Genomic DNA, 69,971 nt, shown 5'->3' with positions numbered 1-69,971 from the left:
CTATTACCACTACTGTCTGCTTCAAAATACCCAGCAAGCCGCAGAGTCTGCTGCAGAGTCTTTTGGTCTGTGTCTGGGAGAGACTCTACAGCGTTTTTGCTCCAGTATGCTGTGAGGAATTGAAATCCCACTTGTCCTCTTTCTCTTACCAGTACTGCCTGCTTCAAAATTCCCAGCAAGCCGCGGAGCAGCCGCGGAGTCTGCTGCAGAGTCTTTTGGTCTGTGTCTGGGAGAGACTATACAGCATTTTTGCTCCAGTATCCTGTGAGGAATTGAAATCCCTCTTGTCCTCTTTCTATTACCACTACTGCTTGCTTCAAAATACCCAGCAAGCTGCTGAGTGGCCACAGAGTCTGCTGCAGAGTCTTTTGGTCTGTGTCTGGGAGAGACTCTACAGCGTTTGTGCTCCAGTATCCTGTGAGGAATTGAAATCCCTCTTGTCCTCTTTCTATTACCACTACTGCCTGCTTCAAAATATCCAGCAAGCCGCGGAACGGCCGCGGAGTCTGCTGCAGTGTATTTTGGTCTGTGTCTGGGAGAGACTCTACAGTGTTTTTGCTCCAGTATCCTGTGAGGAATTGAAATCCCTCTTGTCATCTTTCTATTACCATTACTGCCTAATTCAAAATACCCAGCAAGCCGCGGAGCGGCCGCAGAGTCTGCTGCAGAGTCTTTTGGTCTGTGTCTGGGAGAGACTCTACAGCGTTTTTGCTCCAGTATCCTGTGAGGAATTGAAATCCCTCTTGTCCTCTTTCTATTACCACTACTGTCTGCTTCAAAATACCCAGCAAGCCGCAGAGTCTGCTGCAGAGTCTTTTGGTCTGTGTCTGGGAGAGACTCTACAGCGTTTTTGCTCCAGTATCCTGTGAGGAATTGAAATCCCTTTTGTCCTCTTTCTATTACCACTACTGTCTGCTTCAAAATACCCAGCAAGCCGCAGAGTCTGCTGCAGAGTCTTTTGGTCTGTGTCTGGGAGAGACTCTGCAGCGTTTTTGCTCCAGTATCCTGTGAGGAATTGAAATCCCTCTTGTCCTCTTTCTATTACCACTACTGTCTGCTTCAAAATACCCAGCAAGCCGCAGAGTCTGCTGCAGAGTCTTTTGGTCTGTGTCTGGGAGAGACTCTACAGCGTTTTTGCTCCAGTATCCTGTGAGGAATTGAAATCCCTTTTGTCCTCTTTCTATTACCACTACTGCCTGCTTCAAAATACCCAGCAAGCCGCGGAGCGGCCGCAGAGTCTGCTGCAGAGTCTTTTGGTCTGTGTCTGGGAGAGACTCTACAGCGTTTTTGCTGCAGTATCCTGTGAGGAATTGAAATCCCTCTTGTCCTCTTTCTATTACCACTACTGTCTGCTTCAAAATACCCAGCAAGCCGCAGAGTCTGCTGCAGAGTCTTTTGGTCTGTGTCTGGGAGAGACTCTACAGCGTTTTTGCTCCAGTATCCTGTGAGGAATTGAAATCCCTCTTGTCCGCTTTCTATTACCACTACTGCCTGCTTCAAAATACCCAGCAAGCCACGGAGCGGCCGCAGAGTCTGCTGCAGAGTCTTTTGGTCTGTGTCTGGGAGAGACTCTACAGCGTTTTTGCTCCAGTATCCTGTGAGGAATTGAAATCCCTCTTGTCCTCTTTCTATTACCACTACTGCCTGCTTCAAAATACCCAGCAAGCCGCGGAGCGGCCGCGGAGTCTGCTGCAGAGTCTTTTGGTCTGTGTCTGGGAGAGACTCTACAGCGTTTTTGCTCCAGTATCCTGTGAGGAATTGAAATCCCTCTTGTCCTCTTTCTATTACCACTACTGCCTGCTTCAAAATACCCAGCAAGCCACGGAGCGGCCGCGGAGTCTGCTGCAGAGTCTTTTGGTCTGTGTCTGGGAGAGACTCTACAGCGTTTTTGCTCCAGTATCCTGTGAGGAATTGAAATCCCTCTTGTCCTCTTTCTATTACCACTACTGCCTGCTTCAAAATACCCAGCAAGCCGCGGAGCGGCCGCGGAGTCTGCTGCAGAGTCTTTTGGTCTGTGTCTGGGAGAGACTCTACAGCGTTTTTGCTCCAGTATCCTGTGAGGAATTGAAATCCCTCTTGTCCTCTTTCTATTACCACTACTGTCTGCTTCAAAATACCCAGCAAGCCGCAGAGTCTGCTGCAGAGTCTTTTGGTCTGTGTCTGGGAGAGACTCTACAGCGTTTTTGCTCCAGTATCCTGTGAGGAATTGAAATCCCTCTTGTCCTCTTTCTATTACCACTACTGCCTGCTTCAAAATACCCAGCAAGCCACGGAGCGGCCGCGGAGTCTGCTGCAGAGTCTTTTGGTCTGTGTCTGGGAGAGACTCTACAGCGTTTTTGCTCCAGTATCCTGTGAGGAATTGAAATCCCTCTTGTCCTCTTTCTATTACCACTACTGCCTGCTTCAAAATACCCAGCAAGCCGCAGAGTCTGCTGCAGAGTCTTTTGGTCTGTGTCTGGGAGAGACTCTACAGCGTTTTTGCTCCAGTATCCTGTGAGGAATTGAAATCCCTTTTGTCCTCTTTCTATTACCACTACTGTCTGCTTCAAAATACCCAGCAAGCCGCAGAGTCTGCTGCAGAGTCTTTTGGTCTGTGTCTGGGAGAGACTCTACAGCGTTTTTGCTCCAGTATCCTGTGAGGAATTGAAATCCCTCTTGTCCTCTTTCTATTACCACTACTGTCTGCTTCAAAATACCCAGCAAGCCGCAGAGTCTGCTGCAGAGTCTTTTGGTCTGTGTCTGGGAGAGACTCTACAGCGTTTTTGCTCCAGTATCCTGTGAGGAATTGAAATCCCTCTTGTCCTCTTTCTATTACCACTACTGCCTGCTTCAAAATACCCAGCAAGCCACGGAGCGGCCGCGGAGTCTGCTGCAGAGTCTTTTGGTCTGTGTCTGGGAGAGACTCTACAGCGTTTTTGCTCCAGTATCCTGTGAGGAATTGAAATCCCTCTTGTCCTCTTTCTATTACCACTACTGCCTGCTTCAAAATACCCAGCAAGCCGCGGAGCGGCCGCGGAGTCTGCTGCAGAGTCTTTTGGTCTGTGTCTGGGAGAGACTCTACAGCGTTTTTGCTCCAGTATCCTGTGAGGAATTGAAATCCCTCTTGTCCTCTTTCTATTACCACTACTGCCTGCTTCAAAATACCCAGCAAGCCACGGAGCGGCCGCGGAGTCTGCTGCAGAGTCTTTTGGTCTGTGTCTGGGATAGACTCTACAGCGTTTTTGCTCCAGTATCCTGTGAGGAATTGAAATCCCTCTTGTCCTCTTTCTATTACCACTACTGCCTGCTTCAAAATACCCAGCAAGCCGCGGAGCGGCCGCGGAGTCTGCTGCAGAGTCTTTTGGTCTGTGTCTGGGAGAGACTCTACAGCGTTTTTGCTCCAGTATCCTGTGCGGAATTGAAATCCCTCTTGTCCTCTTTCTATTACCACTACTGTCTGCTTCAAAATACCCAGCAAGCCGCAGAGTCTGCTGCAGAGTCTTTTGGTCTGTGTCTGGGAGAGACTCTACAGCGTTTTTGCTCCAGTATCCTGTGAGGAATTGAAATCCCTCTTGTCCTCTTTCTATTACCACTACTGCCTGCTTCAAAATACCCAGCAAGCCACGGAGCGGCCGCAGAGTCTGCTGCAGAGTCTTTTGGTCTGTGTCTGGGAGAGACTCTACAGCGTTTTTGCTCCAGTATCCTGTGAGGAATTGAAATCCCTCTTGTCCTCTTTCTATTACCACTACTGCCTGCTTCAAAATACCCAGCAAGCCGGGGAATGGCCGCAGAGTCTGCTGCAGAGTCTTTTGGTCTGTGCCTGGGAGAGACTCTACAGCGTTTGTGCTCCAGTATCCTGTGAGGAATTGAAATCCCTCTTGTCCTCTTTCTATTACCAGTACTGCCTGCTTCAAAATTCCCAGCAAGCCACGGAACGGCCGCGGAGTCTGCTGCAGTGTATTTTGGTCTGTGTCTGGGAGAGACTCTACAGCGTTTTTGCTCCAGTATGCTGTGAGGAATTGAAATCCCTCTTGTCCTCTTTCTCTTACCAGTACTGCCTGCTTCAAAATTCCCAGCAAGCCGCGGAGCAGCCGCGGAGTCTGCTGCAGAGTCTTTTGGTCTGTGTCTGGGAGAGACTATACAGCATTTTTGCTTCAGTATCCTGTGAGGAATTGAAATCCCTCTTGTCCTCTTTCTATTACCACTACTGCCTGCTTCAAAATACCCAGCAAGCCACGGAGCGGCCGCGGAGTCTGCTGCAGAGTCTTTTGGTCTGTGTCTGGGAGAGACTCTACAGAGTTTTTGCTCCAGTATCCTGTGAGGAATTGAAATCCCTCTTGTCCTCTTTCTATTACCACTACTGCCTGCTTCAAAATACCCAGCAAGCCACGGAGCGGCCGCAGAGTCTGCTGCAGAGTCTTTTGGTCTGTGTCTGGGAGAGACTCTACAGCGTTTTTGCTCCAGTATCCTGTGAGGAATTGAAATCCCTCTTGTCCTCTTTCTATTACCACTACTGTCTGCTTCAAAATACCCAGCAAGCCGCAGAGTCTGCTGCAGAGTCTTTTGGTCTGTGTCTGGGAGAGACTCTACAGCGTTTTTGCTCCAGTATCCTGTGAGGAATTGAAATCCCTCTTGTCCTCTTTCTATTACCACTACTGCCTGCTTCAAAATACCCAGCAAGCCGGGGAATGGCCGCAGAGTCTGCTGCAGAGTCTTTTGGTCTGTGCCTGGGAGAGACTCTACAGCGTTTGTGCTCCAGTATCCTGTGAGGAATTGAAATCCCTCTTGTCCTCTTTCTATTACCACTACTGCCTGCTTCAAAATATCCAGCAAGCCACGGAACGGCCGCGGAGTCTGCTGCAGAGTATTTTGGTCTGTGTCTGGGAGAGACTCTACAGCGTTTTTGCTTCAGTATGCTGTGAGGAATTGAAATCCCACTTGTCCTCTTTCTCTTACCAGTACTGCCTGCTTCAAAATTCCCAGCAAGCCGCGGAGCAGCCGCGGAGTCTGCTGCAGAGTCTTTTGGTCTGTGTCTGGGAGAGACTATACAGCATTTTTGCTCCAGTATCCTGTGAGGAATTGAAATCCCTCTTGTCCTCTTTCTATTACCACTACTGCCTGCTTCAAAATACCCAGCAAGCTGCTGAGTGGCCACAGAGTCTGCTGCAGAGTCTTTTGGTCTGTGTCTGGGAGAGACTCTACAGCGTTTGTGCTCCAGTATCCTGTGAGGAATTGAAATCCCTCTTGTCCTCTTTCTATTACCACTACTGCCTGCTTCAAAATATCCAGCAAGCCGCGGAACGGCCGCGGAGTCTGCTGCAGTGTATTTTGGTCTGTGTCTGGGAGAGACTTTACAGTGTTTTTGCTCCAGTATCCTGGTTGGAATTGAAATCCCTCTTGTCATCTTTCTATTACCATTACTGCCTAATTCAAAATACCCAGCAAGCCGCGGAGCGGCCGCGGAGTCTGCTGCAGAGTCTTTTGGTCTGTGTCTGGGAGAGACTCTACAGCGTTTTTGCTCCAGTATCCTGTGAGGAATTGAAATCCCTCTTGTCCTCTTTCTATTACCACTACTGTCTGCTTCAAAATACCCAGCAAGCCGCAGAGTCTGCTGCAGAGTCTTTTGGTCTGTGTCTGGGAGAGACTCTACAGCGTTTTTGCTCCAGTATCCTGTGAGGAATTGAAATCCCTTTTGTCCTCTTTCTATTACCACTACTGTCTGCTTCAAAATACCCAGCAAGCCGCAGAGTCTGCTGCAGAGTCTTTTGGTCTGTGTCTGGGAGAGACTCTACAGCGTTTTTGCTCCAGTATCCTGTGAGGAATTGAAATCCCTCTTGTCCTCTTTCTATTACCACTACTGTCTGCTTCAAAATACCCAGCAAGCCGCAGAGTCTGCTGCAGAGTCTTTTGGTCTGTGTCTGGGAGAGACTCTACAGCGTTTTTGCTCCAGTATCCTGTGAGGAATTGAAATCCCTTTTGTCCTCTTTCTATTACCACTACTGCCTGCTTCAAAATACCCAGCAAGCCGCGGAGCGGCCGCAGAGTCTGCTGCAGAGTCTTTTGGTCTGTGTCTGGGAGAGACTCTACAGCGTTTTTGCTCCAGTATCCTGTGAGGAATTGAAATCCCTCTTGTCCTCTTTCTATTACCACTACTGTCTGCTTCAAAATACCCAGCAAGCCGCAGAGTCTGCTGCAGAGTCTTTTGGTCTGTGTCTGGGAGAGACTCTACAGCGTTTTTTCTCCAGTATCCTGTGAGGAATTGAAATCCCTCTTGTCCTCTTTCTATTACCACTACTGCCTGCTTCAAAATACCCAGCAAGCCACGGAGCGGCCGCGGAGTCTGCTGCAGAGTCTTTTGGTCTGTGTCTGGGAGAGACTCTACAGCGTTTTTGCTCCAGTATCCTGTGAGGAATTGAAATCCCTCTTGTCCTCTTTCTATTACCACTACTGCCTGCTTCAAAATACCCAGCAAGCCGCGGAGCGGCCGCGGAGTCTGCTGCAGAGTCTTTTGGTCTGTGTCTGGGAGAGACTCTACAGCGTTTTTGCTCCAGTATCCTGTGAGGAATTGAAATCCCTCTTGTCCTCTTTCTATTACCACTACTGCCTGCTTCAAAATACCCAGCAAGCCACGGAGCGGCCGCGGAGTCTGCTGCAGAGTCTTTTGGTCTGTGTCTGGGAGAGACTCTACAGCGTTTTTGCTCCAGTATCCTGTGAGGAATTGAAATCCCTCTTGTCCTCTTTCTATTACCACTACTGCCTGCTTCAAAATACCCAGCAAGCCGCGGAGCGGCCGCGGAGTCTGCTGCAGAGTCTTTTGGTCTGTGTCTGGGAGAGACTCTACAGCGTTTTTGCTCCAGTATCCTGTGAGGAATTGAAATCCCTCTTGTCCTCTTTCTATTACCACTACTGTCTGCTTCAAAATACCCAGCAAGCCGCAGAGTCTGCTGCAGAGTCTTTTGGTCTGTGTCTGGGAGAGACTCTACAGCGTTTTTGCTCCAGTATCCTGTGAGGAATTGAAATCCCTCTTGTCCTCTTTCTATTACCACTACTGCCTGCTTCAAAATACCCAGCAAGCCACGGAGCGGCCGCGGAGTCTGCTGCAGAGTCTTTTGGTCTGTGTCTGGGAGAGACTCTACAGCGTTTTTGCTCCAGTATCCTGTGAGGAATTGAAATCCCTCTTGTCCTCTTTCTATTACCACTACTGCCTGCTTCAAAATACCCAGCAAGCCGCAGAGTCTGCTGCAGAGTCTTTTGGTCTGTGTCTGGGAGAGACTCTACAGCGTTTTTGCTCCAGTATCCTGTGAGGAATTGAAATCCCTTTTGTCCTCTTTCTATTACCACTACTGTCTGCTTCAAAATACCCAGCAAGCCGCAGAGTCTGCTGCAGAGTCTTTTGGTCTGTGTCTGGGAGAGACTCTACAGCGTTTTTGCTCCAGTATCCTGTGAGGAATTGAAATCCCTCTTGTCCTCTTTCTATTACCACTACTGTCTGCTTCAAAATACCCAGCAAGCCGCAGAGTCTGCTGCAGAGTCTTTTGGTCTGTGTCTGGGAGAGACTCTACAGCGTTTTTGCTCCAGTATCCTGTGAGGAATTGAAATCCCTTTTGTCCTCTTTCTATTACCACTACTGCCGGCTTCAAAATACCCAGCAAGCCGCGGAGCGGCCGCAGAGTCTGCTGCAGAGTCTTTTGGTCTGTGTCTGGGAGAGACTCTACAGCGTTTTTGCTCCAGTATCCTGTGAGGAATTGAAATCCCTCTTGTCCTCTTTCTATTACCACTACTGTCTGCTTCAAAATACCCAGCAAGCCGCAGAGTCTGCTGCAGAGTCTTTTGGTCTGTGTCTGGGAGAGACTCTACAGCGTTTTTGCTCCAGTATCCTGTGAGGAATTGAAATCCCTCTTGTCCTCTTTCTATTACCACTACTGCCTGCTTCAAAATACCCAGCAAGCCACGGAGCGGCCGCGGAGTCTGCTGCAGAGTCTTTTGGTCTGTGTCTGGGAGAGACTCTACAGCGTTTTTGCTCCAGTATCCTGTGAGGAATTGAAATCCCTCTTGTCCTCTTTCTATTACCACTACTGCCTGCTTCAAAATACCCAGCAAGCCGCGGAGCGGCCGCGGAGTCTGCTGCAGAGTCTTTTGGTCTGTGTCTGGGAGAGACTCTACAGCGTTTTTGCTCCAGTATCCTGTGAGGAATTGAAATCCCTCTTGTCCTCTTTCTATTACCACTACTGCCTGCTTCAAAATACCCAGCAAGCCACGGAGCGGCCGCGGAGTCTGCTGCAGAGTCTTTTGGTCTGTGTCTGGGAGAGACTCTACAGCGTTTTTGCTCCAGTATCCTGTGAGGAATTGAAATCCCTCTTGTCCTCTTTCTATTACCACTACTGCCTGCTTCAAAATACCCAGCAAGCCGCGGAGCGGCCGCGGAGTTTGCTGCAGAGTCTTTTGGTCTGTGTCTGGGAGAGACTCTACAGCGTTTTTGCTCCAGTATCCTGTGAGGAATTGAAATCCCTCTTGTCCTCTTTCTATTACCACTACTGTCTGCTTCAAAATACCCAGCAAGCCGCAGAGTCTGCTGCAGAGTCTTTTGGTCTGTGTCTGGGAGAGACTCTACAGCGTTTTTGCTACAGTATCCTGTGAGGAATTGAAATCCCTCTTGTCCTCTTTCTATTACCACTACTGCCTGCTTCAAAATACCCAGCAAGCCACGGAGCGGCCGCGGAGTCTGCTGCAGAGTCTTTTGGTCTGTGTCTGGGAGAGACTCTACAGCGTTTTTGCTCCAGTATCCTGTGAGGAATTGAAATCCCTCTTGTCCTCTTTCTATTACCACTACTGCCTGCTTCAAAATACCCAGCAAGCCGGGGAATGGCCGCAGAGTCTGCTGCAGAGTCTTTTGGTCTGTGCCTGGGAGAGACTCTACAGCGTTTGTGCTCCAGTATCCTGTGAGGAATTGAAATCCCTCTTGTCCTCTTTCTATTACCACTACTGCCTGCTTCAAAATATCCAGCAAGCCACGGAACGGCCGCGGAGTCTGCTGCAGTGTATTTTGGTCTGTGTCTGGGAGAGACTCTACAGCGTTTTTGCTCCAGTATGCTGTGAGGAATTGAAATCCCTCTTGTCCTCTTTCTCTTACCAGTACTGCCTGCTTCAAAATTCCCAGCAAGCCGCGGAGCAGCCGCGGAGCAGCCGCGGAGTCTGCTGCAGAGTCTTTTGGTCTGTGTCTGGGAGAGACTATACAGCATTTTTGCTCCAGTATCCTGTGAGGAATTGAAATCCCTCTTGTCCTCTTTCTATTACCACTACTGCCTGCTTCAAAATACCCAGCAAGCTGCTGAGTGGCCACAGAGTCTGCTGCAGAGTCTTTTGGTCTGTGTCTGGGAGAGACTCTACAGCGTTTGTGCTCCAGTATCCTGTGAGGAATTGAAATCCCTCTTGTCCTCTTTCTATTACCACTACTGCCTGCTTCAAAATATCCAGCAAGCCGCGGAACGGCCGCGGAGTCTGCTGCAGTGTATTTTGGTCTGTGTCTGGGAGAGACTCTACAGCGTTTTTGCTCCAGTATCCTGTGAGGAATTGAAATCCCTCTTGTCATCTTTCTATTACCATTACTGCCTAATTCAAAACACCCAGCAAGCCACGGAGCGGCTACGTAGTCTGCTGCAGAGTCTTTTGGTCTGTGTCTGGGAGAGACTATACAGCATTTTTGCTCCAGTATCCTGTGAGGAATTGAAATCCCTCTTGTCCTCTTTCTATTACCACTACTGCCTGCTTCAAAATACCCAGCAAGCTGCCGAGTGGCCACAGAGTCTGCTGCAGAGTCTTTTGGTCTGTGTCTGGGAGAGACTCTACAGCGTTTGTGCTCCAGTATCCTGTGAGGAATTGAAATCCCTCTTGTCCTCTTTCTATTACCACTACTGCCTGCTTCAAAATATCCAGCAAGCCGCGGAACGGCCGCGGAGTCTGCTGCAGTGTATTTTGGTCTGTGTCTGGGAGAGACTCTACAGCGTTTTTGCTCCAGTATCCTGTGAGGAATTGAAATCCCTCTTGTCATCTTTCTATTACCATTACTGCCTAATTCAAAATACCCAGCAAGCCACGGAGCGGCTACGTAGTCTGCTGCAGAGTCTTTTGGTCTGTGTCTGGGAGAGACTCTACAGCGTTTTTGCTCCAGTATCCTGTGAGGAATTGAAATCCCTCTTGTCCTCTTTCTATTACCACTACTGCCTGCTTCAAAATACCCAGCAAGCCGCGGAGCGGCCGCGGAGTCTGCTGCAGAGTCTTTTGGTCTGTGTCTGGGAGAGACTCTACAGCGTTTTTGCTCCAGTATCCTGTGAGGAATTGAAATCCCTCTTGTCCTCTTTCTATTACCACTACTGCCTGCTTCAAAATACCCAGCAAGCCGCGGAGCGGCCGCGGAGTCTGCTGCAGAGTCTTTTGGTCTGTGTCTGGGAGAGACTCTACAGCGTTTTTGCTCCAGTATCCTGTGAGGAATTGAAATCCCTCTTGTCCTCTTTCTATTACCACTACTGTCTGCTTCAAAATACCCAGCAAGCCGCAGAGTCTGCTGCAGAGTCTTTTGGTCTGTGTCTGGGAGAGACTCTACAGCGTTTTTGCTCCAGTATCCTGTGAGGAATTGAAATCCCTTTTGTCCTCTTTCTATTACCACTACTGTCTGCTTCAAAATACCCAGCAAGCCGCAGAGTCTGCTGCAGAGTCTTTTGGTCTGTGTCTGGGAGAGACTCTACAGCGTTTTTGCTCCAGTATCCTGTGAGGAATTGAAATCCCTCTTGTCCTCTTTCTATTACCACTACTGTCTGCTTCAAAATACCCAGCAAGCCGCAGAGTCTGCTGCAGAGTCTTTTGGTCTGTGTCTGGGAGAGACTCTACAGCGTTTTTGCTCCAGTATCCTGTGAGGAATTGAAATCCCTTTTGTCCTCTTTCTATTACCACTACTGCCGGCTTCAAAATACCCAGCAAGCCGCGGAGCGGCCGCAGAGTCTGCTGCAGAGTCTTTTGGTCTGTGTCTGGGAGAGACTCTACAGCGTTTTTGCTCCAGTATCCTGTGAGGAATTGAAATCCCTCTTGTCCTCTTTCTATTACCACTACTGTCTGCTTCAAAATACCCAGCAAGCCGCAGAGTCTGCTGCAGAGTCTTTTGGTCTGTGTCTGGGAGAGACTCTACAGCGTTTTTGCTCCAGTATCCTGTGAGGAATTGAAATCCCTCTTGTCCTCTTTCTATTACCACTACTGCCTGCTTCAAAATACCTAGCAAGCCACGGAGCGGCCGCGGAGTCTGCTGCAGAGTCTTTTGGTCTGTGTCTGGGAGAGACTCTACAGCGTTTTTGCTCCAGTATCCTGTGAGGAATTGAAATCCCTCTTGTCCTCTTTCTATTACCACTACTGCCTGCTTCAAAATACCCAGCAAGCCGCGGAGCGGCCGCGGAGTCTGCTGCAGAGTCTTTTGGTCTGTGTCTGGGAGAGACTCTACAGCGTTTTTGCTCCAGTATCCTGTGAGGAATTGAAATCCCTCTTGTCCTCTTTCTATTACCACTACTGCCTGCTTCAAAATACCCAGCAAGCCACGGAGCGGCCGCGGAGTCTGCTGCAGAGTCTTTTGGTCTGTGTCTGGGAGAGACTCTACAGCGTTTTTGCTCCAGTATCCTGTGAGGAATTGAAATCCCTCTTGTCCTCTTTCTATTACCACTACTGCCTGCTTCAAAATACCCAGCAAGCCGCGGAGCGGCCGCGGAGTCTGCTGCAGAGTCTTTTGGTCTGTGTCTGGGAGAGACTCTACAGCGTTTTTGCTCCAGTATCCTGTGAGGAATTGAAATCCCTCTTGTCCTCTTTCTATTACCACTACTGTCTGCTTCAAAATACCCAGCAAGCCGCAGAGTCTGCTGCAGAGTCTTTTGGTCTGTGTCTGGGAGAGACTCTACAGCGTTTTTGCTCCAGTATCCTGTGAGGAATTGAAATCCCTCTTGTCCTCTTTCTATTACCACTACTGCCTGCTTCAAAATACCCAGCAAGCCACGGAGCGGCCGCGGAGTCTGCTGCAGAGTCTTTTGGTCTGTGTCTGGGAGAGACTCTACAGCGTTTTTGCTCCAGTATCCTGTGAGGAATTGAAATCCCTCTTGTCCTCTTTCTATTACCACTACTGCCTGCTTCAAAATACCCAGCAAGCCGGGGAATGGCCGCAGAGTCTGCTGCAGAGTCTTTTGGTCTGTGCCTGGGAGAGACTCTACAGCGTTTGTGCTCCAGTATCCTGTGAGGAATTGAAATCCCTCTTGTCCTCTTTCTATTACCACTACTGCCTGCTTCAAAATATCCAGCAAGCCTCGGAGCAGCCGCGGAGTCTGCTGCAGAGTCTTTTGGTCTGTGTCTGGGAGAGACTATACAGCATTTTTGCTCCAGTATCCTGTGAGGAATTGAAATCCCTCTTGTCCTCTTTCTATTACCACTACTGCCTGCTTCAAAATACCCAGCAAGCTGCTGAGTGGCCACAGAGTCTGCTGCAGAGTCTTTTGGTCTGTGTCTGGGAGAGACTCTACAGCGTTTGTGCTCCAGTATCCTGTGAGGAATTGAAATCCCTCTTGTCCTCTTTCTATTACCACTACTGCCTGCTTCAAAATATCCAGCAAGCCGCGGAACGGCCGCGGAGTCTGCTGCAGTGTATTTTGGTCTGTGTCTGGGAGAGACTCTACAGCGTTTTTGCTCCAGTATCCTGTGAGGAATTGAAATCCCTCTTGTCATCTTTCTATTACCATTACTGCCTAATTCAAAACACCCAGCAAGCCACGGAGCGGCTACGTAGTCTGCTGCAGAGTCTTTTGGTCTGTGTCTGGGAGAGACTATACAGCATTTTTGCTCCAGTATCCTGTGAGGAATTGAAATCCCTCTTGTCCTCTTTCTATTACCACTACTGCCTGCTTCAAAATACCCAGCAAGCTGCTGAGTGGCCACAGAGTCTGCTGCAGAGTCTTTTGGTCTGTGTCTGGGAGAGACTCTACAGCGTTTGTGCTCCAGTATCCTGTGAGGAATTGAAATCCCTCTTGTCCTCTTTCTATTACCACTACTGCCTGCTTCAAAATATCCAGCAAGCCGCGGAACGGCCGCGGAGTCTGCTGCAGTGTATTTTGGTCTGTGTCTGGGAGAGACTCTACAGCGTTTTTGCTCCAGTATCCTGTGAGGAATTGAAATCCCTCTTGTCATCTTTCTATTACCATTACTGCCTAATTCAAAATACCCAGCAAGCCACGGAGCGGCTACGTAGTCTGCTGCAGAGTCTTTTGGTCTGTGTCTGGGAGAGACTCTACAGCGTTTTTGCTCCAGTATCCTGTGAGGAATTGAAATCCCTCTTGTCCTCTTTCTATTACCACTACTGCCTGCTTCAAAATACCCAGCAAGCCGCGGAGCGGCCGCGGAGTCTGCTGCAGAGTCTTTTGGTCTGTGTCTGGGAGAGACTCTACAGCGTTTTTGCTCCAGTATCCTGTGAGGAATTGAAATCCCTCTTGTCCTCTTTCTATTACCACTACTGCCTGCTTCAAAATACCCAGCAAGTCGCGGAGCGGCCGCGGAGTCTGCTGCAGAGTCTTTTGGTCTGTGTCTGGGAGAGACTCTACAGCGTTTTTGCTCCAGTATCCTGTGAGGAATTGAAATCCCTCTTGTCCTCTTTCTATTACCACTACTGTCTGCTTCAAAATACCCAGCAAGCCGCAGAGTCTGCTGCAGAGTCTTTTGGTCTGTGTCTGGGAGAGACTCTACAGCGTTTTTGCTCCAGTATCCTGTGAGGAATTGAAATCCCTCTTGTCCTCTTTCTATTACCACTACTGCCTGCTTCAAAATACCCAGCAAGCCACGGAGCGGCCGCGGAGTCTGCTGCAGAGTCTTTTGGTCTGTGTCTGGGAGAGACTCTACAGCGTTTTTGCTCCAGTATCCTGTGAGGAATTGAAATCCCTCTTGTCCTCTTTCTATTACCACTACTGCCTGCTTCAAAATACCCAGCAAGCCGCGGAGCGGCCGCGGAGTCTGCTGCAGAGTCTTTTGGTCTGTGTCTGGGAGAGACTCTACAGCGTTTTTGCTCCAGTATCCTGTGAGGAATTGAAATCCCTCTTGTCCTCTTTCTATTACCACTACTGTCTGCTTCAAAATACCCAGCAAGCCGCAGAGTCTGCTGCAGAGTCTTTTGGTCTGTGTCTGGGAGAGACTCTACAGCGTTTTTGCTTCAGTATCCTGTGAGGAATTGAAATCCCTCTTGTCCTCTTTCTATTACCACTACTGCCTGCTTCAAAATACCCAGCAAGCCACGGAGCGGCCGCGGAGTCTGCTGCAGAGTCTTTTGGTCTGTGTCTGGGAGAGACTCTACAGAGTTTTTGCTCCAGTATCCTGTGAGGAATTGAAATCCCTCTTGTCCTCTTTCTATTACCACTACTGCCTGCTTCAAAATACCCAGCAAGCCACGGAGCGGCCGCAGAGTCTGCTGCAGAGTCTTTTGGTCTGTGTCTGGGAGAGACTCTACAGCGTTTTTGCTCCAGTATCCTGTGAGGAATTGAAATCCCTCTTGTCCTCTTTCTATTACCACTACTGTCTGCTTCAAAATACCCAGCAAGCCGCAGAGTCTGCTGCAGAGTCTTTTGGTCTGTGTCTGGGAGAGACTCTACAGCGTTTTTGCTCCAGTATCCTGTGAGGAATTGAAATCCCTCTTGTCCTCTTTCTATTACCACTACTGCCTGCTTCAAAATACCCAGCAAGCCGGGGAATGGCCGCAGAGTCTGCTGCAGAGTCTTTTGGTCTGTGCCTGGGAGAGACTCTACAGCGTTTGTGCTCCAGTATCCTGTGAGGAATTGAAATCCCTCTTGTCCTCTTTCTATTACCACTACTGCCTGCTTCAAAATATCCAGCAAGCCACGGAACGGCCGCGGAGTTTGCTGCAGAGTATTTTGGTCTGTGTCTGGGAGAGACTCTACAGCGTTTTTGCTCCAGTATGCTGTGAGGAATTGAAATCCCTCTTGTCCTCTTTCTCTTACCAGTACTGCCTGCTTCAAAATTCCCAGCAAGCCGCGGAGCAGCCGCGGAGTCTGCTGCAGAGTCTTTTGGTCTGTGTCTGGGAGAGACTATACAGCATTTTTGCTCCAGTATCCTGTGAGGAATTGAAATCCCTCTTGTCCTCTTTCTATTACCACTACTGCCTGCTTCAAAATACCCAGCAAGCTGCTGAGTGGCCACAGAGTCTGCTGCAGAGTCTTTTGGTCTGTGTCTGGGAGAGACTCTACAGCGTTTGTGCTCCAGTATCCTGTGAGGAATTGAAATCCCTCTTGTCCTCTTTCTATTACCACTACTGCCTGCTTCAAAATATCCAGCAAGCCGCGGAACGGCCGCGGAGTCTGCTGCAGTGTATTTTGGTCTGTGTCTGGGAGAGACTCTACAGCGTTTTTGCTCCAGTATCCTGTGAGGAATTGAAATCCCTCTTGTCATCTTTCTATTACCATTACTGCCTAATTCAAAATACCCAGCAAGCCGCGGAGCGGCCGCGGAGTCTGCTGCAGAGTCTTTTGGTCTGTGTCTGGGAGAGACTCTACAGCGTTTTTGCTCCAGTATCCTGTGAGGAATTGAAATCCCTCTTGTCCTCTTTCTATTACCACTACTGCCTGCTTCAAAATACCCAGCAAGCCGCGGAACGGCCGCAGAGTCTGCTGCAGAGTCTTTTGGTCTGTGTCTGGGAGAGACTCTACAGCGTTTTTGCTCCAGTATCCTGTGAGGAATTGAAATCCCTCTTGTCCTCTTTCTATTACCACTACTGTCTGCTTCAAAATACCCAGCAAGCCGCAGAGTCTGCTGCAGAGTCTTTTGGTCTGTGTCTGGGAGAGACTCTACAGCGTTTTTGCTCCAGTATCCTGTGAGGAATTGAAATCCCTCTTGTCCTCTTTCTATTACCACTACTGCCTGCTTCAAAATACCCAGCAAGCCACGGAGCGGCCGCGGAGTCTGCTGCAGAGTCTTTTGGTCTGTGTCTGGGAGAGACTCTACAGCGTTTTTGCTCCAGTATCCTGTGAGGAATTGAAATCCCTCTTGTCCTCTTTCTATTACCACTACTGCCTGCTTCAAAATACCCAGCAAGCCGCGGAGCGGCCGCGGAGTCTGCTGCAGAGTCTTTTGGTCTGTGTCTGGGAGAGACTCTACAGCGTTTTTGCTCCAGTATCCTGTGAGGAATTGAAATCCCTCTTGTCCTCTTTCTATTACCACTACTGTCTGCTTCAAAATACCCAGCAAGCCGCAGAGTCTGCTGCAGAGTCTTTTGGTCTGTGTCTGGGAGAGACTCTACAGCGTTTTTGCTCCAGTATCCTGTGAGGAATTGAAATCCCTCTTGTCCTCTTTCTATTACCACTACTGCCTGCTTCAAAATACCCAGCAAGCCACGGAGCGGACGCGGAGTCTGCTGCAGAGTCTTTTGGTCTGTGTCTGGGAGAGACTCTACAGCGTTTTTGCTCCAGTATCCTGTGAGGAATTGAAATCCCTCTTGTCCTCTTTCTATTACCACTACTGTCTGCTTCAAAATACCCAGCAAGCCGCAGAGTCTGCTGAAGAGTCTTTTGGTCTGTGTCTGGGAGAGACTCTACAGCGTTTTTGCTCCAGTATCCTGTGAGGAATTGAAATCCCTCTTGTCCTCTTTCTATTACCACTACTGCCTGCTTCAAAATACCCAGCAAGCCACGGAGCGGCCGCGGAGTCTGCTGCAGAGTCTTTTGGTCTGTGTCTGGGAGAGACTCTACAGAGTTTTTGCTCCAGTATCCTGTGAGGAATTGAAATCCCTCTTGTCCTCTTTCTATTACCACTACTGCCTGCTTCAAAATACCCAGCAAGCCACGGAGCGGCCGCAGAGTCTGCTGCAGAGTCTTTTGGTCTGTGTCTGGGAGAGACTCTACAGCGTTTTTGCTCCAGTATCCTGTGAGGAATTGAAATCCCTCTTGTCCTCTTTCTATTACCACTACTGTCTGCTTCAAAATACCCAGCAAGCCGCAGAGTCTGCTGCAGAGTCTTTTGGTCTGTGTCTGGGAGAGACTCTACAGCGTTTTTGCTCCAGTATCCTGTGAGGAATTGAAATCCCTCTTGTCCTCTTTCTATTACCACTACTGCCTGCTTCAAAATACCCAGCAAGCCACGGAGCGGCCGCGGAGTCTGCTGCAGAGTCTTTTGGTCTGTGTCTGGGAGAGGACTCTACAGAGTTTTTGCTCCAGTATCCTGTGAGGAATTGAACTCCCTCTTGTCCTCTTTCTATTACCACTACTGCCTGCTTCAGAATACCCAGCAAGCCGCAGAGCGGCCGCGGAGTCTGCTGCAGAGTCTTTTGGTCTGTTTCTGGCAGAGACTCTACAGCGTTTCTGCTCCAGAATCCTGTGAGGAATTGAAATCCCTCTTGTCCTCTTTCTCTTACAACTACTGCCTACTTCAAAATTCCCAGCAAGCCGCGGAGCGGCCGCGGAGTCTGCTGTAGAGTCTTTTGGTCTGTGTCTGGGAGAGACTCTACAATGTTTTTGCTCCAGTATCCTGTGAGGAATTGAAATCCCTCTTGTCCTCTTTCTATTACCACTAATGCCTGCTTCAAAATACCCAGCAAGCCGCGGAGCGGCCGCGGAGTCTGCTGCAGAGTCTTTTGGTCTGTGTCTGGGAGAGACTCTACAGCGTTTTTGCTCCAGTATCCTGTGAGGAATTGAAATCCCTCTTGTCCTCTTTCTATTACCACTACTGCCTGCTTCAAAATACCCAGCAAGCCGCAGAGTCTCCTGCAGAGTCTTTTGGTCTGTGTCTGGCAGAGACTCTACAGCGTTTTTGCTCCAGTATCCTGTGAGGAATTGAAATCCCTCTTGTCCTCTTTCTATTACCACTACTGCCTGCTTCAAAATATCCAGCAAGCCGCTGAGCGGCCGCGGAGTCTGCTGCAGAGTCTTTTGGTCTGTGTCTGGGAGAGACTCTACAGCGTTTTTGCTCCAGTATCCTGTGAGGAATTGAAATCCCTCTTGTCCTCTTTCTATTACCACTACTGCCTGCTTCAAAATACCCAGCAAGCCGCGGAGCGGCCGCAGAGTCTGCTGCAGAGTCTTTTGGTCTGTGTCTGGGAGAGACTCTACAGCGTTTTTGCTCCAGTATCCTGTGAGGAATTGAAATCCCTCTTGTCCTCTTTCTATTACCACTACTGCCTGCTTCAAAATACCCAGCAAGCGGCGGAGCGGCCGCGGAGTCTGCTGCAGAGTCTTTTGGTCTGTGTCTGGGAGAGACTCTACAGCATTTTTGCTCCAGTATCCTGTGAGGAATTGAAATCCCTCTTGTCCTTTTTCTATTACCACTACTGCCTGCTTCAAAATACCCAGCAAGCCGCGGAGCGGCCGCGCAGTCTGCTGCAGAGTCTTTTCGTCTGTGTCTGGGAGAGACTCTACAGCGTTTTTGGTCCAGTATCCTGTGAGGCATTGAAATCCCTCTTGTCCTCTTTCTATTACCACTACTGCCTGCTTCAAAATACCCAGCAAGCCGCGGAGCGGCAGCGGAGTCTGCTGCTGAGTCTTTTGGTCTGTGTCTGGGAGAGACTCTACAGCGTTTTTGCTCCAGTATCCTGTGAGGAATTGAAATCCACCTTGTCCTCTTTCTATTACCACTACTGCCTGCTTCAAAATAACCAGCAAGCCGTGGAGCGGTCGCGGAGTCTGCTGCAGAGTCTTTTGGTCTGTGTCTGGGAGAGACTCTACAGCGTTTTTGCTCCAGTATCCAGTGAGGAATTGAAATCCCTCTTGTCCTCTTTCTATTACCACTACTGCCTGCTTCAAAATACCCAGCAAGCCGCAGAGTGCCGCGGAGTCTGCTGCAGCGTCTTTTGGTCTGTGTCTGTGAGAGACTCTACAGCGTTTTTGCTCCAGTATCCAGTGAGGAATTGAAATCCCTCTTGTCCTCTTTCTATTACCACTAGTGCCTGCTTCAAAATACCCAGCAAGCCGCGGAGCGGCCGCGGATTCTGCTGCAGATTCTTTTGGTCTGTGTCTGGGAGAGACTCTACATCGTTTGTGCTCCAGTATCCTGTGAGGAATTGAAATCCCTCTTGTCCTCTTTCTATTACCACTACTGCCTGCTTCAAAATACCCAGCAAGCCGGGGAATGGCCGCAGAGTCTGCTGCAGAGTTTTTTGGTCTGTGCCTGGGAGAGACTCTACAGCGTTTGTGCTCCAGTATCCTGTGAGGAATTAAAATCCCTCTTGTCCTCTTTCTATTACCACTACTGCCTGCTTCAAAATATCCAGCAAGCCGCGGAACGGCCGCGGAGTCTGCTGCAGAGTATTTTGGTCTGTGTCTGGGAGAGACTCTACAGCGTTTTTGCTACAGTATGCTGTGAGGAATTGAAGTCCCTCTTGTCCTCTTTCTCTTATCAGTACTGCCTGCTTCAAAATTCCCAGCAAGCCGCGGAGCAGCCGCGGAGTCTGCTGCAGAGTCTTTTGGTCTGTGTCTGGGAGAGACTATACAGCATTTTTGCTCCAGTATCCTGTGAGGAATTGAAATCCCTCTTGTCCTCTTTCTATTACCACTACTGCCTGCTTCAAAATACCCAGCAAGCTGCTGAGTGGCCACAGAGTCTGCTGCAGAGTCTTTTGGTCTGTGTCTGGGAGAGACTCTACAGCGTTTGTGCTCCAGTATCCTGTGAGGAATTGAAATCCCTCTTGTCCTCTTTCTATTACCACTACTGCCTGCTTCTAAATATCCAGCAAGCCACGGAACGGCCGCGGAGTCTGCTGCAGAGTATTTTGGTCTGTGTCTGGGAGAGACTCTACAGCGTTTTTGCTCCAGTATCCTGTGAGGAATTGAAATCCCTCTTGTCATCTTTCTATTACCATTACTGCCTAATTCAAAATACCCAGCAAGCCACGGAGCGGCCACATAGTCTGCTGCAGAGTCTTTTAGTCTGTGTCTGGGAGAGACTCTACAGCGTTTTTGCTCCAATATCCTGTGAGGATTTGAAATCCCTCTTGTCCTCTTTCTATTACCACTACTGCCTGCTTCAAAATACCCAGCAAGCCGCGGAGCGGCCGCGGAGTCTGCTGCAGAGTCTTTTAGTCTGTGGGAGAGACTCTACAGCGTTTTTGCTCCAGTATCCTGTGAGGAATTGAAATCCCTCTTGTCCTCTTTCTATTACCACTACTGCCTGCTTCAAAATACCCAGCAAGCCGTGGAGCGGCCGCGGAGTCTGCTGCAGAGTCTTTTGGTCTGTGTCTGGGAGAGACTCTACAGCGTTTTTGCTCCAGTATCCTGTGAGGAATTGAAATCCCTCTTGTCCTCTTTCTATTACCACTACTGCCTGCTTCAAAATACACAGCAAGCCGCAGAGTGCCACGGAATCTGCTGCAGCGTCTTTTGGTCTGTGTCTGGGAGAGACTCTACAGCGTTTTTGCACCAGTATCCAGTGAGGAATTGAAATCCCTCTTGTCCTCTTTCTATTACCACTAGTGCCTGCTTCAAAATACCCAGCAAGCCGCGGAGCGGCCACGGATTCTGCTGCAGATTCTTTTGGTCTGTGTCTGGGAGAGACTCTACAGCGTTTTTGCTCCAGTATCCTGTGAGGAATTGAAATCCCTCTTGTCCTCTTTCTATTACCACTACTGCCTGCTTCAAAATACCCAGCAAGCCGCAGAGTCTCCTGCAGAGTCTTTTGGTCTGTGTCTGGCAGAGACGCTACAGCGTTTTTGCTCCAGTATCCTGTGAGGAATTGAAATCCCTCTTGTCCTCTTTCTATTACCACTACTGTCTGCTTCAAAATATCCAGCAAGCCGCGGAGCGGCCGCGGAGTCTGCTGCAGAGTCTTTTGGTCTGTGTCTGGGAGAGACTCTACAGCGTTTTTGCTCCAGTATCCTGTGAGGAATTGAAATCCCTCTTGTCCTCTTTCTATTACCACTACTGCCTGCTTCAAAATACCCAGCAAGCCGCGGAGCGGCCGCGGAGTCTGCTGCAGAGTCTTTTGGTCTGTGTCTGGGAGAGACTCTACAGCGTTTTTGCTCCAGTATCCTGTGAGGAATTGAAATCCCTCTTGTCCTTTTTCTATTACCACTACTGCCTGCTTCAAAATACCCAGCAAGCCGCGGAGCGGCCGCGCAGTCTGCTGCAGAGTCTTTTCGTCTGTGTCTGGGAGAGACTCTACAGCGTTTTTGGTCCAGTATCCTGTGAGGCATTGAAATCCCTCTTGTCCTCTTTCTATTACCACTACTGCCTGCTTCAAAATACCCAGCAAGCCGCGGAGCGGCCGCGGAGTCTGCTGCTGAGTCTTTTGGTCTGTGTCTGGGAGAGACTCTACAGCGTTTTTGCTCCAGTATCCTGTGAGGAATTGAAATCCACCTTGTCCTCTTTCTATTACCACTACTGCCTGCTTCAAAATAACCAGCAAGCCGTGGAGCGGTCGCGGAGTCTGCTGCAGAGTCTTTTGGTCTGTGTCTGGGAGAGACTCTACAGCGTTTTTGCTCCAGTATCCTGTGAGGAATTGAAATCCCTCTTGTCCTCTTTCTATTACCACTACTGCCTGCTTCAAAATACCCAGCAAGCCGCAGAGTGCCGCGGAGTCTGCTGCAGCGTCTTTTGGTCTGTGTCTGTGAGAGACTCTACAGCGTTTTTGCTCCAGTATCCAGTGAGGAATTGAAATCCCTCTTGTCCTCTTTCTATTACCACTAGTGCCTGCTTCAAAATACCCAGCAAGCCGCGGAGCGGCCGCGGATTCTGCTGCAGATTCTTTTGGTCTGTGTCTGGGAGAGACTCTACATCGTTTGTGCTCCAGTATCCTGTGAGGAATTGAAATCCCTCTTGTCCTCTTTCTATTACCACTACTGCCTGCTTCAAAATACCCAGCAAGCCGGGGAATGGCCGCAGAGTCTGCTGCAGAGTTTTTTGGTCTGTGCCTGGGAGAGACTCTACAGCGTTTGTGCTCCAGTATCCTGTGAGGAATTAAAATCCCTCTTGTCCTCTTTCTATTACCACTACTGCCTGCTTCAAAATATCCAGTAAGCCGCGGAACGGCCGCGGAGTCTGCTGCAGAGTATTTTGGTCTGTGTCTGGGAGAGACTCTACAGCGTTTTTGCTACAGTATGCTGTGAGGAATTGAAGTTCCTCTTGTCCTCTTTCTCTTATCAGTACTGCCTGCTTCAAAATTCCCAGCAAGCCGCGGAGCAGCCGCAGAGTCTGCTGCAGAGTCTTTTGGTCTGTGTCTGGGAGAGACTATACAGCATTTTTGCTCCAGTATCCTGTGAGGAATTGAAATCCCTCTTGTCCTCTTTCTATTACCACTACTGCCTGCTTCAAAATACCCAGCAAGCTGCTGAGTGGCCACAGAGTCTGCTGCAGAGTCTTTTGGTCTGTGTCTGGGAGAGACTCTACAGCGTTTGTGCTCCAGTATCCTGTGAGGAATTGAAATCCCTCTTGTCCTCTTTCTATTACCACTACTGCCTGCTTCAAAATATCCAGCAAGCCACGGAACGGCCGCAGAGTCTGCTGCAGAGTATTTTGGTCTGTGTCTGGGAGAGACTCTACAGCGTTTTTGCTCCAGTATCCTGTGAGGAATTGAAATCCCTCTTGTCATCTTTCTATTACCATTACTGCCTAATTCAAAATACCCAGCAAGCCACGGAGCGGCCACATAGTCTGCTGCAGAGTCTTTTAGTCTGTGTCTGGGAGAGACTCTACAGCGTTTTTGCTCCAATATCCTGTGAGGATTTGAAATCCCTCTTGTCCTCTTTCTATTACCACTACTGCCTGCTTCAAAATACCCAGCAAGCCGCGGAGCGGCCGCGGAGTCTGCTGCAGAGTCTTTTAGTCTGTGGGAGAGACTCTACAGCGTTTTTGCTCCAGTATCCTGTGAGGAATTGAAATCCCTCTTGTCCTCTTTCTATTACCACTACTGCCTGCTTCAAAATACCCAGCAAGCCGTGGAGCGGCCGCGGAGTCTGCTGCAGAGTCTTTTGGTCTGTGTCTGGGAGAGACTCTACAGCGTTTTTGCTCCAGTATCCTGTGAGGAATTGAAATCCCTCTTGTCCTCTTTCTATTACCACTACTGCCTGCTTCAAAATACACAGCAAGCCGCAGAGTGCCGCGGAATCTGCTGCAGCGTCTTTTGGTCTGTGTCTGGGAGAGACTCTACAGGGTTTTTGCTCCAGTATCCAGTGAGGAATTGAAATCCCTCTTGTCCTCTTTCTATTACCACTAGTGCCTGCTTCAAAATACCCAGCAAGCCGCGGAGCGGCCGCGGATTCTGCTGCAGATTCTTTTGGTCTGTGTCTGGGAGAGACTCTACAGCGTTTTTGCTCCAGTATCCTGTGAGGAATTGAAATCCCTCTTGTCCTCTTTCTATTACCACTACTGTCTGCTTCAAAATACCCAGCAAGCCGCAGAGTCTGCTGCAGAGTCTTTTGGTCTGTGTCTGGGAGAGACTCTACAGCGTTTTTGCTCCAGTATCCTGTGAGGAATTGAAATCCCTCTTGTCCTCTTTCTATTACCACTACTGCCTGCTTCAAAATACCCAGCAAGCCACGGAGCGGCCGCGGAGTCTGCTGCAGAGTCTTTTGGTCTGTGTCTGGGAGAGACTCTACAGCGTTTTTGCTCCAGTATCCTGTGAGGAATTGAAATCCCTCTTGTCCTCTTTCTATTACCACTACTGCCTGCTTCAAAATACCCAGCAAGCCGCGGAGCGGCCGCGGAGTCTGCTGCAGAGTCTTTTGGTCTGTGTCTGGGAGAGACTCTACAGCGTTTTTGCTCCAGTATCCTGTGAGGAATTGAAATCCCTCTTGTCCTCTTTCTATTACCACTACTGTCTGCTTCAAAATACCCAGCAAGCCGCAGAGTCTGCTGCAGAGTCTTTTGGTCTGTGTCTGGGAGAGACTCTACAGCGTTTTTGCTCCAGTATCCCGTGAGGAATTGAAATCCCTCTTGTCCTCTTTCTATTACCACTACTGCCTGCTTCAAAATACCCAGCAAGCCACGGAGCGGCCGCGGAGTCTGCTGCAGAGTCTTTTGGTCTGTGTCTGGGAGAGACTCTACAGCGTTTTTGCTCCAGTATCCTGTGAGGAATTGAAATCCCTCTTGTCCTCTTTCTATTACCACTACTGCCTGCTTCAAAATACCCAGCAAGCCGGGGAATGGCCGCAGAGTCTGCTGCAGAGTCTTTTGGTCTGTGCCTGGGAGAGACTCTACAGCGTTTGTGCTCCAGTATCCTGTGAGGAATTGAAATCCCTCTTGTCCTCTTTCTATTACCACTACTGCCTGCTTCAAAATACCCAGCAAGCCGCGGAGCGGCCGCGGAGTCTGCTGCAGAGTCTTTTGGTCTGTGTCTGGGAGAGACTCTACAGCGTTTTTGCTCCAGTATCCTGTGAGGAATTGAAATCCCTCTTGTCCTCTTTCTATTACCACTACTGCCTGCTTCAAAATACCCAGCAAGCCGCGGAGCGGCCGCGGAGTCTGCTGCAGAGTCTTTTGGTCTGTGTCTGGGAGAGACTCTACAGCGTTTTTGCTCCAGTATCCTGTGAGGAATTGAAATCCCTCTTGTCCTCTTTCTATTACCACTACTGTCTGCTTCAAAATACCCAGCAAGCCGCAGAGTCTGCTGCAGAGTCTTTTGGTCTGTGTCTGGGAGAGACTCTACAGCGTTTTTGCTCCAGTATCCCGTGAGGAATTGAAATCCCTCTTGTCCTCTTTCTATTACCACTACTGCCTGCTTCAAAATACCCAGCAAGCCACGGAGCGGCCGCGGAGTCTGCTGCAGAGTCTTTTGGTCTGTGTCTGGGAGAGACTCTACAGCGTTTTTGCTCCAGTATCCTGTGAGGAATTGAAATCCCTCTTGTCCTCTTTCTATTACCACTACTGCCTGCTTCAAAATATCCAGCAAGCCACGGAACGGCCGCGGAGTCTGCTGCAGTGTATTTTGGTCTGTGTCTGGGAGAGACTCTACAGCGTTTTTGCTCCAGTATGCTGTGAGGAATTGAAATCCCTCTTGTCCTCTTTCTCTTACCAGTACTGCCTGCTTCAAAATTCCCAGCAAGCCGCGGAGCAGCCGCGGAGTCTGCTGCAGAGTCTTTTGGTCTGTGTCTGGGAGAGACTATACAGCATTTTTGCTCCAGTATCCTGTGAGGAATTGAAATCCCTCTTGTCCTCTTTCTATTACCACTACTGCCTGCTTCAAAATACCCAGCAAGCTGCTGAGTGGCCACAGAGTCTGCTGCAGAGTCTTTTGGTCTGTGTCTGGGAGAGACTCTACAGCGTTTGTGCTCCAGTATCCTGTGAGGAATTGAAATCCCTCTTGTCCTCTTTCTATTACCACTACTGCCTGCTTCAAAATATCCAGCAAGCCGCGGAACGGCCGCGGAGTCTGCTGCAGTGTATTTTGGTCTGTGTCTGGGAGAGACTCTACAGCGTTTTTGCTCCAGTATCCTGTGAGGAATTGAAATCCCTCTTGTCATCTTTCTATTACCATTACTGCCTAATTCAAAACACCCAGCAAGCCACGGAGCGGCTACGTAGTCTGCTGCAGAGTCTTTTGGTCTGTGTCTGGGAGAGACTATACAGCATTTTTGCTCCAGTATCCTGTGAGGAATTGAAATCCCTCTTGTCCTCTTTCTATTACCACTACTGCCTGCTTCAAAATACCCAGCAAGCTGCTGAGTGGCCACAGAGTCTGCTGCAGAGTCTTTTGGTCTGTGTCTGGGAGAGACTCTACAGCGTTTGTGCTCCAGTATCCTGTGAGGAATTGAAATCCCTCTTGTCCTCTTTCTATTACCACTACTGCCTGCTTCAAAATATCCAGCAAGCCGCGGAACGGCCGCGGAGTCTGCTGCAGTGTATTTTGGTCTGTGTCTGGGAGAGACTCTACAGCGTTTTTGCTCCAGTATCCTGTGAGGAATTGAAATCCCTCTTGTCCTCTTTCTATTACCACTACTGCCTGCTTCAAAATACCCAGCAAGCCACGGAGCGGCCGCGGAGTCTGCTGCAGAGTCTTTTGGTCTGTGTCTGGGAGAGACTCTACAGCGTTTTTGCTCCAGTATCCTGTGAGGAATTGAAATCCCTCTTGTCCTCTTTCTATTACCACTACTGCCTGCTTCAAAATACCCAGCAAGCCGCGGAGCGGCCGCGGAGTCTGCTGCAGAGTCTTTTGGTCTGTGTCTGGGAGAGACTCTACAGCGTTTTTGCTCCAGTATCCTGTGAGGAATTGAAATCCCTCTTGTCCTCTTTCTATTACCACTACTGCCTGCTTCAAAATACCCAGCAAGCCACGGAGCGGCCGCGGAGTCTGCTGCAGAGTCTTTTGGTCTGTGTCTGGGAGAGACTCTACAGCGTTTTTGCTCCAGTATCCTGTGAGGAATTGAAATCCCTCTTGTCCTCTTTCTATTACCACTACTGCCTGCTTCAAAATACCCAGCAAGCCGCGGAGCGGCCGCGGAGTCTGCTGCAGAGTCTTTTGGTCTGTGTCTGGGAGAGACTCTACAGCGTTTTTGCTCCAGTATCCTGTGAGGAATTGAAATCCCTCTTGTCCTCTTTCTATTACCACTACTGTCTGCTTCAAAATACCCAGCAAGCCGCAGAGTCTGCTGCAGAGTCTTTTGGTCTGTGTCTGGGAGAGACTCTACAGCGTTTTTGCTCCAGTATCCTGTGAGGAATTGAAATCCCTCTTGTCCTCTTTCTATTACCACTACTGCCTGCTTCAAAATACCCAGCAAGCCATGGAGCGGCCGCGGAGTCTGCTGCAGAGTCTTTTGGTCTGTGTCTGGGAGAGACTCTACAGCGTTTTTGCTCCAGTATCCTGTGAGGAATTGAAATCCCTCTTGTCCTCTTTCTATTACCACTACTGCCTGCTTCAAAATACCCAGCAAGCCGCAGAGTCTGCTGCAGAGTCTTTTGGTCTGTGTCTGGGAGAGACTCTACAGCGTTTTTGCTCCAGTATCCTGTGAGGAATTGAAATCCCTTTTGTCCTCTTTCTATTACCACTACTGTCTGCTTCAAAATACCCAGCAAGCCGCAGAGTCTGCTGCAGAGTCTTTTGGTCTGTGTCTGGGAGAGACTCTACAGCGTTTTTGCTCCAGTATCCTGTGAGGAATTGAAATCCCTCTTGTCCTCTTTCTATTACCACTACTGTCTGCTTCAAAATACCCAGCAAGCCGCAGAGTCTGCTGCAGAGTCTTTTGGTCTGTGTCTGGGAGAGACTCTACAGCGTTTTTGCTCCAGTATCCTGTGAGGAATTGAAATCCCTCTTGTCCTCTTTCTATTACCACTACTGCCTGCTTCAAAATACCCAGCAAGCCACGGAGCGGCCGCGGAGTCTGCTGCAGAGTCTTTTGGTCTGTGTCTGGGAGAGACTCTACAGCGTTTTTGCTCCAGTATCCTGTGAGGAATTGAAATCCCTCTTGTCCTTTTTCTATTACCACTACTGCCTGCTTCAAAATACCCAGCAAGCCGCGGAGCGGCCGCGGAGTCTGCTGCAGAGTCTTTTGGTCTGTGTCTGGGAGAGACTCTACAGCGTTTTTGCTCCAGTATCCTGTGCGGAATTGAAATCCCTCTTGTCCTCTTTCTATTACCACTACTGTCTGCTTCAAAATACCCAGCAAGCCGCAGAGTCTGCTGCAGAGTCTTTTGGTCTGTGTCTGGGAGAGACTCTACAGCGTTTTTGCTCCAGTATCCTGTGAGGAATTGAAATCCCTCTTGTCCTCTTTCTATTACCACTACTGCCTGCTTCAAAATACCCAGCAAGCCACGGAGCGGCCGCGGAGTCTGCTGCAGAGTCTTTTGGTCTGTGTCTGGGAGAGACTCTACAGCGTTTTTGCTCCAGTATCCTGTGAGGAATTGAAATCCCTCTTGTCCTCTTTCTATTACCACTACTGCCTGCTTCAAAATACCCAGCAAGCCGGGGAATGGCCGCAGAGTCTGCTGCAGAGTCTTTTGGTCTGTGCCTGGGAGAGACTCTACAGCGTTTGTGCTCCAGTATCCTGTGAGGAATTGAAATCCCTCTTGTCCTCTTTCTATTACCAGTACTGCCTGCTTCAAAATTCCCAGCAAGCCACGGAACGGCCGCGGAGTCTGCTGCAGTGTATTTTGGTCTGTGTCTGGGAGAGACTCTACAGCGTTTTTGCTCCAGTATGCTGTGAGGAATTGAAATCCCTCTTGTCCTCTTTCTCTTACCAGTACTGCCTGCTTCAAAATTCCCAGCAAGCCGCGGAGCAGCCGCGGAGTCTGCTGCAGAGTCTTTTGGTCTGTGTCTGGGAGAGACTATACAGCATTTTTGCTTCAGTATCCTGTGAGGAATTGAAATCCCTCTTGTCCTCTTTCTATTACCACTACTGCCTGCTTCAAAATACCCAGCAAGCCACGGAGCGGCCGCGGAGTCTGCTGCAGAGTCTTTTGGTCTGTGTCTGGGAGAGACTCTACAGAGTTTTTGCTCCAGTATCCTGTGAGGAATTGAAATCCCTCTTGTCCTCTTTCTATTACCACTACTGCCTGCTTCAAAATACCCAGCAAGCCACGGAGCGGCCGCAGAGTCTGCTGCAGAGTCTTTTGGTCTGTGTCTGGGAGAGACTCTACAGCGTTTTTGCTCCAGTATCCTGTGAGGAATTGAAATCCCTCTTGTCCTCTTTCTATTACCACTACTGTCTGCTTCAAAATACCCAGCAAGCCGCAGAGTCTGCTGCAGAGTCTTTTGGTCTGTGTCTGGGAGAGACTCTACAGCGTTTTTGCTCCAGTATCCTGTGAGGAATTGAAATCCCTCTTGTCCTCTTTCTATTACCACTACTGCCTGCTTCAAAATACCCAGCAAGCCGGGGAATGGCCGCAGAGTCTGCTGCAGAGTCTTTTGGTCTGTGCCTGGGAGAGACTCTACAGCGTTTGTGCTCCAGTATCCTGTGAGGAATTGAAATCCCTCTTGTCCTCTTTCTATTACCACTACTGCCTGCTTCAAAATATCCAGCAAGCCACGGAACGGCCGCGGAGTCTGCTGCAGAGTATTTTGGTCTGTGTCTGGGAGAGACTCTACAGCATTTTTGCTCCAGTATGCTGTGAGGAATTGAAATCCCACTTGTCCTCTTTCTCTTACCAGTACTGCCTGCTTCAAAATTCCCAGCAAGCCGCGGAGCAGCCGCGGAGTCTGCTGCAGAGTCTTTTGGTCTGTGTCTGGGAGAGACTATACAGCATTTTTGCTCCAGTATCCTGTGAGGAATTGAAATCCCTCTTGTCCTCTTTCTATTACCACTACTGCCTGCTTCAAAATACCCAGCAAGCTGCTGAGTGGCCACAGAGTCTGCTGCAGAGTCTTTTGGTCTGTGTCTGGGAGAGACTCTACAGCGTTTGTGCTCCAGTATCCTGTGAGGAATTGAAATCCCTCTTGTCCTCTTTCTATTACCACTACTGCCTGCTTCAAAATATCCAGCAAGCCGCGGAACGGCCGCGGAGTCTGCTGCAGTGTATTTTGGTCTGTGTCTGGGAGAGACTCTACAGTGTTTTTGCTCCAGTATCCTGTGAGGAATTGAAATCCCTCTTGTCATCTTTCTATTACCATTACTGCCTAATTCAAAATACCCAGCAAGCCGCGGAGCGGCCGCGGAGTCTGCTGCAGAGTCTTTTGGTCTGTGTCTGGGAGAGACTCTACAGCGTTTTTGCTCCAGTATCCTGTGAGGAATTGAAATCCCTCTTGTCCTCTTTCTATTACCACTACTGTCTGCTTCAAAATACCCAGCAAGCCGCAGAGTCTGCTGCAGAGTCTTTTGGTCTGTGTCTGGGAGAGACTCTACAGCGTTTTTGCTCCAGTATCCTGTGAGGAATTGAAATCCCTTTTGTCCTCTTTCTATTACCACTACTGTCTGCTTCAAAATACCCAGCAAGCTGCAGAGTCTGCTGCAGAGTCTTTTGGTCTGTGTCTGGGAGAGACTCTACAGCGTTTTTGCTCCAGTATCCTGTGAGGAATTGAAATCCCTCTTGTCCTCTTTCTATTACCACTACTGTCTGCTTCAAAATACCCAGCAAGCCGCAGAGTCTGCTGCAGAGTCTTTTGGTCTGTGTCTGGGAGAGACTCTACAGCGTTTTTGCTCCAGTATCCTGTGAGGAATTGAAATCCCTTTTGTCCTCTTTCTATTACCACTACTGCCTGCTTCAAAATACCCAGCAAGCCGCGGAGCGGCCGCAGAGTCTGCTGCAGAGTCTTTTGGTCTGTGTCTGGGAGAGACTCTACAGTGTTTTTGCTCCAGTATCCTGTGAGGAATTGAAATCCCTCTTGTCCTCTTTCTATTACCACTACTGTCTGCTTCAAAATACCCAGCAAGCCGCAGAGTCTGCTGCAGAGTCTTTTGGTCTGTGTCTGGGAGAGACTCTACAGCGTTTTTGCTCCAGTATCCTGTGAGGAATTGAAATCCCTCTTGTCCTCTTTCTATTACCACTACTGCCTGCTTCAAAATACCCAGCAAGCCACGGAGCGGCCGCGGAGTCTGCTGCAGAGTCTTTTGGTCTGTGTCTGGGAGAGACTCTACAGCGTTTTTGCTCCAGTATCCTGTGAGGAATTGAAATCCCTCTTGTCCTCTTTCTATTACCACTACTGCCTGCTTCAAAATACCCAGCAAGCCGCGGAGCGGCCGCGGAGTCTGCTGCAGAGTCTTTTGGTCTGTGTCTGGGAGAGACTCTACAGCGTTTTTGCTCCAGTATCCTGTGAGGAATTGAAATCCCTTTTGTCCTCTTTCTATTACCACTACTGTCTGCTTCAAAATACCCAGCAAGCTGCAGAGTCTGCTGCAGAGTCTTTTGGTCTGTGTCTGGGAGAGACTCTACAGCGTTTTTGCTCCAGTATCCTGTGAGGAATTGAAATCCCTCTTGTCCTCTTTCTATTACCACTACTGCCTGCTTCAAAATACCCAGCAAGCCACGGAGCGGCCGCGGAGTCTGCTGCAGAGTCTTTTGGTCTGTGTCTGGGAGAGACTCTACAGCGTTTTTGCTCCAGTATCCTGTGAGGAATTGAAATCCCTCTTGTCCTCTTTCTATTACCACTACTGCCTGCTTCAAAATACCCAGCAAGCCGCGGAGCGGCCGCGGAGTCTGCTGCAGAGTCTTTTGGTCTGTGTCTGGGAGAGACTCTACAGCGTTTTTGCTCCAGTATCCTGTGCGGAATTGAAATCCCTCTTGTCCTCTTTCTATTACCACTACTGTCTGCTTCAAAATACCCAGCAAGCCGCAGAGTCTGCTGCAGAGTCTTTTGGTCTGTGTCTGGGAGAGACTCTACAGCGTTTTTGCTCCAGTATCCTGTGAGGAATTGAAATCCCTCTTGTCCTCTTTCTATTACCACTACTGCCTGCTTCAAAATACCCAGCAAGCCACGGAGCGGCCGCGGAGTCTGCTGCAGAGTCTTTTGGTCTGTGTCTGGGAGAGACTCTACAGCGTTTTTGCTCCAGTATCCTGTGAGGAATTGAAATCCCTCTTGTCCTCTTTCTATTACCACTACTGCCTGCTTCAAAATACCCAGCAAGCCGGGGAATGGCCGCAGAGTCTGCTGCAGAGTCTTTTGGTCTGTGCCTGGGAGAGACTCTACAGCGTTTGTGCTCCAGTATCCTGTGAGGAATTGAAATCCCTCTTGTCCTCTTTCTATTACCAGTACTGCCTGCTTCAAAATTCCCAGCAAGCCACGGAACGGCCGCGGAGTCTGCTGCAGTGTATTTTGGTCTGTGTCTGGGAGAGACTCTACAGCGTTTTTGCTCCAGTATGCTGTGAGGAATTGAAATCCCTCTTGTCCTCTTTCTCTTACCAGTACTGCCTGCTTCAAAATTCCCAGCAAGCCGCGGAGCAGCCGCGGAGTCTGCTGCAGAGTCTTTTGGTCTGTGTCTGGGAGAGACTATACAGCATTTTTGCTTCAGTATCCTGTGAGGAATTGAAATCCCTCTTGTCCTCTTTCTATTACCACTACTGCCTGCTTCAAAATACCCAGCAAGCCACGGAGCGGCCGCGGAGTCTGCTGCAGAGTCTTTTGGTCTGTGTCTGGGAGAGACTCTACAGAGTTTTTGCTCCAGTATCCTGTGAGGAATTGAAATCCCTCTTGTCCTCTTTCTATTACCACTACTGCCTGCTTCAAAATACCCAGCAAGCCACGGAGCGGCCGCAGAGTCTGCTGCAGAGTCTTTTGGTCTGTGTCTGGGAGAGACTCTACAGCGTTTTTGCTCCAGTATCCTGTGAGGAATTGAAATCCCTCTTGTCCTCTTTCTATTACCACTACTGTCTGCTTCAAAATACCCAGCAAGCCGCAGAGTCTGCTGCAGAGTCTTTTGGTCTGTGTCTGGGAGAGACTCTACAGCGTTTTTGCTCCAGTATCCTGTGAGGAATTGAAATCCCTCTTGTCCTCTTTCTATTACCACTACTGCCTGCTTCAAAATACCCAGCAAGCCGGGGAATGGCCGCAGAGTCTGCTGCAGAGTCTTTTGGTCTGTGCCTGGGAGAGACTCTACAGCGTTTGTGCTCCAGTATCCTGTGAGGAATTGAAATCCCTCTTGTCCTCTTTCTATTACCACTACTGCCTGCTTCAAAATATCCAGCAAGCCACGGAACGGCCGCGGAGTCTGCTGCAGAGTATTTTGGTCTGTGTCTGGGAGAGACTCTACAGCATTTTTGCTCCAGTATGCTGTGAGGAATTGAAATCCCACTTGTCCTCTTTCTCTTACCAGTACTGCCTGCTTCAAAATTCCCAGCAAGCCGCGGAGCAGCCGCGGAGTCTGCTGCAGAGTCTTTTGGTCTGTGTCTGGGAGAGACTATACAGCATTTTTGCTCCAGTATCCTGTGAGGAATTGAAATCCCTCTTGTCCTCTTTCTATTACCACTACTGCCTGCTTCAAAATACCCAGCAAGCTGCTGAGTGGCCACAGAGTCTGCTGCAGAGTCTTTTGGTCTGTGTCTGGGAGAGACTCTACAGCGTTTGTGCTCCAGTATCCTGTGAGGAATTGAAATCCCTCTTGTCCTCTTTCTATTACCACTACTGCCTGCTTCAAAATATCCAGCAAGCCGCGGAACGGCCGCGGAGTCTGCTGCAGTGTATTTTGGTCTGTGTCTGGGAGAGACTCTACAGTGTTTTTGCTCCAGTATCCTGTGAGGAATTGAAATCCCTCTTGTCATCTTTCTATTACCATTACTGCCTAATTCAAAATACCCAGCAAGCCGCGGAGCGGCCGCGGAGTCTGCTGCAGAGTCTTTTGGTCTGTGTCTGGGAGAGACTCTACAGCGTTTTTGCTCCAGTATCCTGTGAGGAATTGAAATCCCTCTTGTCCTCTTTCTATTACCACTACTGTCTGCTTCAAAATACCCAGCAAGCCGCAGAGTCTGCTGCAGAGTCTTTTGGTCTGTGTCTGGGAGAGACTCTACAGCGTTTTTGCTCCAGTATCCTGTGAGGAATTGAAATCCCTTTTGTCCTCTTTCTATTACCACTACTGTCTGCTTCAAAATACCCAGCAAGCTGCAGAGTCTGCTGCAGAGTCTTTTGGTCTGTGTCTGGGAGAGACTCTACAGCGTTTTTGCTCCAGTATCCTGTGAGGAATTGAAATCCCTCTTGTCCTCTTTCTATTACCACTACTGTCTGCTTCAAAATACCCAGCAAGCCGCAGAGTCTGCTGCAGAGTCTTTTGGTCTGTGTCTGGGAGAGACTCTACAGCGTTTTTGCTCCAGTATCCTGTGAGGAATTGAAATCCCTTTTGTCCTCTTTCTATTACCACTACTGCCTGCTTCAAAATACCCAGCAAGCCGCGGAGCGGCCGCAGAGTCTGCTGCAGAGTCTTTTGGTCTGTGTCTGGGAGAGACTCTACAGTGTTTTTGCTCCAGTATCCTGTGAGGAATTGAAATCCCTCTTGTCCTCTTTCTATTACCACTACTGTCTGCTTCAAAATACCCAGCAAGCCGCAGAGTCTGCTGCAGAGTCTTTTGGTCTGTGTCTGGGAGAGACTCTACAGCGTTTTTGCTCCAGTATCCTGTGAGGAATTGAAATCCCTCTTGTCCTCTTTCTATTACCACTACTGCCTGCTTCAAAATACCCAGCAAGCCACGGAGCGGCCGCGGAGTCTGCTGCAGAGTCTTTTGGTCTGTGTCTGGGAGAGACTCTACAGCGTTTTTGCTCCAGTATCCTGTGAGGAATTGAAATCCCTCTTGTCCTCTTTCTATTACCACTACTGCCTGCTTCAAAATACCCAGCAAGCCGCGGAGCGGCCGCGGAGTCTGCTGCAGAGTCTTTTGGTCTGTGTCTGGGAGAGACTCTACAGCGTTTTTGCTCCAGTATCCTGTGAGGAATTGAAATCCCTTTTGTCCTCTTTCTATTACCACTACTGTCTGCTTCAAAATACCCAGCAAGCTGCAGAGTCTGCTGCAGAGTCTTTTGGTCTGTGTCTGGGAGAGACTCTACAGCGTTTTTGCTCCAGTATCCTGTGAGGAATTGAAATCCCTCTTGTCCTCTTTCTATTACCACTACTGTCTGCTTCAAAATACCCAGCAAGCCGCAGAGTCTGCTGCAGAGTCTTTTGGTCTGTGTCTGGGAGAGACTCTACAGCGTTTTTGCTCCAGTATCCTGTGAGGAATTGAAATCCCTTTTGTCCTCTTTCTATTACCACTACTGCCTGCTTCAAAATACCCAGCAAGCCGCGGAGCGGCCGCAGAGTCTGCTGCAGAGTCTTTTGGTCTGTGTCTGGGAGAGACTCTACAGCGTTTTTGCTCCAGTATCCTGTGAGGAATTGAAATCCCTCTTGTCATCTTTCTATTACCATTACTGCCTAATTCAAAATACCCAGCAAGCCGCGGAGCGGCCGCGGAGTCTGCTGCAGAGTCTTTTGGTCTGTGTCTGGGAGAGACTCTACAGCGTTTTTGCTCCAGTATCCTGTGAGGAATTGAAATCCCTCTTGTCCTCTTTCTATTACCACTACTGTCTGCTTCAAAATACCCAGCAAGCCGCAGAGTCTGCTGCAGAGTCTTTTGGTCTGTGTCTGGGAGAGACTCTACAGCGTTTTTGCTCCAGTATCCTGTGAGGAATTGAAATCCCTTTTGTCCTCTTTCTATTACCACTACTGTCTGCTTCAAAATACCCAGCAAGCTGCAGAGTCTGCTGCAGAGTCTTTTGGTCTGTGTCTGGGAGAGACTCTACAGCGTTTTTGCTCCAGTATCCTGTGAGGAATTGAAATCCCTCTTGTCCTCTTTCTATTACCACTACTGTCTGCTTCAAAATACCCAGCAAGCCGCAGAGTCTGCTGCAGAGTCTTTTGGTCTGTGTCTGGGAGAGACTCTACAGCGTTTTTGCTCCAGTATCCTGTGAGGAATTGAAATCCCTTTTGTCCTCTTTCTATTACCACTACTGCCTGCTTCAAAATACCCAGCAAGCCGCGGAGCGGCCGCAGAGTCTGCTGCAGAGTCTTTTGGTCTGTGTCTGGGAGAGACTCTACAGCGTTTTTGCTCCAGTATCCTGTGAGGAATTGAAATCCCTCTTGTCCTCTTTCTATTACCACTACTGTCTGCTTCAAAATACCCAGCAAGCCGCAGAGTCTGCTGCAGAGTCTTTTGGTCTGTGTCTGGGAGAGACTCTACAGCGTTTTTGCTCCAGTATCCTGTGAGGAATTGAAATCCCTCTTGTCCTCTTTCTATTACCACTACTGCCTGCTTCAAAATACCCAGCAAGCCACGGAGCGGCCGCGGAGTCTGCTGCAGAGTCTTTTGGTCTGTGTCTGGGAGAGACTCTACAGCGTTTTTGCTCCAGTATCCTGTGAGGAATTGAAATCCCTCTTGTCCTCTTTCTATTACCACTACTGCCTGCTTCAAAATACCCAGCAAGCCGCGGAGCGGCCGCGGAGTCTGCTGCAGAGTCTTTTGGTCTGTGTCTGGGAGAGACTCTACAGCGTTTTTGCTCCAGTATCCTGTGAGGAATTGAAATCCCTCTTGTCCTCTTTCTATTACCACTACTGCCTGCTTCAAAATACCCAGCAAGCCACGGAGCGGCCGCGGAGTCTGCTGCAGAGTCTTTTGGTCTGTGTCTGGGAGAGACTCTACAGCGTTTTTGCTCCAGTATCCTGTGAGGAATTGAAATCCCTCTTGTCCTCTTTCTATTACCACTACTGCCTGCTTCAAAATACCCAGCAAGCCGCGGAGCGGCCGCGGAGTCTGCTGCAGAGTCTTTTGGTCTGTGTCTGGGAGAGACTCTACAGCGTTTTTGCTCCAGTATCCTGTGAGGAATTGAAATCCCTCTTGTCCTCTTTCTATTACCACTACTGTCTGCTTCAAAATACCCAGCAAGCCGCAGAGTCTGCTGCAGAGTCTTTTGGTCTGTGTCTGGGAGAGACTCTACAGCGTTTTTGCTCCAGTATCCTGTGAGGAATTGAAATCCCTCTTGTCCTCTTTCTATTACCACTACTGCCTGCTTCAAAATACCCAGCAAGCCACGGAGCGGCCGCGGAGTCTGCTGCAGAGTCTTTTGGTCTGTGTCTGGGAGAGACTCTACAGCGTTTTTGCTCCAGTATCCTGTGAGGAATTGAAATCCCTCTTGTCCTCTTTCTATTACCACTACTGCCTGCTTCAAAATACCCAGCAAGCCGCAGAGTCAGCTGCAGAGTCTTTTGGTCTGTGTCTGGGAGAGACTCTACAGCGTTTTTGCTCCAGTATCCTGTGAGGAATTGAAATCCCTTTTGTCCTCTTTCTATTACCACTACTGTCTGCTTCAAAATACCCAGCAAGCCGCAGAGTCTGCTGCAGAGTCTTTTGGTCTGTGTCTGGGAGAGACTCTACAGCGTTTTTGCTCCAGTATCCTGTGAGGAATTGAAATCCCTCTTGTCCTCTTTCTATTACCACTACTGTCTGCTTCAAAATACCCAGCAAGCCGCAGAGTCTGCTGCAGAGTCTTTTGGTCTGTGTCTGGGAGAGACTCTACAGCGTTTTTGCTCCAGTATCCTGTGAGGAATTGAAATCCCTTTTGTCCTCTTTCTATTACCACTACTGCCGGCTTCAAAATACCCAGCAAGCCGCGGAGCGGCCGCAGAGTCTGCTGCAGAGTCTTTTGGTCTGTGTCTGGGAGAGACTCTACAGCGTTTTTGCTCCAGTATCCTGTGAGGAATTGAAATCCCTCTTGTCCTCTTTCTATTACCACTACTGTCTGCTTCAAAATACCCAGCAAGCCGCAGAGTCTGCTGCAGAGTCTTTTGGTCTGTGTCTGGGAGAGACTCTACAGCGTTTTTGCTCCAGTATCCTGTGAGGAATTGAAATCCCTCTTGTCCTCTTTCTATTACCACTACTGCCTGCTTCAAAATACCCAGCAAGCCACGGAGCGGCCGCGGAGTCTGCTGCAGAGTCTTTTGGTCTGTGTCTGGGAGAGACTCTACAGCGTTTTTGCTCCAGTATCCTGTGAGGAATTGAAATCCCTCTTGTCCTCTTTCTATTACCACTACTGCCTGCTTCAAAATACCCAGCAAGCCGCGGAGCGGCCGCGGAGTCTGCTGCAGAGTCTTTTGGTCTGTGTCTGGGAGAGACTCTACAGCGTTTTTGCTCCAGTATCCTGTGAGGAATTGAAATCCCTCTTGTCCTCTTTCTATTACCACTACTGCCTGCTTCAAAATACCCAGCAAGCCACGGAGCGGCCGCGGAGTCTGCTGCAGAGTCTTTTGGTCTGTGTCTGGGAGAGACTCTACAGCGTTTTTGCTCCAGTATCCTGTGAGGAATTGAAATCCCTCTTGTCCTCTTTCTATTACCACTACTGCCTGCTTCAAAATACCCAGCAAGCCGCGGAGCGGCCGCGGAGTTTGCAGCAGAGTCTTTTGGTCTGTGTCTGGGAGAGACTCTACAGCGTTTTTGCTCCAGTATCCTGTGAGGAATTGAAATCCCTCTTGTCCTCTTTCTATTACCACTACTGTCTGCTTCAAAATACCCAGCAAGCCGCAGAGTCTGCTGCAGAGTCTTTTGGTCTGTGTCTGGGAGAGACTCTACAGCGTTTTTGCTCCAGTATCCTGTGAGGAATTGAAATCCCTCTTGTCCTCTTTCTATTACCACTACTGCCTGCTTCAAAATACCCAGCAAGCCACGGAGCGGCCGCGGAGTCTGCTGCAGAGTCTTTTGGTCTGTGTCTGGGAGAGACTCTACAGCGTTTTTGCTCCAGTATCCTGTGAGGAATTGAAATCCCTCTTGTCCTCTTTCTATTACCACTACTGCCTGCTTCAAAATACCCAGCAAGCCGGGGAATGGCCGCAGAGTCTGCTGCAGAGTCTTTTGGTCTGTGCCTGGGAGAGACTCTACAGCGTTTGTGCTCCAGTATCCTGTGAGGAATTGAAATCCCTCTTGTCCTCTTTCTATTACCACTACTGCCTGCTTCAAAATATCCAGCAAGCCACGGAACGGCCGCGGAGTCTGCTGCAGTGTATTTTGGTCTGTGTCTGGGAGAGACTCTACAGCGTTTTTGCTCCAGTATGCTGTGAGGAATTGAAATCCCTCTTGTCCTCTTTCTCTTACCAGTACTGCCTGCTTCAAAATTCCCAGCAAGCCGCGGAGCAGCCGCGGAGTCTGCTGCAGAGTCTTTTGGTCTGTGTCTGGGAGAGACTATACAGCATTTTTGCTCCAGTATCCTGTGAGGAATTGAAATCCCTCTTGTCCTCTTTCTATTACCACTACTGCCTGCTTCAAAATACCCAGCAAGCTGCTGAGTGGCCACAGAGTCTGCTGCAGAGTCTTTTGGTCTGTGTCTGGGAGAGACTCTACAGCGTTTGTGCTCCAGTATCCTGTGAGGAATTGAAATCCCTCTTGTCCTCTTTCTATTACCACTACTGCCTGCTTCAAAATATCCAGCAAGCCGCGGAACGGCCGCGGAGTCTGCTGCAGTGTATTTTGGTCTGTGTCTGGGAGAGACTCTACAGCGTTTTTGCTCCAGTATCCTGTGAGGAATTGAAATCCCTCTTGTCATCTTTCTATTACCATTACTGCCTAATTCAAAACACCCAGCAAGCCACGGAGCGGCTACGTAGTCTGCTGCAGAGTCTTTTGGTCTGTGTCTGGGAGAGACTATACAGCATTTTTGCTCCAGTATCCTGTGAGGAATTGAAATCCCTCTTGTCCTCTTTCTATTACCACTACTGCCTGCTTCAAAATACCCAGCAAGCTGCTGAGTGGCCACAGAGTCTGCTGCAGAGTCTTTTGGTCTGTGTCTGGGAGAGACTCTACAGCGTTTGTGCTCCAGTATCCTGTGAGGAATTGAAATCCCTCTTGTCCTCTTTCTATTACCACTACTGCCTGCTTCAAAATATCCAGCAAACCGCGGAACGGCCGCGGAGTCTGCTGCAGTGTATTTTGGTCTGTGTCTGGGAGAGACTCTACAGCGTTTTTGCTCCAGTATCCTGTGAGGAATTGAAATCCCTCTTGTCATCTTTCTATTACCATTACTGCCTAATTCAAAATACCCAGCAAGCCACGGAGCGGCTACGTAGTCTTCTGCAGAGTCTTTTGGTCTGTGTCTGGGAGAGACTCTACAGCGTTTTTGCTCCAGTATCCTGTGAGGAATTGAAATCCCTCTTGTCCTCTTTCTATTACCACTACTGCCTGCTTCAAAATACCCAGCAAGCCGCGGAGCGGCCGCGGAGTCTGCTGCAGAGTCTTTTGGTCTGTGTCTGGGAGAGACTCTACAGCGTTTTTGCTCCAGTATCCTGTGAGGAATTGAAATCCCTCTTGTCCTCTTTCTATTACCACTACTGCCTGCTTCAAAATACCCAGCAAGCCGCGGAGCGGCCGCGGAGTCTGCTGCAGAGTCTTTTGGTCTGTGTCTGGGAGAGACTCTACAGCGTTTTTGCTCCAGTATCCTGTGAGGAATTGAAATCCCTCTTGTCCTCTTTCTATTACCACTACTGTCTGCTTCAAAATACCCAGCAAGCCGCAGAGTCTGCTGCAGAGTCTTTTGGTCTGTGTCTGGGAGAGACTCTACAGCGTTTTTGCTCCAGTATCCTGTGAGGAATTGAAATCCCTTTTGTCCTCTTTCTATTACCACTACTGTCTGCTTCAAAATACCCAGCAAGCCGCAGAGTCTGCTGCAGAGTCTTTTGGTCTGTGTCTGGGAGAGACTCTACAGCGTTTTTGCTCCAGTATCCTGTGAGGAATTGAAATCCCTCTTGTCCTCTTTCTATTACCACTACTGTCTGCTTCAAAATACCCAGCAAGCCGCAGAGTCTGCTGCAGAGTCTTTTGGTCTGTGTCTGGGAGAGACTCTACAGCGTTTTTGCTCCAGTATCCTGTGAGGAATTGAAATCCCTTTTGTCCTCTTTCTATTACCACTACTGCCGGCTTCAAAATACCCAGCAAGCCGCGGAGCGGCCGCAGAGTCTGCTGCAGAGTCTTTTGGTCTGTGTCTGGGAGAGACTCTACAGCGTTTTTGCTCCAGTATCCTGTGAGGAATTGAAATCCCTCTTGTCCTCTTTCTATTACCACTACTGTCTGCTTCAAAATACCCAGCAAGCCGCAGAGTCTGCTGCAGAGTCTTTTGGTCTGTGTCTGGGAGAGACTCTACAGCGTTTTTGCTCCAGTATCCTGTGAGGAATTGAAATCCCTCTTGTCCTCTTTCTATTACCACTACTGCCTGCTTCAAAATACCTAGCAAGCCACGGAGCGGCCGCGGAGTCTGCTGCAGAGTCTTTTGGTCTGTGTCTGGGAGAGACTCTACAGCGTTTTTGCTCCAGTATCCTGTGAGGAATTGAAATCCCTCTTGTCCTCTTTCTATTACCACTACTGCCTGCTTCAAAATACCCAGCAAGCCGCGGAGCGGCCGCGGAGTCTGCTGCAGAGTCTTTTGGTCTGTGTCTGGGAGAGACTCTACAGCGTTTTTGCTCCAGTATCCTGTGAGGAATTGAAATCCCTCTTGTCCTCTTTCTATTACCACTACTGCCTGCTTCAAAATACCCAGCAAGCCGCGGAGCGGCCGCGGAGTCTGCTGCAGAGTCTTTTGGTCTGTGTCTGGGAGAGACTCTACAGCGTTTTTGCTCCAGTATCCTGTGAGGAATTGAAATCCCTCTTGTCCTCTTTCTATTACCACTACTGTCTGCTTCAAAATACCAAGCAAGCCGCAGAGTCTGCTGCAGAGTCTTTTGGTCTGTGTCTGGGAGAGACTCTACAGCGTTTTTGCTCCAGTATCCTGTGAGGAATTGAAATCCCTCTTGTCCTCTTTCTATTACCACTACTGCCTGCTTCAAAATACCCAGCAAGCCACGGAGCGGCCGCGGAGTCTGCTGCAGAGTCTTTTGGTCTGTGTCTGGGAGAGACTCTACAGCGTTTTTGCTCCAGTATCCTGTGAGGAATTGAAATCCCTCTTGTCCTCTTTCTATTACCACTACTGCCTGCTTCAAAATACCCAGCAAGCCGGGGAATGGCCGCAGAGTCTGCTGCAGAGTCTTTTGGTCTGTGCCTGGGAGAGACTCTACAGCGTTTGTGCTCCAGTATCCTGTGAGGAATTGAAATCCCTCTTGTCCTCTTTCTATTACCACTACTGCCTGCTTCAAAATATCCAGCAAGCCACGGAACGGCCGCGGAGTCTGCTGCAGTGTATTTTGGTCTGTGTCTGGGAGAGACTCTACAGCGTTTTTGCTCCAGTATGCTGTGAGGAATTGAAATCCCTCTTGTCCTCTTTCTCTTACCAGTACTGCCTGCTTCAAAATTCCCAGCAAGCCTCGGAGCAGCCGCGGAGTCTGCTGCAGAGTCTTTTGGTCTGTGTCTGGGAGAGACTATACAGCATTTTTGCTCCAGTATCCTGTGAGGAATTGAAATCCCTCTTGTCCTCTTTCTATTACCACTACTGCCTGCTTCAAAATACCCAGCAAGCTGCTGAGTGGCCACAGAGTCTGCTGCAGAGTCTTTTGGTCTGTGTCTGGGAGAGACTCTACAGCGTTTGTGCTCCAGTATCCTGTGAGGAATTGAAATCCCTCTTGTCCTCTTTCTATTACCACTACTGCCTGCTTCAAAATATCCAGCAAGCCGCGGAACGGCCGCGGAGTCTGCTGCAGTGTATATTGGTCTGTGTCTGGGAGAGACTCTACAGCGTTTTTGCTCCAGTATCCTGTGAGGAATTGAAATCCCTCTTGTCATCTTTCTATTACCATTACTGCCTAATTCAAAACACCCAGCAAGCCACGGAGCGGCTACGTAGTCTGCTGCAGAGTCTTTTGGTCTGTGTCTGGGAGAGACTATACAGCATTTTTGCTCCAGTATCCTGTGAGGAATTGAAATCCCTCTTGTCCTCTTTCTATTACCACTACTGCCTGCTTCAAAATACCCAGCAAGCTGCTGAGTGGCCACAGAGTCTGCTGCAGAGTCTTTTGGTCTGTGTCTGCGAGAGACTCTACAGCGTTTGTGCTCCAGTATCCTGTGAGGAATTGAAATCCCTCTTGTCCTCTTTCTATTACCACTACTGCCTGCTTCAAAATATCCAGCAAGCCGCGGAACGGCCGCGGAGTCTGCTGCAGTGTATTTTGGTCTGTGTCTGGGAGAGACTCTACAGCGTTTTTGCTCCAGTATCCTGTGAGGAATTGAAATCCCTCTTGTCATCTTTCTATTACCATTACTGCCTAATTCAAAATACCCAGCAAGCCACGGAGCGGCTACGTAGTCTGCTGCAGAGTCTTTTGGTCTGTGTCTGGGAGAGACTCTACAGCGTTTTTGCTCCAGTATCCTGTGAGGAATTGAAATCCCTCTTGTCCTCTTTCTATTACCACTACTGCCTGCTTCAAAATACCCAGCAAGCCGCGGAGCGGCCGCGGAGTCTGCTGCAGAGTCTTTTGGTCTGTGTCTGGGAGAGACTCTACAGCGTTTTTGCTCCAGTATCCTGTGAGGAATTGAAATCCCTCTTGTCCTCTTTCTATTACCACTACTGCCTGCTTCAAAATACCCAGCAAGCCGCGGAGCGGCCGCGGAGTCTGCTGCAGAGTCTTTTGGTCTGTGTCTGGGAGAGACTCTACAGCGTTTTTGCTCCAGTATCCTGTGAGGAATTGAAATCCCTCTTGTCCTCTTTCTATTACCACTACTGTCTGCTTCAAAATACCCAGCAAGCCGCAGAGTCTGCTGCAGAGTCTTTTGGTCTGTGTCTGGGAGAGACTCTACAGCGTTTTTGCTCCAGTATCCTGTGAGGAATTGAAATCCCTCTTGTCCTCTTTCTATTACCACTACTGCCTGCTTCAAAATACCCAGCAAGCCACGGAGCGGCCGCGGAGTATGCTGCAGAGTCTTTTGGTCTGTGTCTGGGAGAGACTCTACAGCGTTTTTGCTCCAGTATCCTGTGAGGAATTGAAATCCCTCTTGTCCTCTTTCTATTACCACTACTGCCTGCTTCAAAATACCCAGCAAGCCGCGGAGCGGCCGCGGAGTCTGCTGCAGAGTCTTTTGGTCTGTGTCTGGGAGAGACTCTACAGCGTTTTTGCTCCAGTATCCTGTGAGGAATTGAAATCCCTCTTGTCCTCTTTCTATTACCACTACTGTCTGCTTCAAAATACCCAGCAAGCCGCAGAGTCTGCTGCAGAGTCTTTTGGTCTGTGTCTGGGAGAGACTCTACAGCGTTTTTGCTTCAGTATCCTGTGAGGAATTGAAATCCCTCTTGTCCTCTTTCTATTACCACTACTGCCTGCTTCAAAATACCCAGCAAGCCACGGAGCGGCCGCGGAGTCTGCTGCAGAGTCTTTTGGTCTGTGTCTGGGAGAGACTCTACAGAGTTTTTGCTCCAGTATCCTGTGAGGAATTGAAATCCCTCTTGTCCTCTTTCTATTACCACTACTGCCTGCTTCAAAATACCCAGCAAGCCACGGAGCGGCCGCAGAGTCTGCTGCAGAGTCTTTTGGTCTGTGTCTGGGAGAGACTCTACAGCGTTTTTGCTCCAGTATCCTGTGAGGAATTGAAATCCCTCTTGTCCTCTTTCTATTACCACTACTGTCTGCTTCAAAATACCCAGCAAGCCGCAGAGTCTGCTGCAGAGTCTTTTGGTCTGTGTCTGGGAGAGACTCTACAGCGTTTTTGCTCCAGTATCCTGTGAGGAATTGAAATCCCTCTTGTCCTCTTTCTATTACCACTACTGCCTGCTTCAAAATACCCAGCAAGCCGGGGAATGGCCGCAGAGTCTGCTGCAGAGTCTTTTGGTCTGTGCCTGGGAGAGACTCTACAGCGTTTGTGCTCCAGTATCCTGTGAGGAATTGAAATCCCTCTTGTCCTCTTTCTATTACCACTACTGCCTGCTTCAAAATATCCAGCAAGCCACGGAACGGCCGCGGAGTCTGCTGCAGAGTATTTTGGTCTGTGTCTGGGAGAGACTCTACAGCGTTTTTGCTCCAGTATGCTGTGAGGAATTGAAATCCCTCTTGTCCTCTTTCTCTTACCAGTACTGCCTGCTTCAAAATTCCCAGCAAGCCGCGGAGCAGCCGCGGAGTCTGCTGCAGAGTCTTTTGGTCTGTGTCTGGGAGAGACTATACAGCATTTTTGCTCCAGTATCCTGTGAGGAATTGAAATCCCTCTTGTCCTCTTTCTATTACCACTACTGCCTGCTTCAAAATACCCAGCAAGCCGCAGAGTCTCCTGCAGAGTCTTTTGGTCTGTGTCTGGCAGAGACTCTACAGCGTTTTTGCTCCAGTATCCTGTGAGGAATTGAAATCCCTCTTGTCCTCTTTCTATTACCACTACTGCCTGCTTCAAAATATCCAGCAAGCCGCTGAGCGGCCGCGGAGTCTGCTGCAGAGTCTTTTGGTCTGTGTCTGGGAGAGACTCTACAGCGTTTTTGCTCCAGTATCCTGTGAGGAATTGAAATCCCTCTTGTCCTCTTTCTATTACCACTACTGCCTGCTTCAAAATACCCAGCAAGCCGCGGAGCGGCCGCGGAGTCTGCTGCAGAGTCTTTTGGTCTGTGTCTGGGAGAGACTCTACAGCGTTTTTGCTCCAGTATCCTGTGAGGAATTGAAATCCCTCTTGTCCTCTTTCTATTACCACTACTGCCTGCTTCAAAATACCCAGCAAGCCACGGAGCGGACGCGGAGTCTGCTGCAGAGTCTTTTGGTCTGTGTCTGGGAGAGACTCTACAGCGTTTTTGCTCCAGTATCCTGTGAGGAATTGAAATCCCTCTTGTCCTCTTTCTATTACCACTACTGTCTGCTTCAAAATACCCAGCAAGCCGCAGAGTCTGCTGAAGAGTCTTTTGGTCTGTGTCTGGGAGAGACTCTACAGCGTTTTTGCTCCAGTATCCTGTGAGGAATTGAAATCCCTCTTGTCCTCTTTCTATTACCACTACTGCCTGCTTCAAAATACCCAGCAAGCCACGGAGCGGCCGCGGAGTCTGCTGCAGAGTCTTTTGGTCTGTGTCTGGGAGAGACTCTACAGAGTTTTTGCTCCAGTATCCTGTGAGGAATTGAAATCCCTCTTGTCCTCTTTCTATTACCACTACTGCCTGCTTCAAAATACCCAGCAAGCCACGGAGCGGCCGCAGAGTCTGCTGCAGAGTCTTTTGGTCTGTGTCTGGGAGAGACTCTACAGCGTTTTTGCTCCAGTATCCTGTGAGGAATTGAAATCCCTCTTGTCCTCTTTCTATTACCACTACTGTCTGCTTCAAAATACCCAGCAAGCCGCAGAGTCTGCTGCAGAGTCTTTTGGTCTGTGTCTGGGAGAGACTCTACAGCGTTTTTGCTCCAGTATCCTGTGAGGAATTGAAATCCCTCTTGTCCTCTTTCTATTACCACTACTGCCTGCTTCAAAATACCCAGCAAGCCACGGAGCGGACGCGGAGTCTGCTGCAGAGTCTTTTGGTCTGTGTCTGGGAGAGACTCTACAGCGTTTTTGCTCCAGTATCCTGTGAGGAATTGAAATCCCTCTTGTCCTCTTTCTATTACCACTACTGTCTGCTTCAAAATACCCAGCAAGCCGCAGAGTCTGCTGAAGAGTCTTTTGGTCTGTGTCTGGGAGAGACTCTACAGCGTTTTTGCTCCAGTATCCTGTGAGGAATTGAAATCCCTCTTGTCCTCTTTCTATTACCACTACTGCCTGCTTCAAAATACCCAGCAAGCCACGGAGCGGCCGCGGAGTCTGCTGCAGAGTCTTTTGGTCTGTGTCTGGGAGAGACTCTACAGAGTTTTTGCTCCAGTATCCTGTGAGGAATTGAAATCCCTCTTGTCCTCTTTCTATTACCACTACTGCCTGCTTCAAAATACCCAGCAAGCCACGGAGCGGCCGCAGAGTCTGCTGCAGAGTCTTTTGGTCTGTGTTTGGGAGAGACTCTACAGCGTTTTTGCTCCAGTATCCTGTGAGGAATTGAAATCCCTCTTGTCCTCTTTCTATTACCACTACTGTCTGCTTCAAAATACCCAGCAAGCCGCAGAGTCTGCTGCAGAGTCTTTTGGTCTGTGTCTGGGAGAGACTCTACAGCGTTTTTGCTCCAGTATCCTGTGAGGAATTGAAATCCCTCTTGTCCTCTTTCTATTACCACTACTGCCTGCTTCAAAATACCCAGCAAGCCACGGAGCGGCCGCGGAGTCTGCTGCAGAGTCTTTTGGTCTGTGTCTGGGAGAGGACTCTACAGAGTTTTTGCTCCAGTATCCTGTGAGGAATTGAACTCCCTCTTGTCCTCTTTCTATTACCACTACTGCCTGCTTCAGAATACCCAGCAAGCCGCAGAGCGGCCACGGAGTCTGCTGCAGAGTCTTTTGGTCTGTTTCTGGCAGAGACTCTACAGCGTTTCTGCTCCAGAATCCTGTGAGGAATTGAAATCCCTCTTGTCCTCTTTCTCTTACCACTACTGCCTACTTCAAAATTCCCAGCAAGCCGCGGAGCGGCCGCGGAGTCTGCTGTAGAGTCTTTTGGTCTGTGTCTGGGAGAGACTCTACAATGTTTTTGCTCCAGTATCCTGTGAGGAATTGAAATCCCTCTTGTCCTCTTTCTATTACCACTAATGCCTGCTTCAAAATACCCAGCAAGCCGCGGAGCGGCCGCGGAGTCTGCTGCAGAGTCTTTTGGTCTGTGTCTGGGAGAGACTCTACAGCGTTTTTTCCAGTATCCTGTGAGGAATTGAAATCCCTCTTGTCCTCTTTCTATTACCACTACTGCCTGCTTCAAAATACCCAGCAAGCCGCAGAGTCTCCTGCAGAGTCTTTTGGTCTGTGTCTGGCAGAGACTCTACAGCGTTTTTGCTCCAGTATCCTGTGAGGAATTGAAATCCCTCTTGTCCTCTTTCTATTACCACTACTGCCTGCTTCAAAATATCCAGCAAGCCGCTGAGCGGCCGCAGAGTCTGCTGCAGAGTCTTTTGGTCTGTGTCTGGGAGAGACTCTACAGCGTTTTTGCTCCAGTATCCTGTGAGGAATTGAAATCCCTCTTGTCCTCTTTCTATTACCACTACTGCCTGCTTCAAAATACCCAGCAAGCCGCGGAGCGGCCGCGGAGTCTGCTGCAGAGTCTTTTGGTCTGTGTCTGGGAGAGACTCTACAGCGTTTTTGCTCCAGTATCCTGTGAGGAATTGAAATCCCTCTTGTCCTCTTTCTATTACCACTACTGCCTGCTTCAAAATACCCAGCAAGCGGCGGAGCGGCCGCGGAGTCTGCTGCAGAGTCTTTTGGTCTGTGTCTGGGAGAGACTCTACAGCATTTTTGCTCCAGTATCCTGTGAGGAATTGAAATCCCTCTTGTCCTTTTTCTATTACCACTACTGCCTGCTTCAAAATACCCAGCAAGCCGCGGAGCGGCAGCGCAGTCTGCTGCAGAGTCTTTTCGTCTGTGTCTGGGAGAGACTCTACAGCGTTTTTGGTCCAGTATCCTGTGAGGCATTGAAATCCCTCTTGTCCTCTTTCTATTACCACTACTGCCTGCTTCAAAATACCCAGCAGGCCGCGGAGCGGCAGCGGAGTCTGCTGCTGAGTCTTTTGGTCTGTGTCTGGGAGAGACTCTACAGCGTTTTTGCTCCAGTATCCTGTGAGGAATTGAAATCCACCTTGTCCTCTTTCTATTACCACTACTGCCTGCTTCAAAATAACCAGCAAGCCGTGGAGCGGTCGCGGAGTCTGCTGCAGAGTCTTTTGGTCTGTGTCTGGGAGAGACTCTACAGCGTTTTTGCTCCAGTATCCAGTGAGGAATTGAAATCCCTCTTGTCCTCTTTCTATTACCACTACTGCCTGCTTCAAAATACCCAGCAAGCCGCAGAGTGCCGCGGAGTCTGCTGCAGCGTCTTTTGGTCTGTGTCTGTGAGAGACTCTACAGCGTTTTTGCTCCAGTATCCAGTGAGGAATTGAAATCCCTCTTGTCCTCTTTCTATTACCACTAGTGCCTGCTTCAAAATACCCAGCAAGCCGCGGAGCGGCCGCGGATTCTGCTGCAGATTCTTTTGGTCTGTGTCTGGGAGAGACTCTACATCGTTTGTGCTCCAGTATCCTGTGAGGAATTGAAATCCCTCTTGTCCTCTTTCTATTACCACTACTGCCTGCTTCAAAATACCCAGCAAGCCGGGGAATGGCCGCAGAGTCTGCTGCAGAGTTTTTTGGTCTGTGCCTGGGAGAGACTCTACAGCGTTTGTGCTCCAGTATCCTGTGAGGAATTAAAATCCCTCTTGTCCTCTTTCTATTACCACTACTGCCTGCTTCAAAATATCCAGCAAGCCGCGGAACGGCCGCGGAGTCTGCTGCAGAGTATTTTGGTCTGTGTCTGGGAGAGACTCTACAGCGTTTTTGCTACAGTATGCTGTGAGGAATTGAAGTCCCTCTTGTCCTCTTTCTCTTATCAGTACTGCCTGCTTCAAAATTCCCAGCAAGCCGCGGAGCAGCCGCGGAGTCTGCTGCAGAGTCTTTTGGTCTGTGTCTGGGAGAGACTATACAGCATTTTTGCTCCAGTATCCTGTGAGGAATTGAAATCCCTCTTGTCCTCTTTCTATTACCACTACTGCCTGCTTCAAAATACCCAGCAAGCTGCTGAGTGGCCACAGAGTCTGCTGCAGAGTCTTTTGGTCTGTGTCTGGGAGAGACTCTACAGCGTTTGTGCTCCAGTATCCTGTGAGGAATTGAAATCCCTCTTGTCCTCTTTCTATTACCACTACTGCCTGCTTCTAAATATCCAGCAAGCCACGGAACGGCCGCGGAGTCTGCTGCAGAGTATTTTGGTCTGTGTCTGGGAGAGACTCTACAGCGTTTTTGCTCCAGTATCCTGTGAGGAATTGAAATCCCTCTTGTCATCTTTCTATTACCATTACTGCCTAATTCAAAATACCCAGCAAGCCACGGAGCGGCCACATAGTCTGCTGCAGAGTCTTTTAGTCTGTGTCTGGGAGAGACTCTACAGCGTTTTTGCTCCAATATCCTGTGAGGATTTGAAATCCCTCTTGTCCTCTTTCTATTACCACTACTGCCTGCTTCAAAATACCCAGCAAGCCGCGGAGCGGCCGCGGAGTCTGCTGCAGAGTCTTTTAGTCTGTGGGAGAGACTCTACAGCGTTTTTGCTCCAGTATCCTGTGAGGAATTGAAATCCCTCTTGTCCTCTTTCTATTACCACTACTGCCTGCTTCAAAATACCCAGCAAGCCGTGGAGCGGCCGCGGAGTCTGCTGCAGAGTCTTTTGGTCTGTGTCTGGGAGAGACTCTACAGCGTTTTTGCTCCAGTATCCTGTGAGGAATTGAAATCCCTCTTGTCCTCTTTCTATTACCACTACTGCCTGCTTCAAAATACCCAACAAGCCGCGGAGCGGCCGCGGAGTCTGCTGCAGAGTCTTTTGGTCTGTGTCTGGGAGAGACTCTACAGCGTTTTTGCTCCAGTATCCTGTGAGGAATTGAAATCCCTCTTGTCCTCTTTCTATTACCACTACTGCCTGCTTCAAAATACCCAGCAAGCCACGGAGCGGCCGCGGAGTCTGCTGCAGAGTCTTTTGGTCTGTGTCTGGGAGAGACTCTACAGCGTTTTTGCTCCAGTATCCTGTGAGGAATTGAAATCCCTCTTGTCCTCTTTCTATTACCACTACTGCCTGCTTCAAAATACCCAGCAAGCCGCGGAGCGGCCGCGGAGTCTGCTGCAGAGTCTTTTGGTCTGTGTCTGGGAGAGACTCTACAGCGTTTTTGCTCCAGTATCCTGTGAGGAATTGAAATCCCTCTTGTCCTCTTTCTATTACCACTACTGTCTGCTTCAAAATACCCAGCAAGCCGCAGAGTCTGCTGCAGAGTCTTTTGGTCTGTGTCTGGGAGAGACTCTACAGCGTTTTTGCTCCAGTATCCTGTGAGGAATTGAAATCCCTCTTGTCCTCTTTCTATTACCACTACTGCCTGCTTCAAAATATCCAGCAAGCCACGGAACGGCCGCGGAGTCTGCTGCAGTGTATTTTGGTCTGTGTCTGGGAGAGACTCTACAGCGTTTTTGCTCCAGTATGCTGTGAGGAATTGAAATCCCTCTTGTCCTCTTTCTCTTACCAGTACTGCCTGCTTCAAAATTCCCAGCAAGCCTCGGAGCAGCCGCGGAGTCTGCTGCAGAGTCTTTTGGTCTGTGTCTGGGAGAGACTATACAGCATTTTTGCTCCAGTATCCTGTGAGGAATTGAAATCCCTCTTGTCCTCTTTCTATTACCACTACTGCCTGCTTCAAAATACCCAGCAAGCTGCTGAGTGGCCACAGAGTCTGCTGCAGAGTCTTTTGGTCTGTGTCTGGGAGAGACTCTACAGCGTTTGTGCTCCAGTATCCTGTGAGGAATTGAAATCCCTCTTGTCCTCTTTCTATTACCACTACTGCCTGCTTCAAAATATCCAGCAAGCCGCGGAACGGCCGCGGAGTCTGCTGCAGTGTATATTGGTCTGTGTCTGGGAGAGACTCTACAGCGTTTTTGCTCCAGTATCCTGTGAGGAATTGAAATCCCTCTTGTCATCTTTCTATTACCATTACTGCCTAATTCAAAACACCCAGCAAGCCACGGAGCGGCTACGTAGTCTGCTGCAGAGTCTTTTGGTCTGTGTCTGGGAGAGACTATACAGCATTTTTGCTCCAGTATCCTGTGAGGAATTGAAATCCCTCTTGTCCTCTTTCTATTACCACTACTGCCTGCTTCAAAATACCCAGCAAGCTGCTGAGTGGCCACAGAGTCTGCTGCAGAGTCTTTTGGTCTGTGTCTGGGAGAGACTCTACAGCGTTTGTGCTCCAGTATCCTGTGAGGAATTGAAATCCCTCTTGTCCTCTTTCTATTACCACTACTGCCTGCTTCAAAATATCCAGCAAGCCGCGGAACGGCCGCGGAGTCTGCTGCAGTGTATTTTGGTCTGTGTCTGGGAGAGACTCTACAGCGTTTTTGCTCCAGTATCCTGTGAGGAATTGAAATCCCTCTTGTCATCTTTCTATTACCATTACTGCCTAATTCAAAATACCCAGCAAGCCACGGAGCGGCTACGTAGTCTGCTGCAGAGTCTTTTGGTCTGTGTCTGGGAGAGACTCTACAGCGTTTTTGCTCCAGTATCCTGTGAGGAATTGAAATCCCTCTTGTCCTCTTTCTATTACCACTACTGCCTGCTTCAAAATACCCAGCAAGCCGCGGAGCGGCCGCGGAGTCTGCTGCAGAGTCTTTTGGTCTGTGTCTGGGAGAGACTCTACAGCGTTTTTGCTCCAGTATCCTGTGAGGAATTGAAATCCCTCTTGTCCTCTTTCTATTACCACTACTGCCTGCTTCAAAATACCCAGCAAGCCGCGGAGCGGCCGCGGAGTCTGCTGCAGAGTCTTTTGGTCTGTGTCTGGGAGAGACTCTACAGCGTTTTTGCTCCAGTATCCTGTGAGGAATTGAAATCCCTCTTGTCCTCTTTCTATTACCACTACTGTCTGCTTCAAAATACCCAGCAAGCCGCAGAGTCTGCTGCAGAGTCTTTTGGTCTGTGTCTGGGAGAGACTCTACAGCGTTTTTGCTCCAGTATCCTGTGAGGAATTGAAATCCCTCTTGTCCTCTTTCTATTACCACTACTGCCTGCTTCAAAATACCCAGCAAGCCACGGAGCGGCCGCGGAGTCTGCTGCAGAGTCTTTTGGTCTGTGTCTGGGAGAGACTCTACAGCGTTTTTGCTCCAGTATCCTGTGAGGAATTGAAATCCCTCTTGTCCTCTTTCTATTACCACTACTGCCTGCTTCAAAATACCCAGCAAGCCGCGGAGCGGCCGCGGAGTCTGCTGCAGAGTCTTTTGGTCTGTGTCTGGGAGAGACTCTACAGCGTTTTTGCTCCAGTATCCTGTGAGGAATTGAAATCCCTCTTGTCCTCTTTCTATTACCACTACTGTCTGCTTCAAAATACCCAGCAAGCCGCAGAGTCTGCTGCAGAGTCTTTTGGTCTGTGTCTGGGAGAGACTCTACAGCGTTTTTGCTTCAGTATCCTGTGAGGAATTGAAATCCCTCTTGTCCTCTTTCTATTACCACTACTGCCTGCTTCAAAATACCCAGCAAGCCACGGAGCGGCCGCGGAGTCTGCTGCAGAGTCTTTTGGTCTGTGTCTGGGAGAGACTCTACAGAGTTTTTGCTCCAGTATCCTGTGAGGAATTGAAATCCCTCTTGTCCTCTTTCTATTACCACTACTGCCTGCTTCAAAATACCCAGCAAGCCACGGAGCGGCCGCAGAGTCTGCTGCAGAGTCTTTTGGTCTGTGTCTGGGAGAGACTCTACAGCGTTTTTGCTCCAGTATCCTGTGAGGAATTGAAATCCCTCTTGTCCTCTTTCTATTACCACTACTGTCTGCTTCAAAATACCCAGCAAGCCGCAGAGTCTGCTGCAGAGTCTTTTGGTCTGTGTCTGGGAGAGACTCTACAGCGTTTTTGCTCCAGTATCCTGTGAGGAATTGAAATCCCTCTTGTCCTCTTTCTATTACCACTACTGCCTGCTTCAAAATACCCAGCAAGCCGGGGAATGGCCGCAGAGTCTGCTGCAGAGTCTTTTGGTCTGTGCCTGGGAGAGACTCTACAGCGTTTGTGCTCCAGTATCCTGTGAGGAATTGAAATCCCTCTTGTCCTCTTTCTATTACCACTACTGCCTGCTTCAAAATATCCAGCAAGCCACGGAACGGCCGCGGAGTCTGCTGCAGAGTATTTTGGTCTGTGTCTGGGAGAGACTCTACAGCGTTTTTGCTCCAGTATGCTGTGAGGAATTGAAATCCCTCTTGTCCTCTTTCTCTTACCAGTACTGCCTGCTTCAAAATTCCCAGCAAGCCGCGGAGCAGCCGCGGAGTCTGCTGCAGAGTCTTTTGGTCTGTGTCTGGGAGAGACTATACAGCATTTTTGCTCCAGTATCCTGTGAGGAATTGAAATCCCTCTTGTCCTCTTTCTATTACCACTACTGCCTGCTTCAAAATACCCAGCAAGCCGCAGAGTCTCCTGCAGAGTCTTTTGGTCTGTGTCTGGCAGAGACTCTACAGCGTTTTTGCTCCAGTATCCTGTGAGGAATTGAAATCCCTCTTGTCCTCTTTCTATTACCACTACTGCCTGCTTCAAAATATCCAGCAAGCCGCTGAGCGGCTGCGGAGTCTGCTGCAGAGTCTTTTGGTCTGTGTCTGGGAGAGACTCTACAGCGTTTTTGCTCCAGTATCCTGTGAGGAATTGAAATCCCTCTTGTCCTCTTTCTATTACCACTACTGCCTGCTTCAAAATACCCAGCAAGCCGCGGAGCGGCCGCGGAGTCTGCTGCAGAGTCTTTTGGTCTGTGTCTGGGAGAGACTCTACAGCGTCTTTGCTCCAGTATCCTGTGAGGAATTGAAATCCCTCTTGTCCTCTTTCTATTACCACTACTGCCTGCTTCAAAATACCCAGCAAGCCACGGAGCGGACGCGGAGTCTGCTGCAGAGTCTTTTGGTCTGTGTCTGGGAGAGACTCTACAGCGTTTTTGCTCCAGTATCCTGTGAGGAATTGAAATCCCTCTTGTCCTCTTTCTATTACCACTACTGTCTGCTTCAAAATACCCAGCAAGCCGCAGAGTCTGCTGAAGAGTCTTTTGGTCTGTGTCTGGGAGAGACTCTACAGCGTTTTTGCTCCAGTATCCTGTGAGGAATTGAAATCCCTCTTGTCCTCTTTCTATTACCACTACTGCCTGCTTCAAAATACCCAGCAAGCCACGGAGCGGCCGCGGAGTCTGCTGCAGAGTCTTTTGGTCTGTGTCTGGGAGAGACTCTACAGAGTTTTTGCTCCAGTATCCTGTGAGGAATTGAAATCCCTCTTGTCCTCTTTCTATTACCACTACTGCCTGCTTCAAAATACCCAGCAAGCCACGGAGCGGCCGCAGAGTCTGCTGCAGAGTCTTTTGGTCTGTGTCTGGGAGAGACTCTACAGCGTTTTTGCTCCAGTATCCTGTGAGGAATTGAAATCCCTCTTGTCCTCTTTCTATTACCACTACTGTCTGCTTCAAAATACCCAGCAAGCCGCAGAGTCTGCTGCAGAGTCTTTTGGTCTGTGTCTGGGAGAGACTCTACAGCGTTTTTGCTCCAGTATCCTGTGAGGAATTGAAATCCCTCTTGTCCTCTTTCTATTACCACTACTGCCTGCTTCAAAATACCCAGCAAGCCACGGAGCGGACGCGGAGTCTGCTGCAGAGTCTTTTGGTCTGTGTCTGGGAGAGACTCTACAGCGTTTTTGCTCCAGTATCCTGTGAGGAATTGAAATCCCTCTTGTCCTCTTTCTGTTACCACTACTGTCTGCTTCAAAATACCCAGCAAGCCGCAGAGTCTGCTGAAGAGTCTTTTGGTCTGTGTCTGGGAGAGACTCTACAGCGTTTTTGCTCCAGTATCCTGTGAGGAATTGAAATCCCTCTTGTCCTCTTTCTATTACCACTACTGCCTGCTTCAAAATACCCAGCAAGCCACGGAGCGGCCGCGGAGTCTGCTGCAGAGTCTTTTGGTCTGTGTCTGGGAGAGACTCTACAGAGTTTTTGCTCCAGTATCCTGTGAGGAATTGAAATCCCTCTTGTCCTCTTTCTATTACCACTACTGCCTGCTTCAAAATACCCAGCAAGCCACGGAGCGGCCGCAGAGTCTGCTGCAGAGTCTTTTGGTCTGTGTTTGGGAGAGACTCTACAGCGTTTTTGCTCCAGTATCCTGTGAGGAATTGAAATCCCTCTTGTCCTCTTTCTATTACCACTACTGTCTGCTTCAAAATACCCAGCAAGCCGCAGAGTCTGCTGCAGAGTCTTTTGGTCTGTGTCTGGGAGAGACTCTACAGCGTTTTTGCTCCAGTATCCTGTGAGGAATTGAAATCCCTCTTGTCCTCTTTCTATTACCACTACTGCCTGCTTCAAAATACCCAGCAAGCCACGGAGCGGCCGCGGAGTCTGCTGCAGAGTCTTTTGGTCTGTGTCTGGGAGAGGACTCTACAGAGTTTTTGCTCCAGTATCCTGTGAGGAATTGAACTCCCTCTTGTCCTCTTTCTATTACCACTACTGCCTGCTTCAGAATACCCAGCAAGCCGCAGAGCGGCCGCGGAGTCTGCTGCAGAGTCTTTTGGTCTGTTTCTGGCAGAGACTCTACAGCGTTTCTGCTCCAGAATCCTGTGAGGAATTGAAATCCCTCTTGTCCTCTTTCTCTTACCACTACTGCCTACTTCAAAATTCCCAGCAAGCCGCGGAGCGGCCGCGGAGTCTGCTGTAGAGTCTTTTGGTCTGTGTCTGGGAGAGACTCTACAATGTTTTTGCTCCAGTATCCTGTGAGGAATTGAAATCCCTCTTGTCCTCTTTCTATTACCACTAATGCCTGCTTCAAAATACCCAGCAAGCCGCGGAGCGGCCCCGGAGTCTGCTGCAGAGTCTTTTGGTCTGTGTCTGGGAGAGACTCTACAGCGTTTTTGCTCCAGTATCCTGTGAGGAATTGAAATCCCTCTTGTCCTCTTTCTATTACCACTACTGCCTGCTTCAAAATACCCAGCAAGCCGCAGAGTCTCCTGCAGAGTCTTTTGGTCTGTGTCTGGCAGAGACTCTACAGCGTTTTTGCTCCAGTATCCTGTGAGGAATTGAAATCCCTCTTGTCCTCTTTCTATTACCACTATTGCCTGCTTCAAAATATCCAGCAAGCCGCTGAGCGGCCGCGGAGTCTGCTGCAGAGTCTTTTGGTCTGTGTCTGGGAGAGACTCTACAGCGTTTTTGCTCCAGTATCCTGTGAGGAATTGAAATCCCTGTGTCCTCTTTCTATTACCACTACTGCCTGCTTCAAAATACCCAGCAAGCCGCGGAGCGGCCGCGGAGTCTGCTGCAGAGTCTTTTGGTCTGTGTCTGGGAGAGACTCTACAGCGTTTTTGCTCCAGTATCCTGTGAGGAATTGAAATCCCTCTTGTCCTCTTTCTATTACCACTACTGCCTGCTTCAAAATACCCAGCAAGCGGCGGAGCGGCCGCGGAGTCTGCTGCAGAGTCTTTTGGTCTGTGTCTGGGAGAGACTCTACAGCATTTTTGCTCCAGTATCCTGTGAGGAATTGAAATCCCTCTTGTCCTTTTTCTATTACCACTACTGCCTGCTTCAAAATACCCAGCAAGCCGCGGAGCGGCCGCGCAGTCTGCTGCAGAGTCTTTTCGTCTGTGTCTGGGAGAGACTCTACAGCGTTTTTGGTCCAGTATCCTGTGAGGCATTGAAATCCCTCTTGTCCTCTTTCTATTACCACTACTGCCTGCTTCAAAATACCCAGCAAGCCGCGGAGCGGCAGCGGAGTCTGCTGCTGAGTCTTTTGGTCTGTGTCTGGGAGAGACTCTACAGCGTTTTTGCTCCAGTATCCTGTGAGGAATTGAAATCCACCTTGTCCTCTTTCTATTACCACTACTGCCTGCTTCAAAATAACCAGCAAGCCGTGGAGCGGTCGCGGAGTCTGCTGCAGAGTCTTTTGGTCTGTGTCTGGGAGAGACTCTACAGCGTTTTTGCTCCAGTATCCAGTGAGGAATTGAAATCCCTCTTGTCCTCTTTCTATTACCACTACTGCCTGCTTCAAAATACCCAGCAAGCCGCAGAGTGCCGCGGAGTCTGCTGCAGCGTCTTTTGGTCTGTGTCTGTGAGAGACTCTACAGCGTTTTTGCTCCAGTATCCAGTGAGGAATTGAAATCCCTCTTGTCCTCTTTCTATTACCACTAGTGCCTGCTTCAAAATACCCAGCAAGCCGCGGAGCGGCCGCGGATTCTGCTGCAGATTCTTTTGGTCTGTGTCTGGGAGAGACTCTACATCGTTTGTGCTCCAGTATCCTGTGAGGAATTGAAATCCCTCTTGTCCTCTTTCTATTACCACTACTGCCTGCTTCAAAATACCCAGCAAGCCGGGGAATGGCCGCAGAGTCTGCTGCAGAGTTTTTTGGTCTGTGCCTGGGAGAGACTCTACAGCGTTTGTGCTCCAGTATCCTGTGAGGAATTAAAATCCCTCTTGTCCTCTTTCTATTACCACTACTGCCTGCTTCAAAATATCCAGCAAGCCGCGGAACGGCCGCGGAGTCTGCTGCAGAGTATTTTGGTCTGTGTCTGGGAGAGACTCTACAGCGTTTTTGCTACAGTATGCTGTGAGGAATTGAAGTCCCTCTTGTCCTCTTTCTCTTATCAGTACTGCCTGCTTCAAAATTCCCAGCAAGCCGCGGAGCAGCCGCGGAGTCTGCTGCAGAGTCTTTTGGTCTGTGTCTGGGAGAGACTATACAGCATTTTTGCTCCAGTATCCTGTGAGGAATTGAAATCCCTCTTGTCCTCTTTCTATTACCACTACTGCCTGCTTCAAAATACCCAGCAAGCTGCTGAGTGGCCACAGAGTCTGCTGCAGAGTCTTTTGGTCTGTGTCTGGGAGAGACTCTACAGCGTTTGTGCTCCAGTATCCTGTGAGGAATTGAAATCCCTCTTGTCCTCTTTCTATTACCACTACTGCCTGCTTCTAAATATCCAGCAAGCCACGGAACGGCCGCGGAGTCTGCTGCAGAGTATTTTGGTCTGTGTCTGGGAGAGACTCTACAGCGTTTTTGCTCCAGTATCCTGTGAGGAATTGAAATCCCTCTTGTCATCTTTCTATTACCATTACTGCCTAATTCAAAATACCCAGCAAGCCACGGAGCGGCCACATAGTCTGCTGCAGAGTCTTTTAGTCTGTGTCTGGGAGAGACTCTACAGCGTTTTTGCTCCAATATCCTGTGAGGATTTGAAATCCCTCTTGTCCTCTTTCTATTACCACTACTGCCTGCTTCAAAATACCCAGCAAGCCGCGGAGCGGCCGCGGAGTCTGCTGCAGAGTCTTTTAGTCTGTGGGAGAGACTCTACAGCGTTTTTGCTCCAGTATCCTGTGAGGAATTGAAATCCCTCTTGTCCTCTTTCTATTACCACTACTGCCTGCTTCAAAATACCCAGCAAGCCGTGGAGCGGCCGCGGAGTCTGCTGCAGAGTCTTTTGGTCTGTGTCTGGGAGAGACTCTACAGCGTTTTTGCTCCAGTATCCTGTGAGGAATTGAAATCCCTCTTGTCCTCTTTCTATTACCACTACTGCCTGCTTCAAAATACACAGCAAGCCGCAGAGTGCCGCGGAATCTGCTGCAGCGTCTTTTGGTCTGTGTCTGGGAGAGACTCTACAGCGTTTTTGCTCCAGTATCCAGTGAGGAATTGAAATCCCTCTTGTCCTCTTTCTATTACCACTAGTGCCTGCTTCAAAATACCCAGCAAGCCGCGGAGCGGCCGCGGATTCTGCTGCAGATTCTTTTGGTCTGTGTCTGGGAGAGACTCTACAGCGTTTTTGCTCCAGTATCCTGTGAGGAATTGAAATCCCTCTTGTCCTCTTTCTATTACCACTACTGCCTGCTTCAAAATATCCAGCAAGCCGCAGAGTCTCCTGCAGAGTCTTTTGGTCTGTGTCTGGCAGAGACGCTACAGCGTTTTTGCTCCAGTATCCTGTGAGGAATTGAAATCCCTCTTGTCCTCTTTCTATTACCACTACTGCCTGCTTCAAAATATCCAGCAAGCCGCGGAGCGGCCGCGGAGTCTGCTGCAGAGTCTTTTGGTCTGTGTCTGGGAGAGACTCTACAGCGTTTTTGCTCCAGTATCCTGTGAGGAATTGAAATCCCTCTTGTCCTCTTTCTATTACCACTACTGCCTGCTTCAAAATACCCAGCAAGCCGCGGAGCGGCCGCGGAGTCTGCTGCAGAGTCTTTTGGTCTGTGTCTGGGAGAGACTCTACAGCGTTTTTGCTCCAGTATCCTGTGAGGAATTGAAATCCCTCTTGTCCTTTTTCTATTACCACTACTGCCTGCTTCAAAATACCCAGCAAGCCGCAGAGCGGCCGCGCAGTCTGCTGCAGAGTCTTTTCGTCTGTGTCTGGGAGAGACTCTACAGCGTTTTTGGTCCAGTATCCTGTGAGGCATTGAAATCCCTCTTGTCCTCTTTCTATTACCACTACTGCCTGCTTCAAAATACCCAGCAAGCCGCGGAGCGGCCGCGGAGTCTGCTGCTGAGTCTTTTGGTCTGTGTCTGGGAGAGACTCTACAGCGTTTTTGCTCCAGTATCCTGTGAGGAATTGAAATCCACCTTGTCCTCTTTCTATTACCACTACTGCCTGCTTCAAAATAACCAGCAAGCCGTGGAGCGGTCGCGGAGTCTGCTGCAGAGTCTTTTGGTCTGTGTCTGGGAGAGACTCTACAGCGTTTTTGCTCCAGTATCCTGTGAGGAATTGAAATCCCTCTTGTCCTCTTTCTATTACCACTACTGCCTGCTTCAAAATACCCAGCAAGCCGCAGAGTGCCGCGGAGTCTGCTGCAGCGTCTTTTGGTCTGTGTCTGTGAGAGACTCTACAGCGTTTTTGCTCCAGTATCCAGTGAGGAATTGAAATCCCTCTTGTCCTCTTTCTATTACCACTAGTGCCTGCTTCAAAATACCCAGCAAGCCGCGGAGCGGCCGCGGATTCTGCTGCAGATTCTTTTGGTCTGTGTCTGGGAGAGACTCTACATCGTTTGTGCTCCAGTATCCTGTGAGGAATTGAAATCCCTCTTGTCCTCTTTCTATTACCACTACTGCCTGCTTCAAAATACCCAGCAAGCCGGGGAATGGCCGCAGAGTCTGCTGCAGAGTTTTTTGGTCTGTGCCTGGGAGAGACTCTACAGCGTTTGTGCTCCAGTATCCTGTGAGGAATTAAAATCCCTCTTGTCCTCTTTCTATTACCACTACTGCCTGCTTCAAAATATCCAGCAAGCCGCGGAACGGCCGCGGAGTCTGCTGCAGAGTATTTTGGTCTGTGTCTGGGAGAGACTCTACAGCGTTTTTGCTACAGTATGCTGTGAGGAATTGAAGTTCCTCTTGTCCTCTTTCTCTTATCAGTACTGCCTGCTTCAAAATTCCCAGCAAGCCGCGGAGCAGCCGCGGAGTCTGCTGCAGAGTCTTTTGGTCTGTGTCTGGGAGAGACTATACAGCATTTTTGCTCCAGTATCCTGTGAGGAATTGAAATCCCTCTTGTCCTCTTTCTATTACCACTACTGCCTGCTTCAAAATACCCAGCAAGCTGCTGAGTGGCCACAGAGTCTGCTGCAGAGTCTTTTGGTCTGTGTCTGGGAGAGACTCTACAGCGTTTGTGCTCCAGTATCCTGTGAGGAATTGAAATCCCTCTTGTCCTCTTTCTATTACCACTACTGCCTGCTTCAAAATATCCAGCAAGCCACGGAACGGCCGCAGAGTCTGCTGCAGAGTATTTTGGTCTGTGTCTGGGAGAGACTCTACAGCGTTTTTGCTCCAGTATCCTGTGAGGAATTGAAATCCCTCTTGTCATCTTTCTATTACCATTACTGCCTAATTCAAAATACCCAGCAAGCCACGGAGCGGCCACATAGTCTGCTGCAGAGTCTTTTAGTCTGTGTCTGGGAGAGACTCTACAGCGTTTTTGCTCCAATATCCTGTGAGGATTTGAAATCCCTCTTGTCCTCTTTCTATTACCACTACTGCCTGCTTCAAAATACCCAGCAAGCCGCGGAGCGGCCGCGGAGTCTGCTGCAGAGTCTTTTAGTCTGTGGGAGAGACTCTACAGCGTTTTTGCTCCAGTATCCTGTGAGGAATTGAAATCCCTCTTGTCCTCTTTCTATTACCACTACTGCCTGCTTCAAAATACCCAGCAAGCCGTGGAGCGGCCGCGGAGTCTGCTGCAGAGTCTTTTGGTCTGTGTCTGGGAGAGACTCTACAGCGTTTTTGCTCCAGTATCCTGTGAGGAATTGAAATCCCTCTTGTCCTCTTTCTATTACCACTACTGCCTGCTTCAAAATACACAGCAAGCCGCAGAGTGCCGCGGAATCTGCTGCAGCGTCTTTTGGTCTGTGTCTGGGAGAGACTCTACAGCGTTTTTGCTCCAGTATCCAGTGAGGAATTGAAATCCCTCTTGTCCTCTTTCTATTACCACTAGTGCCTGCTTCAAAATACCCAGCAAGCCGCGGAGCGGCCGCGGATTCTGCTGCAGATTCTTTTGGTCTGTGTCTGGGAGAGACTCTACAGCGTTTTTGCTCCAGTATCCTGTGAGGAATTGAAATCCCTCTTGTCCTCTTTCTATTACCACTACTGTCTGCTTCAAAATACCCAGCAAGCCGCAGAGTCTGCTGCAGAGTCTTTTGGTCTGTGTCTGGGAGAGACTCTACAGCGTTTTTGCTCCAGTATCCTGTGAGGAATTGAAATCCCTCTTGTCCTCTTTCTATTACCACTACTGCCTGCTTCAAAATACCCAGCAAGCCACGGAGCGGCCGCGGAGTCTGCTGCAGAGTCTTTTGGTCTGTGTCTGGGAGAGACTCTACAGCGTTTTTGCTCCAGTATCCTGTGAGGAATTGAAATCCCTCTTGTCCTCTTTCTATTACCACTACTGCCTGCTTCAAAATACCCAGCAAGCCGCGGAGCGGCCGCGGAGTCTGCTGCAGAGTCTTTTGGTCTGTGTCTGGGAGAGACTCTACAGCGTTTTTGCTCCAGTATCCTGTGAGGAATTGAAATCCCTCTTGTCCTCTTTCTATTACCACTACTGTCTGCTTCAAAATACCCAGCAAGCCGCAGAGTCTGCTGCAGAGTCTTTTGGTCTGTGTCTGGGAGAGACTCTACAGCGTTTTTGCTCCAGTATCCCGTGAGGAATTGAAATCCCTCTTGTCCTCTTTCTATTACCACTACTGCCTGCTTCAAAATACCCAGCAAGCCACGGAGCGGCCGCGGAGTCTGCTGCAGAGTCTTTTGGTCTGTGTCTGGGAGAGACTCTACAGCGTTTTTGCTCCAGTATCCTGTGAGGAATTGAAATCCCTCTTGTCCTCTTTCTATTACCACTACTGCCTGCTTCAAAATACCCAGCAAGCCGGGGAATGGCCGCAGAGTCTGCTGCAGAGTCTTTTGGTCTGTGCCTGGGAGAGACTCTACAGCGTTTGTGCTCCAGTATCCTGTGAGGAATTGAAATCCCTCTTGTCCTCTTTCTATTACCACTACTGCCTGCTTCAAAATATCCAGCAAGCCACGGAACGGCCGCGGAGTCTGCTGCAGTGTATTTTGGTCTGTGTCTGGGAGAGACTCTACAGCGTTTTTGCTCCAGTATGCTGTGAGGAATTGAAATCCCTCTTGTCCTCTTTCTCTTACCAGTACTGCCTGCTTCAAAATTCCCAGCAAGCCGCGGAGCAGCCGCGGAGTCTGCTGCAGAGTCTTTTGGTCTGTGTCTGGGAGAGACTATACAGCATTTTTGCTCCAGTATCCTGTGAGGAATTGAAATCCCTCTTGTCCTCTTTCTATTACCACTACTGCCTGCTTCAAAATACCCAGCAAGCTGCTGAGTGGCCACAGAGTCTGCTGCAGAGTCTTTTGGTCTGTGTCTGGGAGAGACTCTACAGCGTTTGTGCTCCAGTATCCTGTGAGGAATTGAAATCCCTCTTGTCCTCTTTCTATTACCACTACTGCCTGCTTCAAAATATCCAGCAAGCCGCGGAACGGCCGCGGAGTCTGCTGCAGTGTATTTTGGTCTGTGTCTGGGAGAGACTCTACAGCGTTTTTGCTCCAGTATCCTGTGAGGAATTGAAATCCCTCTTGTCATCTTTCTATTACCATTACTGCCTAATTCAAAACACCCAGCAAGCCACGGAGCGGCTACGTAGTCTGCTGCAGAGTCTTTTGGTCTGTGTCTGGGAGAGACTATACAGCATTTTTGCTCCAGTATCCTGTGAGGAATTGAAATCCCTCTTGTCCTCTTTCTATTACCACTACTGCCTGCTTCAAAATACCCAGCAAGCTGCTGAGTTGCCACAGAGTCTGCTGCAGAGTCTTTTGGTCTGTGTCTGGGAGAGACTCTACAGCGTTTGTGCTCCAGTATCCTGTGAGGAATTGAAATCCCTCTTGTCCTCTTTCTATTACCACTACTGCCTGCTTCAAAATATCCAGCAAGCCGCGGAACGGCCGCGGAGTCTGCTGCAGTGTATTTTGGTCTGTGTCTGGGAGAGACTCTACAGCGTTTTTGCTCCAGTATCCTGTGAGGAATTGAAATCCCTCTTGTCATCTTTCTATTACCATTACTGCCTAATTCAAAATACTCAGCAAGCCACGGAGCGGCTACGTAGTCTGCTGCAGAGTCTTTTGGTCTGTGTCTGGGAGAGACTCTACAGCGTTTTTGCTCCAGTATCCTGTGAGGAATTGAAATCCCTCTTGTCCTCTTTCTATTACCACTACTGCCTGCTTCAAAATACCCAGCAAGCCGCGGAGCGGCCGCGGAGTCTGCTGCAGAGTCTTTTGGTCTGTGTCTGGGAGAGACTCTACAGCGTTTTTGCTCCAGTATCCTGTGAGGAATTGAAATCCCTCTTGTCCTCTTTCTATTACCACTACTGCCTGCTTCAAAATACCCAGCAAGCCGCGGAGCGGCCGCGGAGTCTGCTGCAGAGTCTTTTGGTCTGTGTCTGGGAGAGACTCTACAGCGTTTTTGCTCCAGTATCCTGTGAGGAATTGAAATCCCTCTTGTCCTCTTTCTATTACCACTACTGTCTGCTTCAAAATACCCAGCAAGCCGCAGAGTCTGCTGCAGAGTCTTTTGGTCTGTGTCTGGGAGAGACTCTACAGCGTTTTTGCTCCAGTATCCTGTGAGGAATTGAAATCCCTCTTGTCCTCTTTCTATTACCACTACTGCCTGCTTCAAAATACCCAGCAAGCCACGGAGCGGCCGCGGAGTCTGCTGCAGAGTCTTTTGGTCTGTGTCTGGGAGAGACTCTACAGCGTTTTTGCTCCAGTATCCTGTGAGGAATTGAAATCCCTCTTGTCCTCTTTCTATTACCACTACTGCCTGCTTCAAAATACCCAGCAAGCCGCGGAGCGGCCGCGGAGTCTGCTGCAGAGTCTTTTGGTCTGTGTCTGGGAGAGACTCTACAGCGTTTTTACTCCAGTATCCTGTGAGGAATTGAAATCCCTCTTGTCCTCTTTCTATTACCACTACTGTCTGCTTCAAAATACCCAGCAAGCCGCAGAGTCTGCTGCAGAGTCTTTTGGTCTGTGTCTGGGAGAGACTCTACAGCGGTTTTGCTCCAGTATCCTGTGAGGAATTGAAATCCCTCTTGTCCTCTTTCTATTACCACTACTGCCTGCTTCAAAATACCCAGCAAGCCACGGAGCGGCCGCGGAGTCTGCTGCAGAGTCTTTTGGTCTGTGTCTGGGAGAGACTCTACAGCGTTTTTGCTCCAGTATCCTGTGAGGAATTGAAATCCCTCTTGTCCTCTTTCTATTACCACTACTGTCTGCTTCAAAATACCCAGCAAGCCGCAGAGTCTGCTGCAGAGTCTTTTGGTCTGTGTCTGGGAGAGACTCTACAGCGTTTTTGCTTCAGTATCCTGTGAGGAATTGAAATCCCTCTTGTCCTCTTTCTATTACCACTACTGCCTGCTTCAAAATACCCAGCAAGCCACGGAGCGGCCGCGGAGTCTGCTGCAGAGTCTTTTGGTCTGTGTCTGGGAGAGACTCTACAGAGTTTTTGCTCCAGTATCCTGTGAGGAATTGAAATCCCTCTTGTCCTCTTTCTATTACCACTACTGCCTGCTTCAAAATACCCAGCAAGCCACGGAGCGGCCGCAGAGTCTGCTGCAGAGTCTTTTGGTCTGTGTCTGGGAGAGACTCTACAGCGTTTTTGCTCCAGTATCCTGTGAGGAATTGAAATCCCTCTTGTCCTCTTTCTATTACCACTACTGTCTGCTTCAAAATACCCAGCAAGCCGCAGAGTCTGCTGCAGAGTCTTTTGGTCTGTGTCTGGGAGAGACTCTACAGCGTTTTTGCTCCAGTATCCTGTGAGGAATTGAAATCCCTCTTGTCCTTTTTCTATTACCACTACTGCCTGCTTCAAAATACCCAGCAAGCCGGGGAATGGCCGCAGAGTCTGCTGCAGAGTCTTTTGGTCTGTGCCTGGGAGAGACTCTACAGCGTTTGTGCTCCAGTATCCTGTGAGGAATTGAAATCCCTCTTGTCCTCTTTCTATTACCACTACTGCCTGCTTCAAAATATCCAGCAAGCCACGGAACGGCCGCGGAGTCTGCTGCAGAGTATTTTGGTCTGTGTCTGGGAGAGACTCTACAGCGTTTTTGCTCCAGTATGCTGTGAGGAATTGAAATCCCACTTGTCCTCTTTCTCTTACCAGTACTGCCTGCTTCAAAATTCCCAGCAAGCCGCGGAGCAGCCGCGGAGTCTGCTGCAGAGTCTTTTGGTCTGTGTCTGGGAGAGACTATACAGCATTTTTGCTCCAGTATCCTGTGAGGAATTGAAATCCCTCTTGTCCTCTTTCTATTACCACTACTGCCTGCTTCAAAATACCCAGCAAGCTGCTGAGTGGCCACAGAGTCTGCTGCAGAGTCTTTTGGTCTGTGTCTGGGAGAGACTCTACAGCGTTTGTGCTCCACTATCCTGTGAGGAATTGAAATCCCTCTTGTCCTCTTTCTATTACCACTACTGCCTGCTTCAAAATATCCAGCAAGCCGCGGAACGGCCGCGGAGTCTGCTGCAGTGTATTTTGGTCTGTGTCTGGGAGAGACTCTACAGAGTTTTTGCTCCAGTATCCTGTGAGGAATTGAAATCCCTCTTGTCTTCTTTCTATTACCATTACTGCCTAATTCAAAATACCCAGCAAGCCACGGAGCGGCTACGTAGTCTGCTGCAGAGTCTTTTGGTCTGTGTCTGGGAGAGACTCTACAGCGGTTTTGCTCCAGTATCCTGTGAGGAATTGAAATCCCTCTTGTCCTCTTTCTATTACCACTACTGCCTGCTTCAAAATACCCAGCAAGCCGCGGAGCGGCCGCGGAGTCTGCTGCAGAGTCTTTTGGTCTGTGTCTGGGAGAGACTCTACAGCGTTTTTGCTCCAGTATCCTGTGAGGAATTGAAATCCCTCGTGTCCTCTTTCTATTACCACTACTGTCTGCTTCAAAATACCCAGCAAGCCGCAGAGTCTGCTGCAGAGTCTTTTGGTCTGTGTCTGGGAGAGACTCTACAGCGTTTTTGCTCCAGTATCCTGTGAGGAATTGAAATCCCTCTTGTCCTCTTTCTATTACCACTACTGCCTGCTTCAAAATACCCAGCAAGCCACGGAGCGGCCGCGGAGTCTGCTGCAGAGTCTTTTGGTCTGTGTCTGGGAGAGACTCTACAGCGTTTTTGCTCCAGTATCCTGTGAGGAATTGAAATCCCTCTTGTCCTCTTTCTATTACCACTACTGCCTGCTTCAAAATACCAAGCAAGCCGCGGAGCGGCCGCGGAGTCTGCTGCAGAGTCTTTTGGTCTGTGTCTGGGAGAGACTCTACAGCGTTTTTGCTCCAGTATCCTGTGAGGAATTGAAATCCCTCTTGTCCTCTTTCTATTACCACTACTGTCTGCTTCAAAATACCCAGCAAGCCGCAGAGTCTGCTGCAGAGTCTTTTGGTCTGTGTCTGGGAGAGACTCTACAGCGTTTTTGCTCCAGTATCCTGTGAGGAATTGAAATCCCTCTTGTCCTCTTTCTATTACCACTACTGCCTGCTTCAAAATACCCAGCAAGCCACGGAGCGGCCGTGGAGTCTGCTGCAGAGTCTTTTGGTCTGTGTCTGGGAGAGACTCTACAGAGTTTTTGCTCCAGTATCCTGTGAGGAATTGAAATCCCTCTTGTCCTCTTTCTATTACCACTACTGCCTGCTTCAAAATACCCAGCAAGCCACGGAGCGGCCGCAGAGTCTGCTGCAGAGTCTTTTGGTCTGTGTCTGGGAGAGACTCTACAGCGTTTTTGCTCCAGTATCCTGTGAGGAATTGAAATCCCTCTTGTCCTCTTTCTATTACCACTACTGCCTGCTTCAAAATACCCAGCAAGCCGGGGAATGGCCGCAGAGTCTGCTGCAGAGTCTTTTGGTCTGTGCCTGGGAGAGACTCTACAGCGTTTGTGCTCCAGTATCCTGTGAGGAATTGAAATCCCTCTTGTCCTCTTTCTATTACCACTACTGCCTGCTTCAAAATATCCAGCAAGCCACGGAACGGCCGCGGAGTCTGCTGCAGAGTATTTTGGTCTGTGTCTGGGAGAGACTCTACAGCGTTTTTGCTCCAGTATGCTGTGAGGAATTGAAATCCCTCTTGTGCTCTTTCTCTTACCAGTACTGCCTGCTTCAAAATTCCCAGCAAGCCGCGGAGCAGCCGCGGAGTCTGCTGCAGAGTCTTTTGGTCTGTGTCTGGGAGAGACTATACAGCATTTTTGCTCCAGTATCCTGTGAGGAATTGAAATCCCTCTTGTCCTCTTTCTATTACCACTACTGCCTGCTTCAAAATACCCAGCAAGCTGCTGAGTGGCCACAGAGTCTGCTGCAGAGTCTTTTGGTCTGTGTCTGGGAGAGACTCTACAGCGTTTGTGCTCCAGTATCCTGTGAGGAATTGAAATCCCTCTTGTCCTCTTTCTATTACCACTACTGCCTGCTTCAAAATATCCAGCAAGCCGCGGAACGGCCGCGGAGTCTGCTGCACTGTATTTTGGTCTGTGTCTGGGAGAGACTCTACAGCGTTTTTGCTCCAGTATCCTGTGAGGAATTGAAATCCCTCTTGTCATCTTTCTATTACCATTACTGCCTAATTCAAAATACCCAGCAAGCCGCGGAGCGGCCGCGGAGTCCGCTGCAGAGTCTTTTGGTCTGTGTCTGGGAGAGACTCTACAGCGTTTTTGCTCCAGTATCCTGTGAGGAATTGAAATCCCTCTTGTCCTCTTTCTATTACCACTACTGCCTGCTTCAAAATACCCAGCAAGCCGCGGAGCGGCCGCAGAGTCTGCTGCAGAGTCTTTTGGTCTGTGTCTGGGAGAGACTCTACAGCGTTTTTGCTCCAGTATCCTGTGAGGAATTGAAATCCCTCTTGTCCTCTTTCTATTACCACTACTGTCTGCTTCAAAATACCCAGCAAGCTGCAGAGTCTGCTGCAGAGTCTTTTGGTCTGTGTCTGGGAGAGACTCTACAGCGTTTTTGCTCCAGTATCCTGTGAGGAATTGAAATCCCTCTTGTCCTCTTTCTATTACCACTACTGCCTGCTTCAAAATACCCAGCAAGCCACGGAGCGGCCGCGGAGTCTGCTGCAGAGTCTTTTGGTCTGTGTCTGGGAGAGACTCTACAGCGTTTTTGCTCCAGTATCCTGTGAGGAATTGAAATCCCTCTTGTCCTCTTTCTATTACCACTACTGCCTGCTTCAAAATACCCAGCAAGCCGCGGAGCGGCCGCGGAGTCTGCTGCAGAGTCTTTTGGTCTGTGTCTGGGAGAGACTCTACAGCGTTTTTGCTCCAGTATCCTGTGAGGAATTGAAATCCCTCTTGTCCTCTTTCTATTACCACTACTGTCTGCTTCAAAATACCCAGCAAGCCGCAGAGTCTGCTGCAGAGTCTTTTGGTCTGTGTCTGGGAGAGACTCTACAGCGTTTTTGCTCCAGTATCCTGTGAGGAATTGAAATCCCTCTTGTCCTCTTTCTATTACCACTACTGCCTGCTTCAAAATACCCAGCAAGCCACGGAGCGGCCGCGGAGTCTGCTGCAGAGTCTTTTGGTCTGTGTCTGGGAGAGACTCTACAGCGTTTTTGCTCCAGTATCCTGTGAGGAATTGAAATCCCTCTTGTCCTCTTTCTATTACCACTACTGTCTGCTTCAAAATACCCAGCAAGCCGCAGAGTCTGCTGAAGAGTCTTTTGGTCTGTGTCTGGGAGAGACTCTACAGCGTTTTTGCTCCAGTATCCTGTGAGGAATTGAAATCCCTCTTGTCCTCTTTCTATTACCACTACTGCCTGCTTCAAAATACCCAGCAAGCCACGGAGCGGCCGCGGAGTCTGCTGCAGAGTCTTTTGGTCTGTGTCTGGGAGAGACTCTACAGAGTTTTTGCTCCAGTATCCTGTGAGGAATTGAAATCCCTCTTGTCCTCTTTCTATTACCACTACTGCCTGCTTCAAAATACCCAGCAAGCCACGGAGCGGCCGCAGAGTCTGCTGCAGAGTCTTTTGGTCTGTGTCTGGGAGAGACTCTACAGCGTTTTTGCTCCAGTATCCTGTGAGGAATTGAAATCCCTCTTGTCCTCTTTCTATTACCACTACTGTCTGCTTCAAAATACCCAGCAAGCCGCAGAGTCTGCTGCAGAGTCTTTTGGTCTGTGTCTGGGAGAGACTCTACAGCGTTTTTGCTCCAGTATCCTGTGAGGAATTGAAATCCCTCTTGTCCTCTTTCTATTACCACTACTGCCTGCTTCAAAATACCCAGCAAGCCACAGAGCGGCCGCGGAGTCTGCTGCAGAGTCTTTTGGTCTGTGTCTGGGAGAGGACTCTACAGAGTTTTTGCTCCAGTATCCTGTGAGGAATTGAAATCCCTCTTGTCATCTTTCTATTACCATTACTGCCTAATTCAAAATACCCAGCAAGCCGCGGAGCGGCCGCGGCGTCCGCTGCAGAGTCTTTTGGTCTGTGTCTGGGAGAGACTCTACAGCGTTTTTGCTCCAGTATCCTGTGAGGAATTGAAATCCCTCTTGTCCTCTTTCTATTACCACTACTGCCTGCTTCAAAATACCCAGCAAGCCGCGGAGCGGCCGCAGAGTCTGCTGCAGAGTCTTTTGGTCTGTGTCTGGGAGAAACTCTACAGCGTTTTTGCTCCAGTATCCTGTGAGGAATTGAAATCCC

Source organism: Ambystoma mexicanum, chromosome 8 (genome assembly GCF_040938575.1).
Source record: "Ambystoma mexicanum isolate Mex_15411 chromosome 8, UKY_AmexF1_1, whole genome shotgun sequence".
NCBI lineage: Eukaryota > Metazoa > Chordata > Amphibia > Caudata > Ambystomatidae > Ambystoma > Ambystoma mexicanum.
Note: the sequence above shows the minus strand (reverse complement) of the source record.